Below are 72,089 nucleotides of genomic sequence, written 5' to 3'. Positions count from 1 at the left end.
ATAAAAAGCATTTCTTTCTTTAAAGATGAGAAATTGACAGTCTTAATTTCCTTTTGTTAATGCTAAATTTCGATTACGGTTGAGATGGCTTATTTAAAAATTGTGCAGCAAGTTCGCTCTTAATAATTTGGGTACCGTTTGGTTAATGTATGTGTTCCCGGGAATATAGCAGGCTCACACCTTTTGATTTAACAGTCTACATTCAAAAGACCCTTTTGTTTGTTAGTTCAAGTTGGTGTAAGGCTGAATTCTATCTCATATTCTATATGTTAATCTTGATAAGATTTTAAATCATTTATTATCACTTGAAACGTGAGCAGTAAATAGACTAATCTGCTAAATCTTTGTGCGAAGAAAATTAGTTTCATGCTTAATTTATATTGTATACAATTATTTTATTATGTTTAGGACTATGAGCTTGTATTAATTTTGTTTTCCTTTTCTTTTATATGAATCACTCCCCTCCGAGTCTTGATGGACTTCTCCTTTCCTTTGTATTTCGAGGGAGCCACAAAGGCTCAAGTTCTTTCCATTGGAGCACAATTTCATAAAATCGACGTACAACTCCCAAAGTGAAAGAAATCGAAGTGGCAAAGTTAAAGAAGTCGAGACCAAAAATCCTACTTTTTATTTTTAGAATATTGTATTTTGTTATTTTTTGGGCCTAAGCCTTTCGTATTGTTAATAATTTGCTAGTTTAGGACAAGTACGATTGAAATGAGGCCTAAGGCCTAAAAATAAAAAAATGGGTCCTAATACCGGTACAGGCGGACAGATTTCGACCAGGCACGTACCGAAGGAGCAAAGGAGGAGGTAGCAATAGCATTAGCAGGAGCAACAGGAAGTGAGCGAAAGAGAGCTTGTTCTCGAATCAGAGTCGAATTTGGACCCAGCTCTCTCTCTCACTCTCTTTCTCTCTCTCTCTCTTACTTATTTGTTATTAATTGCCGTTGGTTTTAGGGTTAAAAAAAGTTCACAATCCCCCGCAAGCCACCACTATTATTCTAACGGTTGAAAATCGATCGACTTTAAAAGACTTATAAAAAATGACTTAAATAAATTTTGCGAGTTAAAATATAGAAGATAGGCTAATGTTTCACTTTTTAATAAAATTCTAAATAGATTTTCAATTCAAAACAAACTTAAGTTAAATCATTTTAGCCAAAAAGTTAGTTGTCGAAAAATTTCGAGTTACCAAATATTTTAGGTGCCGTAAAAACCTTTCTAAAATATAAATAGGACTCCCCGAACCCCTTCAAAGTTTTCAAAAGGATTTTTCTGTTTAAGTCTTTTGAAAATATAATTTTCTTGATTTTTCTTAAGAATTAAGTAGCGACTCTAAAAAAGTCAAAAACATACAAAAACATATAAATATTTTCAGAAAACTATCTCGAAACACATGTTATAGAGAGGAGAGGGGCAAGTGAGACTGGGAGAGAGAGAGAGGAGCGAGACTGGGGGAGAGAGAGGAGAGAGGCGAGAGAGAGGACGAAGAGTGGGAGATAGGTGAATTGTATATCGGTTAGATAATTATATATTATACATATGTATTTGTATGTATGACAGAGAGATTGGGAGGGGAGGAGAAAGACGAGCGAGATTGGGAGAGGGGGACAGAGGCAAGCGAGACTGGGAGAGAGGCGGGCGAGAGAGGGTAGAGAGTGGGAGAGAGGTAAATTGTAATGTATATCAGTTAGATAATTGTATATTATACATATGCATTTGTACATATAGAAAGAGAGATTGGGAGATGGAGAAGAAATGCGAGCGAAATTGTGAGAGGGGGGAGAGAGGCGAGCGAGAGAGGTCAAAGAGAGGGAGAGAAACAAATTGTATATTATATCGATTAGATAATTATATATTTTACATATGTATTTGTATATTCTAGCGAATTATACATATACAAACGTGACTAATTATACAAACTCGAAGTCAGCTCACATAATTAATGTTTAATGTTAGTCGCAAATGGTAACTATATCAAACTATAGTTATGATGAGTATTAAGTAGTATAAATTTGCTCAACCGCATAATTTTCCCTATAATTTACTATTCATTAACCCGTTAATAAAAAACTTTAAACCGTTAAGAACTGATAATCCGATAACAAAAAAATCAAAACCGCTAAATCAATAACTCAATACTAATAAGTTAATAACTTTTTTTCAATTTGAATTATCGATTTTCGATTCAATTTTTAAACGCCTTTAATCCAAGAGTAAACAGATTGTAATTTTAATGTATTGACCCTATAAAGTAAGTCGTCTGTTTAAAGAAATTGCAGTATTTTTGAATCTTTAATTAATCTCCTTTTTCATGCTTTTGATGTATACAAATAACCTACGTATAACATGCATAATACTTTCTCCGTTTAAAAAAGGATGATCTTCTTTCCTTTTTAATATATTTCAAAAAGAATGACCTCTTTCTTTTTCTGGTAACATCTAATTCAGTTTTTCACATGACATGTTTAAGGCCTGTACATTTGAGCTAACTTTAATTTAGGATCACAAGATTGAAAAATCTATTTTATATTCTTAAAATCCGTGCCAAGTCATCAGGTCATTCTTTGTGAAACGAAAAAAATAAATTTATTTGCTTTGAAAATTAAAATGACTTGTTTTTTACTGTATAATATTAAACATATATGTCATAGATGTTATGTAAAAATAAAGCGATAAATAAAAAAGTAATTCCAGAAATTTGATGTATTCAATCATCCAACTTATTATAGATGTATAATTTTATACTAATTGGTGCAGGTCATGGGGAATAGTGGTTCTCACTGTGATTTTTGCATTGGGGCTTTATACGATGCTGCTCTTAGTTCATCTTCACTAATCGATCGATAAAATTCGTTACAACAGATATCTTTGATAATCTACTTATATATAATAGAAAAAGTGAAAGTACGACATATTAGCGAAATAATTTTACACTAAAAGAAGACAAAATATTGAAACTGCAGGGAAAGAAAAATATTTTACATTTTAAAAAATAGAGAAAAATATTAAAATTAAATAAAAAGAAAAAAAAAGGTACAGATTAAGTTACTGAGAGAAGTGGGCAGTAGTGGATTCCTAAAATATAGGTCACTGACTAAGAATTTTCTTCTTTCTTATAAAAACTCCATAATTAAAACTATTGTAAATAATAAACCAAAATTTAAGAAAATGAAAATTACAAACTCAAAAATAATTTAAAGCTAATTATAATTTTATAAACTAGTTATAATTTGCAAATTAATTTAATACTAATTAATGTACTGAATTATTACATTTAAAATTTTAAAAATATGGATTTCTAAAAACAAGAATTTCTTATTCTCTATGTTACGGGGTTTAGGTCTTGTCCCATACGGCATAAAAAGTCTCACCACACACCCCGCTTTAATAGACATAAAGGTTTATTGCATTCTATTTTTTTTTATTTCTACTTGTAAAATAATATTAGATAATAGATATATACGATATTGTTGTTATTAGTGTATACATTTAAATTATATTCAACTCAACTGAAAATTGGATTGAAGTAAAATAAAAACAATCAACTTCGAATTTCTAGCTCCAAACATGAAATTCAAGCATGAAATTGAAGAAATATGATGTTCTTGGTTTAGGAATTTCTACTTTGATTAATAAATTCACTCTACTCTCAATTATTCCAAAATATGTAATATAATTTATCAATAAATCCATTTGGAAATCAATTTAATTGGTCATGATGTGTAATGACACGATATACTTATTCCTTTTGTCTCCAATAATAATTATTTATATGTTTCATAGTGACTATTAACGGGACCTCAGTTAATTAGTGGTAGAAATTGATATAATCAAGAATTTTTTTTAATTACTAAAAGTTTTGTTCTATTCTTAGAAAAAATCTTTTACAGAATAATATTCAAGCTTAGACACAACTTTACTTGAAATGGAATGCACTTCTCTTTGTAAAGAACTTTAATTTGTTAGCTTCTCTTATTAGTAAATAAATAAATAAAAAAGACTTTGCATATTGAATTGGTGCGTATGCTGGAAAAATGGCTACGGAGAAGTGGAAAACACATAATATATTTCACTGCTTAATGTTGAAGTTAATACCTCAGATGGTCACTCAATTTTCAATTTTTATTTTTTAATTAAAAATTATTGATATTAATTATTTATATAACAAATCAAAAATTTTAAAAAATAAATTAAAAGATCCATCCACCTAACCCGACCCATTAAAAAATATGATATGATCCATTTTATTTTGTCTTTAATTCTAAATTAATCCCTCTCTTTAAACCTTGAATTAGGATTAAAGACAAAATAAAATGGATCATATCATATTTTTTAATGGGTCGGGTTAGGTGGATGGATCTTTTAATTTATTTTTTAAAATTTTTGATTTGTTATATAAATAATTAATATCAATAAATTTTAATTAAAAAAACAATTTAATAGATTGAGTGATTTTTTGAGGAAAGAGTGAATGATTAAGTGATTTTTGAATTAAAATTCAAAGTTGAGTGACTTTCTAAGAAAGAAGTGCATAGTTGAGTAACTTTTGAATAAAAATTGAAAATTGAATGACTTTTTGAGATAAGAGTGTATAGTTGAGTGACCATCTGAAGTATTAACTCCTTAATGTTGGGCTAAAACGATCTAAATATATTCTAAGATGTGATACTATTCATTTTAGATTATATTTATGCTTTTTTTTTAAAGTCTTCACTCAATAATTTTCACACGATCTTTAAAAGTTATGAAACAATTTACGTATAATCGGTATATCACTCACAAAGAATCATGGCTTACTTCACATAGTGTCGTTAGCACCTACGTAAGGCAACTAATGAATTAAGCATATCATATAGGAGGGGTCGTGGATTCTTTTAATTTCCCTTTTTGAATAATATTATCCTTTTATTAATACTTTCTAGTGGGTTTTTATTCTTGCGTGCGTGCATACGAATATTATACTACTTTGCTTGACATGTTGAAGAATTATCATTAAACAAAGAATTATTAATGTCTCATCATTATCTATTTAATAACTCCATCCGTTTACTATTATTTGTCATAATTTTTATTTTTAGAGTCAAGTTATAAATATTTTGACTAAAATTTGAAAATGTATTTTTTCATCATATTGATATGCAAAAAAATTGTAATTTATAGTACTTTTTTTGAATATCTAATTTGTTTAAAATATCGAATTAATATAATCTAATTTAGCTTTGAAAATTAGTCAAATTGACTTCTGAAAAATGCAGTATGACAAAAAAAAAATGGACGGAGGGAGTAGTAGTAGTATTTAGTTATGTACTTAATTAATATCCCTATGTCCCTAATTATTTATCTACTTTTGAATTGACGCATCTATTAAGAAAATTAGTGTTGACATAGTGAGTTTACTATTTTACTCCTATTAATTATGAAGTAGATGAATTAAAAATTTAAGAATTTCAAAAAGTTTAAATTTTTCAATGTAATTAATTGAGAGTATAATAGATTTAAAAAATTCCTTTCTTAATTTGTCAAAAAAAAATTAGTCAAAAAATAAATAATTAAAAACAACTACAAAAAATATGAATAAGTATTTAGGACGGAGAGGGAATAGATATTCATGCTCTTGGGGTCTGCATTTGCTAGTCTCTTCAAGACACAATGTCTTTAACTAGGGTTGATTTTGATTATTATTAATTGATTAATTAATAATTGTTATTTATTCAAAAAGTATAATTAAATTTGTATGTGTTATTTAACTAATCACTTCAAAAAGATATACTTAAATTTTTGTATGCGGTTTAGAGAAGGTGTGAATTGAGTTTATCAAAGGTATAAAATATGTAAGCAAATAAATAAAATTATAAATAAGAGATAAGCTAAGAAAAATTGAATGAATTATATAAAATCAAGTAAAAACAGCTTGATTTGACCTGATCCCAACCGATATCCTCCATAAAAATATCTCCAAACAAACTTAGCAAAAGCTCAAAGATGAGGAATAAGTAAAAATATTTGGTCCAATCCATAATTCTACGAAAAATATATAAATAATTTATCTAGATGTTTCACTTAAAGAGAAAAATGACATAAATAGTCCCTTCACTAAAAAATGAATAGAAAAATTTTCAAATCTACGATTTTATAAATTTCAATTTCTGAAAATTTTGACAAATCTCGTTCAATAGTTTGAGAACAAACTTTGAATTTAATGGATAATAAATTTTTCTTTCTTTTTATAATCAAGTTTAGCATATTCAAGCCTTTAGTAGCAATAATATGCTTCATTTTATCCTCTGTTGAATAAAATTATGACTTATATTTTTTTTCCTCGTAATTTTTTTTAAATCATTGAGGTTAAGGTTCTTCGCATAAGGTTAATTTTTTTAAATTTGAAGATAAAATGTGTTTAGTGTATAGCTAATAGAGCATTTTAGATCTACTCCTATAATTAAAAAACTACTTATGTAATTTTCTCTTTCACTTAGAGGAAAATCTTTACACGATATCGATCCTTGAGATTTTCACCAATCGCAAAATATTTTAACTATTGCCTTCTATAGGAGTTTGAGTCGTATCTCAACCTTATATTACGACTGGTCATTCTCTTGAATCTCCTATTGACCATCATCTCATTAAGTTATTGCCTAACCAACTAACTAATAGATGTGACTTCAGCTTCTTGGCCTACGGGACATTAATAATTATTTTCAGTTAAAGATATTTAAGATTTGAATAAAAATTAATTTAAATCGAAGCTTAACCAAATTAATTGAATAATTAATTTTAATTTGATTAAATTTTTTATTTGATTTTGATTTTGCTAAAAATTAAATAAACAACGGAATCAACCGACAGACTACATACGTAATATATTACTTTTTATAAGCCAATTATTTGACGTGAAACTCACATCAAAGTTCTTTATATCCTTGGAGTTGAGCTCATTTGAAGTTTAGACTTTGTGTAAGCTCATTTAAATTTGCAGAGCCTTAGACTCCACGTTCCAATTCATAAGTTGCACCCTCTTTCATTATATTATTATTTCACCAAGCAAAGGTTTAATGAGAACCACAAATATTAATTATGTCATCGTCGTTTTTAAGGTTGTCAAATAAATATGTTGGGTTAAAATTTTATATATTAAAATGAGTTGAAACAGAAATGGGATTGGATCGTAACCCGCCAAAGTTTACCTTGAGATCAAATGAGTAGGGCTAAAAATTGAGTTGAGTCATGACCTATCCAATTTGACCCGCTTAATCTCAATAATTTTAACATATTGATATCAACTTTTATAACTATAATTTGAATTTCAACTCAAGAAAATCAAAAAATATATTATAAATTGATAGATAAATCTTAAAAGATATAACATAGATGGTAATGCATACCTTCATAAGATTATACATTACACCAATGCAAACAAAAAATCTTAAAATGATTAAATTAAAGATTAAATTGTGCTCAATTGAAGTATCTATAAAAATAGGTTAAGACTTGAATATGTTGAGTTTGAATTCAATTCAAATTATCCTGAGTTAAACTATAAAATTTTTGAATGAATAACCTTAAAATTCTTAACAAAGTACCTACATTTTGGATTCATTTTTAACACTCCTAATCATCCTCATCAAGGAAACTTAGTGACAACTCTATAACATGTTTTAAGAAAATTCACATGCTCCAAGAACCAAATGCACCAAAACTACAAAACTTATTGTGAACAATTAAATAAAATTACGATAGTAAAAATCTTGTCATTCCGACAAAACATACGAACACTAGAGAGACTGACAAGTTTATCATCCTCCTCCTCCATCATCTCCTTCTCCCAATTGTTTCTTTTAACCAATAAAAAGTCGACGCCAATACATATATTATATATATATATATATATGACGGTGAAAATTTATTCGTATCGAGTATTTATATCAAATCGTTACATAGATATAGCATGGCCGAGAATATAGTACTCCCTCTATCTCAATTTATGTGACACACTTTTCGAACTACGAAATTCAAACAATTCTATCTTTTACTATAAATTTTGCATACATCTTTTATATATTTTGAATTGTCATTTTTTGTGACTTATAGTACTTTTTTACGTAGTTGATAAATATAAAAATTTCATTTAAAATAAATTAGTTAAATCATTGGTCACACTTAAATTGTTTGACTCTAAAAAAAACGAAAAGTGTCACATAAATTGGGACAATGAAAATACTATGTTTGCTTCATTAAATCTTTTAACCATGCTAAGTTGTATTGATTTGATATAAGCACGTGTATAACATATATATGATATGCATGTTGTCATGGTACTATGTTACTAATTTTTGTCCCAAATCGGCATTGCATAAGAAAGTGGAAAGAAGTAAAGAGTATATAATCCAAGGCCTATAGCCAAACAAAAGCATCTTTGCGCTTGGGGCAATGACGCAGCTAGTGAGGTTCTAACCGAGGCGCGTCTATTGCTGGTTGAAAACTATTTCCAAACCCCCTCTATGGCCTTGGTTCTGCCTTGGCCGTCGAGAATTTTTGGAAGGGCTCCCTTTTAGGGTAAAGCCCTACAATTCTTAGTTCAATATTTGCTTAGCTAGCACATTTATGTTGAAAGATTTAAAACTTTAAAAGTGTTTTAATGCTAGGAGGGGAAAATGTGTGAGTTTTATACAAAAGTTAGCACATTTATGTTGAAAGATTTAAAACTTTAAAAGTGTTTTAATGCTAGGAGGGGAAAATGTGTGAGTTTTATACAAAAGTGTCCAAATATAATTGATTTTAACATGCGCCAAATGATCCTAAAAAGGATCTATTTTATAACTAACGTAAACAATACAAATATGGAGGAACAAGCTAGTTATGTAAATATTTTTATTATATTTTTTAATTTTTTTGTTATAGTATGGAATAATTGCATTTTGTCTCACTATTTAATAGTTTAATAGATTTCAAGTGAAGATAAAATCACACTAGATATACATTACATACATGTATCTAGGACGCTAAGATATGCCAGCGAGATATGATAATGACGAGTGAGATGGAAACTAGATATTTGTTACATACATGTTATCGGGGCAAAAAATACTATAATATTGATGTTGGACTATAATTACAATGTAGGAAATAACTTATTACAAATACTATGTCATGGCAAGCCACTGTTTTGAAAGCGATTTCGACTTAACTTTGGTGCAAATTGTTGTAGTCGGTCGTTCCCCAAGATTTTAACAGTTACTTTCAAACACGTGCGCTTGTGGTTGAAAGTTTGAAACTTGCTCAAAAAATATTATAAGAATAAGAAGAAAGAAGGAAAATATTTTCTTTTCTTTTTGGTGGCGTTGTCGTGTCTTTGTGATTTTCAAGAGGATTTTCAAAGAGAAGAAGTGATTTCTTAGGAATGTATGTGAATGTTAATGACATTAAAGGTCATTACATCACATTTAACGAAATCTAATTTGGAACGGATATGTAATTTATCTCCGTTGTAATGTGATATTTAATTTTCATTTGCATTACTCTTAATTAATAAAGGTACAATTAATATCACACATTGTATCTGGTGTTATTCAAATGTCTCTGGGATACTAAATGCTAGCGAGATATGAGAGTGACGATTGAGATGGGAAGAAGGTGAGGGAGGCGAGCAAAATTTGTATATGTATCTAGATATATGTAAATCCACTTAAATACAACGTATCTAAACCAAATTTTACATAATTTTAACACCACATATCACGAGATACATGTATTTGGACGCACTCAAATTTAATAAAATTTATTATATTGTAAACTAAAAGATTTCTATAAGTTATCCTATAAATATGGGCTCTAAAAACATACATACTTCTGCACATTGTTTTTCTGCTACATACGAGTGATCTAACCTGAAATATCCATAACAAGATTTCTTTTTTAAAGATGCAGATCGAAGCTCTACGACAGAGCATATCCATTATTCCCATTATAGAGCCAATCACACTACGCTCTCTCTTTACGGCCGGTATGTAGAATCGTCGGAGCGAGCAGAGCAACGGAGCAAAGTGGGCTGTTTGAACTTTGACTCTTATCTGTAAGTAAGGAGCTGAAATTCACTTTAACGAAGGATAAGTCTAGAGCTATTACTATGGACTGGTATAACTTAGTCCAGTCTTGGAATTTGATGGGATAACTTGGGCCGGCCCACCATTTTGATGGGCTTTAATTGATCAACTCTATGTGGGTTGTGGGTAGTAAATTTTATTTAAATAAAGCTGAAACATAAATATATATAATGTTTGTTATTTACTTGTTTTTGTTCAACATAACTTTGTGTTTAAATTTTAGAACTTCGCTCTATAGGCTTTGTAACATATATAATGGACTAAAAACTCATTTTATTTGAGCAACTTTTACATATAACAAACATAAATATCATGTTTGTATGTTATAGTTATAGTTTACATATTACGCTCCTTAGCAAGTTTTATATTTGCTAGGAGCTTTTGATTTGTATAATTTGTGACATTCAATTTTATACAAATTGTTCAGACTTGTATAAATTTATACATTGTAATTTGTATAATAAGATCTGTATTTTTTATAATTATAAGTGTATAGGACGGAAATATATGTCTTTGTATTTGTATATACACTTTTCTCTCGCTTTATACAAACACAAACACATTTTATACCAAAAATTGTAAAACGACTAATTGTATATCAAAAAAGGCTAATTGTATACCGAATCAGATGACAAAAAAATAGAATGCTTGATGTGAATTACGAATAAAATAAATTATATATATATATATATATTTAATTTGAATTAATAGTTTGTCATTTCATACAATTTGGTCTTTTATTTTCATCAAAAATTAGATACTTGAATTTGAATGGGTCAAAGAAATGAATAATTAATGATTCACACTATTTGTTTTTCAACATCAAAATATACATAATCTATTTATATATATACATGATAAATAAGCAATTCAAGTAAAATTTAAATAAATATTTTTTAAAATAATAAAATAGAATCATAATTTCATTTTCAAAAAATAAATCACTTATACTTGCTAATAGTGGTGGAGATAGTTCGTAGTGGTGATGATAATGATATAGTTGTTGGTCGCTAATGATGGTAGTGATAGTTATGACGATAAAGGTGGTTGGTGTTGTGTGACTATTATAATAGGGGTGATTGGTAGTGGTATTGATGGTTTTAATGATGAAGTTAGTTGATGTTAGTAGATGACGGTGTTGATGGTGGTGGTTGGTGATGTGTTTGTGGTAGTTTGTGATTGTTCTAGTTATGATGATGGAGGTGGTAGGTAGAGATTGATCATAATAATAGAAGTGAGTGATATTGTAGTGGTAGAGGTGGCGATGGTGATCATTGAATGTATGAATTGGTGTTGGTGGTGCTAGGTATGATAATGGAGTTTGTTGGTAGTAGGAATTGACTATAATGGTGATAGTGGTGGAGGAGGTGGCGAAGACTCCAAAGACAGTAGTGATGATGGTATTAGCAATGATATAATCATAACGATGGAGGAATACCTAGTAGTTATTGGGGTTTTGTCCTAATTTTCTTTCCTTATTTGAAGTTTATTTATTTTTTCTTAAAGAAAAGTCAAAGTATTACTATAAATGTTTGAACTCTTTTTGAAAGAAAAATATAATTTTCTTCCATATTTAGTTTATTCTTTACTTAGAAGAAAAGTTTAGAAATCTATTTTGAAGATTTCAATATCTCCCTAGCTGTGGTTATGACGTCCACAAAATGCACGACATTTCCAAAACAGGCTTGAGGTAAATATGGTTGAAGCGTTGGCCTCGCATCTATAAGTAATTTGAAACTAAAAGTTTCGTCAGCGTTGTTACCACAACGGATAACAGATTGCCTGAATTGAGCCAAAAGAGCTTGTAATGAAGAGATACAAATTATATTTTGGTCTTCATAATTTCCATATTCAGAGTTAGATTTGGCTTTGTGCTGAGCTATGTTCTCCTTGCTAAAATGGAAAACTCTTTCTTTTGACTGTTAGGGGTTAAAATGTGTTAATGAAAAATCAAGAGTTGCGGCTTTTATGAAGAATTGTGAATTTGATGAAAAGTTGTGACTTTGATAAAAAGTTGCGATTTTTATGAAAGTTGTGACGAAAAGTTGCGATATTTATGAAAAGTGATGACATTTCCGAAAGATTGTGACTTTTTCAAAGGTCTGTGACATTTCTGGTAAGGCACAATAAAAAATTTTGCACTACCCTTTGTTTTCTATAAATTGAGGATTTTCCCCTCATTTTAAGAATATAATTTCTGGACTTCTTCTACTGCTACTAAATCTAGTATTTTACTATCGTTGATTGGCTCGCTAACACCAGATTTGGGTATAAATACACTGATAATTGAGATCATTCTATCATGGGAGACATATTCCAAATCAAACCTCGAATACTATAGGAAATAATATCGTGAAGAAGGCACTGTGCATTCAGTGGGCTTGATTTTCTTATTTACACAAATTCTGAAATACAAGATGAACAACAGGTACATCATATTCATCATCATGTACATCATCTTCCTGTACATGAATTTGAGTAGCAACAAATTCAGGCAATCAACGATCCACAATCGACGATTTATTAACAATAAGCTTAATTCGTTGTTGCGTGCTATTTCAGACCAAGAATTGAAGAAGTACCAAAATGAAGTCCCATCCGCTACTCAATGATTTATAGTGCAACCAATGAAGAATCCGCACTAGCTCAGTGACTTGAACGGTCAAGAATGGTTTCGAAACACCTGGTGATGAACTTTACAATAACCATTGACGATAAACTCTTGTTTCTATAATCTTAAAAATTTGAAATTTTTATTTGAGAACATGATATTGTATAATTTTCTATTTTTTCTATTTCTTTTCTTGTCGTGTTTTTGAATAAAAATAGTGAAATATGGGAAAACTAATTGAAAAATAATTATTTAAATGATTTTTAAAAAAAAACGAGAGGAGGAAGAGAGATTGACACAGAATGAGACGAACGAAGAAGTAGAAAGATAAAAAAGAAGAGGAGGAAGAGAAAAGGGCAGAGAAAGAGACGAAGGACGATCAACTGTACAATTTATATTTAGTTAAGAAAATTATACTGACAGAAATGGTAAATAGTTTTTTTAATATGGTACATTTATGTGATTTACCTACTATTTAATACCATATTTTAAACATATATATTTGTCCACGTGGACATAAAAAATAATGCAAAATTATAAATAGTAATTTGTCCACATGGACACATATATACTTTTAAAATACACTATTAAATAGTTCAGGGGATAAAAAGTACATTATTAAATAGTTCAGAAAAATAATAGGTCCTCATAAAAGCTTAGTATTGAAGCAACAAATTCTACCAAAGTTGAGATATTTTTGAGACCTTTATCCCTAACAATAATAATAATAAAGTAATTAGCTTAAACGATGTCATGAATTTTAGTAACAGCTGCCATGAATTTAGTATCTTGTCCCATGGCACGCAAAGTTTGAGGTTGAATGTCCATACTTCCTTCTTCTGCACCACAAAATATTGTTATTATCCCTTCATGTTTGTTTCCAGCACCACTTCTCACTGCAACAGGTCTCCCCCATCCAAAATCATTGTTGTATACATTGAACCGGGGCGAGCTGCTAGCTATCAAGCTATTAGCAAACACTCCACTCTTTTTCAACATCTTCGATTTCTTCACCCAACTTTGGTAAAAATTCATAACCTCTTCATGAGTTTGCGTGGATATCACCTTATTCATTTGCAAAGCAACCCAACCTGAATTCAAATTTAGTATTTTCATTTCAAGTTACTATCTCAGACGGTCACTCAAATCTGACGTACCTAATCATGTTCCAATATCTCCTTAGCGGTGGTTGTGACGTTGACAAGATGCAAGGCATTTCCAAAATATCCTTGAGGTAAATGCAGCTCCTATAAGTAATTTCAGCAGCATTGGTACTGAAACGACAACGTATAACAGATTGCCAGAGATGAGCCAAAAGAGCTTGTAATGAAGAGATACAAACTATATTATTTCCATATTCAGAATTAGCTTTGGCTTTAAGCTGAGCAATGTTCTCCTTGCTAAATAGTTGACAATCTTTGGCACGTAAGTTTGTTCAAGGATATCAGCTACATTCAAGTCAAGTGCAATGGCATGTGCGAATTCAGCTCCTTCATTCTTGCAATCAACAAAGAAAGATAAGGTGTCATCATCAATGTTTTTACGAGCAACAAGTCGACCCGCGAGGAGAGGAAAACAGTTTAGAGTTTTAGAGAGTGAAATTTTTAGATGATTGACAATAATTTCTGATGATGATTTTGCTAACTCTTTAGGATTTGGTTTACGAAAAAGCAATCCTTTTTGGTTAGGATCCAATGTGAGGACTTGAGGATCCCATGGAGTTAACTCGATTTTTTTTTTCTATGGATTTTTGGGACTTAATTACACACGTTGATACTACTTCAAGTTTTGTCATCTCTAATATTGGGAATTTACTTATACTTATTATGGCTCTCATGTCTATATATAGAAATATACCTCCTGTAAATTAATAAACTAATGCTACTATTTAATTTATTATTATTTTCATTTTCTATAAAGTTAAAATGCACGTTCTATAATAATATTGGTCCTTCAATAAATGAAACATGAAAAGAAAGTTACTACTTTTTTTTTTTTTTAATGTTCTCAAATGATAGTCCTCTATATTTTATCTATCGATATGTTGAGGCCTCTTGGTGGTACTAAATTTCATGACATTATTTTCTCAAAAAGTAGTCCACCTTGTTTTGATGATCAAATAGGAGAAATGACAAATATCCACTCGAAAAAATTCTTCAACAAGGAAAATATGTACATACTGTGTGCTAATATTGTTTCTTTTTTTTTTATATAACATTTAGTTTGAACTAAAAAAAACTATGTAGACAATCACATGTCTAGAGAATAACGGGAACAAAAGGCACACTGAACCTCCAAAGCGGGCTGGACTGAACAATTTTTAGAAAAAGTCAATTAAAAAGACTTGCTTTTGATGTCCCGATGTGTCGATCAGCAGCGGAATGCTACTAACAAACTGGTAAGGGATAAATTCCGATCACTCTTTTTGATGCTATGTTTTCATTACAAAAGATGTACTCTAGTATTAGACGCATATATATAATATTCTTCTTTATCAAAAGTGCGATAGATATGAACAAAATATGGGCAAAAAGCTACTATAAAATGGATCCACCAATTAGTTGCTACGAAAAAACTTCATCAATTTTAATTTTTATCCTTTTAAAGCTTTGTAAGTAACAAAAAACGTATGGACCTACCTCTTTCATGGTCACTCTCCTAATTTTTACCCCCTAACCCCTCTTTTTTCACTTTCTTTTCTATCAATCTTTCCTATTTTTCATTTTCCTAAGTTTTTGTTTAATTGACTAATCATTTTTTCCAATTGCGAATGTTATTTATCCAATTGTGTACCTTTTATCATTTACATATTTATTTATTTTATTTGATAATTGACATATATTTTATAAATATTTTTTATTATATCAAAAATGTGAGAAGGAAAAATAAAGGCAAAAATTATTGATGGATAGTAAAATTTCATTCACGAGTCACGAGAAAAATGTCTACGTAGAGAATTGATTAAGCTGTTAAAATCTCTCATTTAATACGTGCATATATTTTTTATTGATTGATTTTTTAATTGGCAAATCAAATTTTTATCATTTTTTATATTAATAAAGTATAAGTATTTGGTTAATAAATCAATTTTAATAGTATAACAAAGTAGATTATAATAAATATTTATTTATAAAAAAAATATAAATTTATTTTCGCATTATGGTTAATAATTTTTATATAATTATGCACCATAAACTAGATTAGATCTAAATTTATGAAATAGTGTAGCATTTACATCATATTTCATAGAAGTTAAATTTACATTTATTGTAATATGCTTCAAATCAAACTAAAAAAATGAGAAAATCAAAAAATAAATTATTTTAGATTTATAATACTATAAAAATTGATTAAAAAGTTTAATTTTATCAGTACTAAAAAGTAACCAATTAGACGTATATACATGTACCGAAAGAGAATTTTAAGATCGACTATTTAAATGTTTATCTCGTTGGAGAAACTTTGATCCCCCATCTTGTAATTTATTTTTTCATTTTTTACATCTTGATGAAATAATTTTTATTTTTAAAAAGTACCTATCAATTATCAAAATGAAAAGATAAATATATTATAAATAATAGAAAGAATTGGGTAAACAAAATTCACAATTGAAAAAATTGATCAGAAAATTAAACAGATAATTAAAAAAATAAAATGTGCAAGGAAAGAAAGGGAAAGAAGTAGAGGAGAAAGACAATGTAGTATGAATGTGACACACTTTTTTCTTTTTTTTCAAAAATAATCTCTCATACACCAACTCCTATCTATGCCAAAGCAAAAGTTAAGTGACCTAATTAAGTCATGCTCCAAGTCATAAGTTTAGTGGCACAAATTATACTCCATGCAAAAAGTACTCTTAACACTCTTGCTTGTGAATCAAATATTACAAAATTTGTAATTTTAATGTGATACAACTCTTTCAATTTTAATCGAGAAAGAATAATGTCTGAAATAGATACGCCAAAAGTACACATTTTCTAAAAAAAATAATAACTCAATTTAGATTATTAAACCATAAATTTTCATTAAATAAGCACTAGAAATGAAAATTATGAATTATGAATTCAAAAGGTAAAAATTTAAAAATCATTGAATCCAATCACGATATATATTTATACCAATCATAGTCCTCTATATTTTATCTATCGATATGGTGATGCGTCGTGGTGGTCCTAAATTTCATGGCACTATTTTATCAAAAAGCAGTCCACCTTATGTTCGATGATCAAATCAGAGAAATGACAAATATCCACTCAAAAAAATTCTTCACGCCAATTTTTTTTTGGTTTAAATTTGGTTAAAATAATATTTTATTGAGTAACTTTCATATATAGCAAATATAAAAATTATACTTGTATATTATGGCTATAATTTGTTTAATTGTGATTCATAGCAAACATAAATATGTATACTTTGGTATACATATAAAAAAAGTTGTATAACTTGTTGTACATATACAAAGAAAGCAGTTGTATAATTCGCTATACATATACAAAAGAGCAGTTGTATACAAAAGATCAATTGTATAATTTGTGTATTTATAAAATGAGAAAGAGAGACGAGAGTGACGAGTGAAATCTGAGAGAGTGGTGAGCGAGACCTAGGAGAGGGGTGAGAGGAAAACGACAATATATGTGTATATACAAAATATATGTATATATACAATTTCCTCTCGCTTTATACAAACACAAACATTTTGTGCATTTGTGTTTGTATAAAAGCAAGAGAGGCGAGTGATACTGCCACCAAAACAAGAGCGGCGAGCGAGATTCCACCACAGAGACAGGAAATAGCAATAGTTTGCTATAGGGTACAATTAAATCAAACTATATTTATATCATTTAACTTGAATTAAAATTTTGTTATTGTATACAATTTTTTCCGATTTTATTTATGCTATTTTACCTTTTTGAACATTTCTATTCTTTTAACTTTAATACTTTTTAATTAAAAAATAAAAAAGATCAATTTATTTTAAATAAAAAAATATTATAATCTTTTAATTTTTTGATCATTTATCTTATCCACTTTATTTTTAGCTAGTAGGTTTAAAATAGTCTTTTAATTATTAATTAAGCTTTTTTATTTTCTTTAAATTTTTGTTTAATTTTATTGGATAGATTTAATTGGAATGGAAGGAAAAAGATTAACTAGGGACAATAGAAAAATCTGTCAAAAGTTTTGAATTCTCAATATTATAGAAATACACCAGACACTAAATAGACAAATCAATAATAAAAATTTGAGCCTCAAAAAATTACATTGGGCTCTTAAATAGAACGAAAAATAACATAAACTACTAAAGTGAGTACATGTTATATACATTATATATTTTCAAAATTCCAATTGAGTTTAACAATTAGATTTAGGTAAGTACCTTATAAAGATTAAAAGTGCTTATTTTTAATATATTTAAAAGACAAAAAATGCTGAAGTTCTTATACTTGAAGAGACTATTTTGAGTCTACCATAATAGATAAGGGGCAATTTTTGTCATTTTCTCTTCAAGATATAGATAATTTTAAGATTTTGAATCAATGGATGGAAATGTCATAGTATTAACTAATTTCAATTTACAACCACTATGTATTAGAAGAAAGTGAATTTTTGCAATTGCAGACATTTACCTTCACCCCAATAACAAATAATAAAGATTTCTTAATGGTCACTTATAAAATGAATAGAAAAAATTGCATATTTAGCAAGAGTAATAAAAAAAAAATTCTAAAAAAAATAGTAGCTGATTTAGAAAAAACCAATTATCTTAGCATTGTGTATAGACACTGCAAATACATTAAAAAAAACAATCTTTGGTCGATGGCGGATATATGTGTTTTTATATTTCAGTTTTAAATTTCAAAGTTAATATGTGTATTAGTGGAATATGTATTTGGTTAATAATTAATGTATACGTGTATCAACATTTCAATTTTTAAGTCGATATGTATTTATGTGTGTATTATTTAAAGGGGAATAGAGAGAGACTAGCGAAATTTGAAAGAGTAATGAATACAAGTTGTATCAATATGGAGGTTGTATCTGAGATATACGATACAACATGTATTATCTAGCATCTCTATACTCTTTCGCTGATATCTCTCCCCTCACTTGTTTTTTAAATCTTGTTCGTCTCTCTCCCCTCTAAAATTATTGCTACGAAATTATATTTAGACAAATTATAACTATTTATAAAAATCTTCATAAGAATATCGAGGCATATATCCAGTACTACAAATCATGAATTAAGAGGGAACTCCATGTCTTGAAGGCAAAAATAAATCTACCTAGACATAGAGGAGGAGCTAGAAGATTAGCGATAGATGCAACTGAATTCAAATGATATAGTTATATAAAGAAATATTTTTTGAAAATATTAGTTATATTGAAAAATTTATTAAATATGTAAAAATTAAATTCAAAGCTTGATCTTTATTATCTTATCTCAAAATCTCAACAATTGTAAATAACTATCAAGTCGAGACCACTCATAAGTAGTGCCAATCAACCTCTTAGTCCATTAATTTATCTTCCTCCTAAATCCCACTAATAATATAAATATAATATTTTTATACCGATTGTGAAGAAAATTCTTCTCTCTTGTGAGTTCGAAAATTCAGTCCTTTTATCTAGCTTGAAGAAAAAATTTATCAGGTATACGTATATCCTCACGCAAATAAATGGGTTCACCTTTACATATGAGATTTGTTCATATTTATACTTGTAATACATGTCATAGTTATTACACATTCAATTTTATCAAAGAGAAATTTGTAAATTTTTAACTAGTATGTGTTCAATTAAATATAATCATAATTTTACAAATTTAATTTTTAACTATGTCTAAAACACATGAAGTAGGATGACCCAACAATCAAGACTAGTAGAAGGTTCATCCCCCACATGTTTGGAGAGTAGATATACCTAAAGTCAATCCATTGGTCTATAATGAACTAAAATGCATTGTGTATCTAACTTTGTTGTCATATATTGATATCTTTTTTTACCCAAAAAATAAACACAAGTCTTTTTCAATATTGGGAAGACATTTGACAATTGACAATGACCCTCATCCACCACCTAACCTCACTTTATCAAAAAAATTATAAACCATCCTCTTTAATTTGTTGTACTTGTACCCCACAACCTTAAAATCATTTCACTCTCAAAACTCATTTCTAACATAAATTTGAGTCATTATTTCTTGATGATTATAATGAGTTTCTTGAATTCTCGACAAACTTCTAAATGTTTCAATAGAATTAAATTAGAGAAAGAAAGAGGAACAATTATATATATATTTTTTTTGTTTGTCTGATTTTGATTTGTCACGAGAATAATAAAAGATTATCGATAGGTGATAGGTCTTGGTGATGAAAAATAATGTGGTCATATTGTGGAGTATCCCACAGCCAGCTCATTATGTTCAACTTGCAGCCTACATAGATTCTCACTTTCTTGTGAGTTGCTGTCCATATTTTTGAAATATCTCCTCGTGGCAAAATAATAATAATAACCCGTTTGATGATCAAATTTTGGTAAGTAAATTAGAAGTAATCATATTTTTTTAAAACATGGGTATTTATTTAAGATAATTATTAAAAATACCATCATGGAGTGTAATGAGATTTATTTATTTAGATATTTTTGATAAAAAATATTTGTTTTTATCACAAATATTGCACGATGCAAATTTAAATTAAATATAACTCAACCAAGAAATTCATCCTAAATGATAATACAAAACAACAAAAAAAATTGATTGATGACCTAAACTTTAGAGATATCTTACATGGTGGTAATTATAAAACACAAAAAAGTTAGTACTATCATAAGGGAAACACAAGGATAATATTCTTTTTCAATAATGAAAGTAATATGCTAGTGGTATTTGTGGAGAGAATTGTAGAAACTTTCGTTTACAATAAATTTTAATACGATAGAAAATAAATAGTTATAATTTTATTGATAAATATTATGGGTACAAACTTTTTTATTACTTATTCTTCTTTCCTAAGATCTCTTTGGAGGTCATTACTTAGGATAATGTGAACTCCTTTCCATTAATTTTTGTGAATATTTCATGAATTTATATAATTTTCGAGATGCATGTTCAAGGGATATAGGCATGAGCTAGGTTTAGGGGTGGCAAATAGGTGGATTGGATTGAATTTGGATGGAGTTAAAATGAATTGGATCACAATACATCCATATAAAATATGAAGGGTAAATCACATAAATATGCTATATTTAAAAAATATTTACCATTTATGTCAATATAATTTTTATAGCTAAATATAATAATTTTTTGAAATAAAAAAAATATACCGTCGCTTCCTTTCTCGATCATTTGACTCTTAATCTTTTTCTTTTCTTTTTAAAGATCTTCTTCTTATCTTTATTATCTTCATATTCTTATTTTCTTTTCTTTTCTTTTTTTAAAAGTTCTTCTTCTTATATTAATTTTTATTTAATTTGCAAATCAATTTTTCATTTTTGATTATGTGCATGTCACTATTTTTATAAAGAAAGATAAAAAGAGGAACAAAAAAATCGTAAAATTGTATAAAATTACTTTTTAAAGCAGAAATTTCAAATCATTAAAATTACAGAAGTAAGAGTTCACCATCGATAGTCATTATAAAGCTTCAAATTTTGAATTCATTAGTTGCATTTTACGAATTTTTGATAAGTTTAAATAGGTAACTCTACAAATAATTGAAAATGTCGTTTGGAGTTCATATCTCAATTTTAAGAGGGCTTGGTCAAGTTTATACTTGATTGTAGGAGAAATATTAGATTGAAATGAATTAAATATAACATTAAATTGTCTTGCAAATGTATTAAAGTTGAATTAGACAATATAATTTTAATACAGATTTAATTCATTTTGAAGTTCTTATGATTTATTTGTTACTATTGGATACTTGTTTAATCCATTACTGTTATAACTTATCAGTTTATGGATCATTGTCATGTCTTTCGTTAGTTATATATTCCATTCATTCTTTATTCTCTTTTCTAATTCAACTTTAAATACTCTGTAGTACAATTTTAATGTAAATTTAATATTCATTTTACATTTTATTTATTTATTTATTACTATTGGATACTTGTTTAATTCATTATTGATAAAAGTTTAATTCACTCTACAGATCATTGCCTTATCAGTCATTAGCTATGTTTTCTATTCATTTTTAATTCTCTCTTCTTATTCAAATTTAACACAGTGTAACACAATTTTAGTACAAATTTAATTAATTTTGCATTTTTATTTATTTGTTCCTATTGGATACTTGTTTAATTCATTATTGGTACATGTTTAATTCACTCTATAAATCATTGTCTAATATTTTATTTGTTGCATTTTTATATTCATGCTTAATTTTCTCTTCTACCTCCACTTAAGTATTTGTGTAATACATTTTTAAAATACAAGTTTAATGTATTTTGCAATTAATTGATTGATTTGTTACAATTGGTTACTTGTTTAATTCATTGTTGATACAAGTTTTATTCAGGTTACATGCAGATCAAAGAATGTTCTTTTGTTTTCTACATTCTGCATTCATATTTAATTCTCTTTTAATAATTCAACTTTAATATATTTGCAATACATTTTTAATTCAAGTTTAATTCAATTTGCAGTTTCTTATGTCTCTTCATTTATAACGATTATACTAGTTCTCTTCTAATAATTCAACTTTAATATGTTTGTAATACATTTTTAATTTAAATTTAATTCATTTTGCAGTTTCTTATATCTCTTCATTTGTTACGATTATACTAGTTCTCTTTAAATAATTCAACTTTAATATGTTTGTAATACATTTTTAATATAAATTTAATTCATTTTGCAAATTCTTATGTCTCTTTATTTGTTAAGATTATACTAGTTCTCTTCTAATAACTCAACTTTAATACGTTTGTAATATATATATTTTAATTTTAATTTAATTCATTTTGCAGTTTTTATGCCTCTTCATTTGTTACAACTATATAACTTCTCTAATTAACTATTGATATAAGTTTTATAGAGTCTAAAATAATTAATTATTCTACAATAAAAAAACAATTGCAAGAAAAAAAAGAGCAACAACAAAAAAGCAAGAAAGAAAAGACAACAGAAAGAAAGTCAAAAAAAATGAAAGAAATAAAGGGAGGAAGAAAAAAAGGAGGGAGTGAGACAGAGAAAAGAGAGAAAGAAAAAAAAAAGGAAGCGAGACATAGAAAAAGAGAAAGAATGAGAGAGACAGAAAAAAGAAAAAGAATTAAAGAACTTATAAATGATAATAAATGAAAAGTATCGCTAAAATCAATAATTAATATAAATTTAGTCAAATATAATTTGGATAAAATATTATAACCCACTTTAATTGAACTTAAAAAATATTAAATCAAAGCTAAATTATTAATACCTCAACTTCTATTATCCCACCCTACCCTAACCACTACCACCCCTGTACGGCTATAACCACCCCATCACCTCCCCCACCCCAAAAAATAACTAAAAAGCCTTTTTTTTAAGAAATAATAATAATAATTGGCAACCCCTACCCCGTGGCCCCACCCCCCAAAAAATCGAAAAAAGAAAAAATTTAGACTTTTTTAAAAGAAATACTTTTTACCAGCCCTATCCACCCCACCCCGGTACCCCCACACACCCAACCACCTCCCCTCACCCCCAATTTTTATTTAAGAAATAGGCAATCATTACCACATACACACCAAAAAAAACATTTTTTTCGAAAAGAAAATATTTAAATAAATTTTAAAAAATATTTTTGTTGCATACCCTACAAATTTAAGAAGACTTCCGTTTGAAAAAGAAATATTGAAAACCTGTCCCACTCCTAAAAAATATTTACAAATAGCGTTTTTTAAAAAAAAATTGGCAACCCCTGCCTCCCACTCCCAACAAATTTTGAAAAGAATTTTTTTTTTCGAAAAAAGAAAAAATTTCTTTTTTTTTTGGCAAAATACCCCCCCCCCCCCCAAAACGCGTACACACCAAAAAAAAGTTTTTATAAAAAAATTTCGAAAGAAAAATTCGCCCCCATTCCCCAATTTTTTATATTTTATTTTCAAAAATAAATAGTGTAGTTACAAATTTTCATAATAAGAGAGTGGTATATATAGATTCTCATATTTATCCATTTTATTCATATTTGTATGAGTTTGAATAGATTGAAGTTTATATTTATCCATTTAAGAAAATATGAATGATTCATTCATATAGAAAAAATAGTTTCATTTTACTTATATGGGCTCAAGTTGCCACCGTTAGCAAGGTTTTGAGTAGAGTCGAGTAGTCACTAGTCTCCATGAACCCTAATTGAATTGAATTCCTTTCGCAGAATTTTAAATAGAGCAACTTTCACATATAGCAAATACAAAATTTATATTTATATGATCTAGCAAAATTTGCATAATTGCGCTTCATAGCAAACATAAATATGTATATTTCGCAATACATATACAAAGAAACCAATTGTATAATTTGCTATATATCTAGAAAGCAGTTGTATACAAATCAATTGTATAATTTGTGTATATATAGAAGGAGAAAGAGAGAAAGATAAAAGAAAATTGGGCAGATTAATATTTATGTATTCCATAATTATAATAAGTGTATAGGACGAAGATATATGTATTTGAATGCGTATATACAATTTTCTCTCGCTTTATACAAACAGAAACACAATTTATACATTTTATTTATGTTTGTATAAACAATAGAAGTGAGGATGGCGCGCAGAACTGGGAGAGTGGCGAGCGAGATCTAGGAGAGGTGAACGAAAATATATGTATATATACAATTATTACTCGCGTTATACAAACACAAACACATTTTATACATTTGTGTTTGTATAAAAGCGAGCGAGAGATGAAGCGAGAAAGGGAGAGTGGTGAGCGAGGGTTTGAGGGAGAGAGGTGACTGATAAACAGTTTGCTACAAGGACACAATTAAATCAAAGTGTAGTTATAGCATTTAATTTGATTTATAAGTTTGTCATCATATATAATTTTCCCTTCTAAAAAATCTCAATCTCAACACGGATAAACACGGCATATTCCGGAGAATATTCCAGCCATCGGCAACCACTAGTAAATTATTTTCTCGATGTTCGTTAATTTTTCCTAACAGCTTCTATATTTTTTGTTAATCCACACCATAATCACAAGTCCACGGCCATAAACATGGCTTCTTGTTTTGCTAATTAATTGGCTTTAGGGTATTGTGAAAGGCCATTTTTGCCAAGTATTTTCTACGTATCTCCTGAAGATTTGATAGATCTGGTCTAATATATTATTAGGATTAAGCAGAGCCTGTTCGTTTAATTATCTTAACTAATCTATTTTATTAATTATTATATACTCCATATATAAGTTCACATGTGTCTATTTATTTCAAATATATTACTTTAATTTGTGATCATAAGACTTTGTTTCACGTGAAAATAAAATGATAGTTGGTTGAAGTAGTTAAAATCTTTATAAATTACTTGATATGTCTTTTTACTCCCAATATATTATGTTACCCAAAAAAATGTAAAAGTAAACGGGACAATTATTTTTTTTCCTGTTATTTGGTCACAATTATGAAATTTTAAATTATATATATAAAACTTCAAGATATTGTTATATAGTTCTATCTATGAAATTTGGGTAGGGCCTCTGGCAATTACTTTTCCGAATCAAATAATTTTTTCGTGAGACATAAATTTATATTTACATTATAATATTTTAAGTTATTTTTTTCGCTCTTGAGAAATTTAAATCCAACTAGGCATAAGTTAATTCTTAAGAGCAAAAATTAAATATTAATAACTTATTTAAAAGACAAAAAATAACCGATCAACTTATTTTAAAGAGTAAAATTCAATTTATTTATTTTTCATTTAGAACATAGGGCCCAAAAAAGGGCATGAGCACTATTTTCATGAAAATAATAACTTTTCTCCCTGGGTGGCGTTGTAAAAAATTTGTTAGGATTTGATTTTATTTTTACATGTTTAAGATCTAAATCTAAAATACTAAAAAAGATCTCTAGAGAATCATTTTAGTCCACTCGAATTATAAACATTTATATTGAACCATCTTTCTCTTTCAAATCGAAGATTGAATAATTCACTTATTTTATTGAACAATCCTATTACTTATTTTCCAAGAAAATATACTTATATTTTAAAATAATTATTAATATGGGTACAAATGATCAAAAAATTCTTTCCGAAATACTATTCTATCTTTATAAAATAAAATAATCAAATCTAGACGCATTATATTTGTCATTTGTAAGCATAAGTGAATCAATTAATCTTTTAGTTGAACCAATCGGTAATTTGTTAGTGATCAATTGATTAGACACATTTGATTAATTAAAGTAATTAATCTGAGTTATAAGTTTTATATTACTTGTCACTATTTCAAGCTTGACCTAATTAATTTGGTCAATCTAATTAACCTTGTAGCCACTTCACGTGGAAAACAAGTCTTCCTAGTAGTAGTCTCATTGACCATCAATTACTACCTAATTCTTTATTATTGTTTCCAACTTCTCATGAATCACGATATTTTTTCTTTCTTTTTTTTCATTTTTATTTTAATATATAGACTTTAAAATTATCGGTGTTGAATTAGAATCGAAGTTAGAATTTAAAGCTTATAAATTTAAAATTTTATTTTTTCTAAATTATTAACTTGTATTACAAATTGTTTTTTTCAATAAATATCATATTTTACTCAAAATTATTAAATTTGATCAGATAGATATATTAATATCTAGCTCTAGAAAGATTATACGTAATAATTGAATAAGAAAGGGGAGGGAAGGAAAACTAAAAAACATGTGATTATCGAAGTTTAGCAATCATTTTCACAGTTTTATACCATACACCTACAAAAGTGTCATTCTCAGTTTAGTAAAAAAAAGAAGAAGCAAAGAGCCATGTGATTTACGGGTGTCGATCGATGCCCCTTCATTCGAAAATTATAATACATAGTAAAATAAGAATATATTTTTTATGTATATATATATATATATTTTATATTGACTCTTTTCAATTTTTACACAATTTAACTTTTTTATATTTTGACATTCCTTATTTAAAATTCGGGCTCCGTCATACCACCACATATTTATTTACTCAAAATTAATCATTGTTAGTTTCATGGAAAAAAGCAAAATATTATTAACTTTCATAGCCTATATTTAATTCATAGTAAATTGACCAGCTAAACAACTATTAGTTGTATGATGAACATTATAAAGAATTAGAAATGATTTATCCTTTCTTCTTTTTGTTATTACAATTATTTATATGAGGAATCAAAGAGCAAATTATAATATATTTTTATCCACGCGGGTTAAAAATATCACAACTGTGATAATTATATTATAGAATATACATTTGAATTAGAGAATTTAATTGCAATTCTATCAACTTGATTAAAATAATAATAATCTTTCATGAAGATTTTGCTAGCTTAAAATATTATTCTACTTCGGCTATTAATTATTTTTTAATGATTTTCACGTTTTCGTTTAAATGTCTTCGAGTATATCTATCTACTCGAATATGATTTTTGACTTTTTAAAACTCAATATCAATTCTTATCCAATTAGATGGCGTGGATTTTGTACAGGTTGAAAGTCTTACATTGGTGTAGCTAAAAAAAAAAAAAGGTCAATAATCTAGGTTAGAATACATTGTTTTTCAATTTTGTCACTAAAATTTATTTAAATATTATCATTATAACATGTTTTGGTTAAACAATTGAATACACGATAAGCTTAAGCCATTTTGGATTAATATTGATGTGTATAATTTTAAAAAAATGATATATTTTATGTGATTACATATGTAGTGGACGTTCACGGATAGCGTAAATTTTTTTAAATTTTTTTTGGTGAAAGTATTCAATATTATATGTGTTTGAAAATTATATGTACAACGAAAGCATACCAGAATCATACGGCGTACATGAATAATAGATAATCAATATGTTTATGCTTAAACATTTTATAGCCATGCTTGAGCACAAACTTTCTGAAATTTAATTCAAGAGTTAACTCTTGAAACGTGAGGAGATACCTTCAAGTGAATTCACAAGACCTTCAAGGCGAATACACAAGTTGGACAACAGTTCTGTGGTCTTCTACATTGATCCAAGTTCACATTCAAACTCACTCAATACTTAGCTAACGTTTGGCCATAGATTTCTAAATATTCTTGGCAAATATTATTTGAGTGAAATATCACCATGTGTTTGACCATAGGATTTGGAAAATATATTTCACCTTTTTAAAAAAATATGATTTATACCTTTAAGTTTTAGAACTATCAAAACTAACTATAGGTTTGTATTAAAAGTCACTTGGATGTTCGTTACGACAATAACAAATAGTGTCCATGATACTAGAGCAATGTGATAATTTAGAGTGAGTGCAACAAACATCATTACATACATCGTGAAGTATACAAAGTGCATGACTTTTATTGATATTTATACACGTCAGCAGTTAGTTAGGACACGTCAGCAGTTAGTTAAGAACTTTCAATTAGTTAGTTACAGGAAGTTTGTTAGTGCTGCATATTGTTATTCTGTTAGAAGTTAGTTTTCAATTGTATATATATAGTTCTTTTGTTCATTGTAAAGTTCACACATTCTTTCAGTATTCTATCAATTCAAATGAGTAGATTTGTTCTTCTCTTAGTTCTTTCTCAAGCTCCATCAATGGAGTTTCACCATTAACAGATACACTCTGTTCTTCTGTTTCTTATGTTTCTCTGTTTCTTGTAATCTCAACATGGTATCAGAGCAGGTTTAGACCACTGTTCTTCTCTTCGTCAAGTTCCAGTTCGTTGCTTCTTTTTTTTTCCTTATCGATATCTTCAGTTTTCTGTTATCATTTCAGTAGATCGAATTCATCATGGTCGAAATTACAGGTCAAAGTTCCACACCAGGAGCAGGAGGAAACATAATTGATGTTAATAATCCTCTGTACATACATCCATCTGATAATCCAAGCTTGACTTTAGTTCCAGTCAGTTTTGAAGGAGTTGGCTATCGATCATGGCGACGAGGTGTAATGAGGTCATTATCTGTGAAAAACAAATTGGGATTCATTACTGGAGAATTTAAACGACCTCCTTCAACATCACCTCAATTTCGCCAATGGGAGAGATGTGACAATATGGTCATATCTTGGATTTTGAATTCTTTTAGCAAAGATATTGCACGCAGTGTAGAGTACATTTCTGATGTAGTAGAATTGTGGAAACAGTTAGAAGATCGATATGATCAAACGAATGGTGCTAAATTGTTTCAAATCCAGAAAGATATTAATGATTTGAATCAGGGTGTTCTTGATGTTACTGTGTATTACACTAGGATGAAAAAGCTCTCGGAAGAGTTGATGAGTATCAAGAATCAGTGCAGTTGTACTTGTAGCTGTGGGGGAAAAGAGACTATGCATAAGGCAGAGCAAGATCGAAGGTTAATCCAATTTCTAATGGGTCTTAATGAAGTTTATACGGTTATTAGAGGAAATATTCTGATGATGAATCCATTACCATCCATGGCTCAAGCCTTTGCACTGCTTGTACAAGAAGAAAAACAAAGAGAATTTAAGCCACACAGTCAGATGTTTGCTGAAGGAAGTTCACTGAATTCTTCTGTACATGTTGGTTCATCAAATCCATCATGTGGAAGGGTAAACTCTACTACTGCTAGTTCATCAAATTCGATAGGAGGAAGAGTATTCAGAACAAATTACTCATCGAACAACTATCCAGCAAATAATAGGCCTAGACCTTTTTGTGAACGTTGTAGAAGATCAGGACATGTCATTGACAAGTGTTACAAATTACATGGTTACCCCAATCAAATTAATACTTCAAATGGACAAGGTTTCAATCAACAAAGATACAGCAATGCTCAAAATCAAAGGATGCCAGTCAACTACAATGCAAATAATAGATATGCCAAAGGTAAAGGAGTGGCAGCTAATGTTTTTGCAGATCCAAACATAGGAGAAGCTGATTCTTCTAATCCAACTTGCAATGCCAATCTTATTAATGAACAATGTGGTCAGCTTATCAATCTGTTACAACACATTCAATTGGGACAATCTGGAAATGTAGACTCTGAAGAGCAGGTAACTTGTGGAGCTGCAAATTTTGCAGGTATCATAGCTTGCAACTCATCTATTGATTTTGATAAAATGTCATGTGGCTGTCTCAAGTCAAAAATAGATTTATGGATACTGGATTCAGGAGCTACACATCACATGACCTTTAACATCAACCACCTTTCACACATTACTAATCTGTCATATCCTCTTTTAGTTAAGTTACCAAATGGATACAAAGTTAAAGTGACCAAAGTTGGAGATGTTATAGTTAATGACATGATCACATTGTTTAGAGTTCTGTTCATTCCTTCTTTTAAATATAATTTGATCTCTATCAGTTCCTTGTCTCTAAGTCTCAACTGTACTGCATCATTCTCTAATTCATCTTGTATCTTGCAGGGCCCTTCAATGAAGAGGCCTCTGGAGATTGGTAGAGAACAAGATGGATCGTACTTCCTTTGCTCAAACTGTTTAAAAAGAAAAAAAGACAGTCCATTCATTTCGCAGATCTCATCTTAAATACCATGTTTTTCTCACAATAATAAGATAGGTTCTCAATGTCAATGTTTCTCTCATTCTTGTAGTTCTATCTCTCATTCTTGCAATCCTTTGATCAAATCTCAGTATGATAAATCTCTTGTAATGAATATTATTTCTAGCAATACAAACAATGTACTTTCTGATTCTATGCCTCTTCTACATCATGAGTCTTGTAATGATCTGTTATGGCACTATAGACTTGGGCATGTGCCTTTTGTAAAGATGGGAGGGATTACATCCATTCCTGTAGGTTTTTCATCCAAACAGCCTTTTATCTGCAATATATGTCCCATGGCCAGACAAACCAGACTTTCTTTTCTACCTAAAACTCATACTACATCAAAGATATTTGAACTTCATCATGTTGACCTATGGGGTCCTTACCATATACCTACTCATGACAATTTAAAATACTTCATTACCTTAGTTGACGACTTTAGTAGAACTACTTGGACATTTGTTGAGCTGCAAGAGTAATGCCTTACATATCATAAAATCATTTGCTAACATGGTAGAAAATCAATTCAAAACTAATGTTCAAGTCATAAGATCAGATAATGGTCTTGAGTTTGTAAATCAAGAATCTATTCTCTATTTTCAATCCAAAGGAATATCACACCAAAAATCTTGTCCTTATACACCACAACAAAATGGTGTGGTAGAAAGGAAATATAAATATCTTTTAGAAACAACCAGAGCTCTTCTTTTCCATTCCAAATTGCCTACCAAGTATTGGGGGGAACGTATACTTACAGCTACATATATAATAAACAGACTTCCTTCTGCCATCCTTCACAACAAATGTCATTTTTCTGTATTGTATAATCAAGAGCCTCAATATTCTCACATGAGAAGTTTTGGCTATCTTTGTTTTCCTACTACACCTAAACATTAGAGAACAAAATTTGAACCAAGAGCTACACCCCATGTATTCTTAGGATATCCTTTTGGTATTAAAGGCTATAAAGTGTTGAGTTTGAGCAGTAAGAAAATACATATTTCTAGAGATGTTGTATTTCATGAATCAGTATTTCCCTTCTCCAATATTTCTAATTTTTTTGTTAATAGTCCTTCTTCAAGCTCTACATCTGATAATGTTTTCTTTGATAATGATGTTAGTCCTACTTCTTCAGAGTCTGAACAATGTGATCCCACTTTAACTTCATCTCCTTCACCAAACCTTACATCCTCACAAGATGAACCTCCCATCAGAAAATCTACTAGATCTCATAAACCTCCAGTTTATCTCAAAGACTACATGACTTCTTTACATGCCTCATTTTCTAACCACCATCACATAGCTTCTACATCCTTGTATCCTGATAGTCAGTCACTTATTTTGAGTGTGTCACATGATTGTGAACCATCATTATTTAATAAGGCTGCAATGAATCCTGCCTGGAAAGATGCAATGACACAAGAATTGACTGCTCTTCATTATAATAACACTCGGGAACTTATGCCTCTCCTTGCTGGTAAAAAGTCCATTGGATGTAGATGGGTTTATAAGGTAAAGCATAAAGTTGATGGGAGCATACAGAGATACAAGGCAAGGCTGGTTGTGAAAGGCTATACTCAGCACTATGGGATAGATTATACAGAAACTTTTTCTCTAGTCATCAAAATGACAACTGTGAGAGCTTTGATAGCCACTGCTGTAAAGAAGCACTGGAATATATATCATTTGGATGTTAATAATGCTTTCCTTCATGGAGAGTTGCATGAAGAGGTGTACATGGACATTCCACAAGGATTGGATGTTACTACTAAAGACATGGTTTGTAAGCTTAACAAGTCACTATATGTTTTAAAACAGGCAAGCAGGCAATGGTATGCCAAGTTGTTTGATGCTTTGAAATCCAGAGGCTACAGTAATTCCTTGAATGACTATTCCTTGTTCTATAGAAAACAAGGTGTTTCCAGAGTGTTTATAGCTGTTTATGTAGATGATATTCTGCTTACTGGAAATGATGTTGAAGAGATTGATCAATTGAAGGTTTATCTTCATAACCAATTCAAAATTAAAGATCTGGGAAAGCTACTCTATTTTCTAGGTTTGGAGATACTATACACAGAAACTGGAATGCTTATATCACAGAGGAAGTTTGTACTTGATCTTCTCAAAGAGTATCAATGCACTGAATACTCTAGTCTTGCTTCTCCTCTTGACTCTTCAATCAAGCTTAAAGCCAATGAAGGGAAATCTCTGGAACATCCTAGTTCATACAGAAAGTTGATTAAAAAATTAAATTTTCTCACCAATACCAGATTGGACATTGCATATGGAGTACAACACCTGAGTCAGTTCATGCAGGATCCTAGAGAACCTCATTTGCAGGCTGCGTTTCATTTGCTTAGATACCTCAAAAAGGATCCAACCTTAGGCTTACTCATGTCTTCTACTAATGACTACCAGGTCCAAGCTTTTTGTGATTTAGACTGGGCATCTTGTCCTGATTCAAGAAAATCTGTTACTGGCTACATTGTGTTATTGAGATCAAGTCCTATAAGCTGGAAATCGAAGAAACAAGAAACTATCTCCCTTTCTTCAGCTGAAGCTGAATATAGATCTATTAGAAAGGTAGTTGGAGAATTGGTATGGCTAAGTCGATTATTTGAAGAACTAACTATACCATGTACCAGTCCTTTTCCAGTTTACTATGATAGCCAGTCAGCTCTACACATTGCCAAGAATCCTGTATTCCACGAAAGAACAAAACACATTGAAGTGGACTGCCATTTCGTACGAGCTAAGCTTCAAGAAGGGTTAATTTCGTTACATCATATTAGAACTGGGGAACAACTGCTGATATTCTTACCAAAGCACTCACCGGAGTGAAACATGCTGCAATCTTAAGCAAGTTGGATCTTCTCATCGCACCTCCAACTTGAGGGGGGGTATTGATATTTATACACGTCAGCAGTTAGTTAGGACACGTCAGTAGTTAGTTAAGAACTTTCAATTAGTTAGTTAAGAACTTTCAATTAGTTAGTTACAGGAAGTTTGTTAGTGCTGCATATTGTTATTCTGTTAGAAGTTAGTTTTCAATTGTATATATATAGTTCTTTTGTTCATTGTAAAGTTCACACATTCTTTCAGCATTCTATCAATTCAAATGAGTAGATTTGTTCTTCTCTTAGTTCTTTCTCAAGCTCCATCAATGGAGTTTCACCATTAACAGATACACTCTGTTCTTCTGTTTCTCTGTTTCTTGTAATCTCAACAACTTTGTTGCCTTGAGCCACTTTTTCATCATTTTCATCAACAATCAAATCATTACTTAATATTCAGTAAATATTTCATCACTATTTTGGTGATCGACGTAAAAAAAATATGTAATAAAACGCAAGCAATTACTATATAGGGTATTTTTATAAAAGATAAAAGTTTGGGGTAAAAATTTAATTTCCAAAAGATCTCAAATAATGAGATTTGGCCCAAATACTAGAAAAAACTAGTATTTGGGAATTTGGGAAATTTGCCAAATAATGACAAATTGTATGGACAAACATTATTTGCCAAATTTTTTAAAAATATTATTTGGGAAATCTTGTGGCCAAACGGCCCTTAGTTAGACAAGTACTATATTGGAAACCTATTATATTTCTAGGGTTAAAAGAACCCTTAATTATGGAGATTTTTTTCCAAGAGAACCTAAACACGGGTTATTTTTCTTGAAAACGAAAAATATAAGCACTTGTTTTTTTTTTTAAAAAAAAAAACTTGCACATGTCTCCCCTTCCCCCTTAGAAATAGGATAATGAGTTCCAGTTAATATTTGTAGGGACGACAGAATTTATTATTGAGACGTCTTCCTATTATGAAAATTATTTCAAATAATGAAGTTGAATCATTCTTACCATAATAAATAACAAATCATTCCACTAGAAATTCATAATCGCATTTATCCGTTTATAATTTGAAGTTCTCAATTAACAGTTATATAATTCCACGTGTTAAGATTATTGATATTAATTAAACTGACAAATTTAATTCAATGATTAATTTTCTTTAAAGCATTGTTTAACTTATTTCATATGTCGAATTAATAAATCCACTTGCTAGGTTTGACATGGTGAATACTTATAAACTTCTCAAAAAGACATATCACAAATCTCTATAATGAAAACCGATGATTTAATTCTTTATGTATAAATTTAAACTGTATAAACTAAAATATCTATTATATAAATAAGCATACACCATAAACGAATATATGATCAATTAAAACTGAATAAATAATCATTCTATTATAGAATATATCTATACATATGGTTAATAATATATACTGTCACATTAATGTATTCAGATATTCAAATGAAGTAGATCATAATTTGCCTTAGAAGGCGGACAATATATTGAGATAATAGTAGGTCCTTAATTATCGTTGGCTCAAGTTATTAAATAGGTTAATAGTTTAAAAGGTTTTTAATATACGTACATGAAATATATATGTATAAGTAACATTTTTTTAAAGATTTGTGATAACCTAAATTATTTTCATGTTTAAACATCTTAATTGTGACTTCTCAAAGTTTTGAAAGAAATTGTCTTCGTGTGTATTCTTTTAAAAAACAATAATTTGTCAGCATGAGGGGCGAAGCTATCACTATAGTCACAAATTCAATTGAATTTAATAATATTAACTCAAATCCAATAATTATGATAAAAAATTATTTTAAATATATATATATAAACAATTTAATTTGACAAGAAAAATGATATAAATTAAAATTTTTGAATTCGGCTCTAATCAACCTTCTTATCTAACATTCTTGTTCAAAAAGAATTTCCTTTTGCTTAGGAAAAGATCATGTGGTTTTCTTGGCACTACATGATATCCACATATTATAAAAATACTATATAATATGTGGTAGTATCATGGTTAAAAATAAATGTATGAAAATAAATGTCATTGTTAAAAATAAATGTATGAAAATAAATGTCATTGTTTTTTTTCCACCATAGAATCCAAGCATCTTCTTATCGATCTACATTTCACTAATGTTGTGGTAGTATCATGGTTAAAAAGTATAAAATTGGCTATGAAATTTATAGATAAGTTTCCGTTAAGTCATCGCTATATAGCTCCTTGCTAATTTAATTTTCTTATAATTCACTACTAGTTCATAAACAAATGAGATTAACATAAGAAAATAATTGTTTAGTTGTAAAATTTTATGTAAATTCTTTATTTTGTAATAGTATATATGTATATCACTATTAGTTTCCTAGAAAAACTGAACTAATTAGTTATAAAGATGCAAAGATATTAATACTTTTGACAAATTTTCTCTCCCAACAATGTTGGATTTTGACAAATCATTTTAAATTTTATTTTTTAAAACTAATCATGTTTAATTAGCACTAATCGATGGTGACAATTAACCAATGAATTTTTGTCACGACCCAAAACGAGCCGCGAGTGGCACCCACACTTACCCTCCTAAAAGGATTTTGCTGCAGCAGCTACCTGTAAGGCTGAAATCCGCAAATCTGACCTCAACCCTTTCACGAAACGGCGAATCCGCTCTTGTGGACTGAAGCAAAGCTGGGTGGCATACCTGGATAGTGCACGAAACTTAGCCTCATAAGCAGTGACCGACATCCTGCCTTGCTCTAGGCTCAGGAACTCATCTCTCCTCCTATCCCTCAAAGTCCGGGGTATATACTTCTCCATAAATAAGCTAGAGAATGATGCCCAAGTCATAGGTGGTCTGTGCTGATTGACACTCAACATACGATCGCCACCACATTTTAGCATTTCCCTGAAACTAATAGGTTACAAACTCAACACCGAATCGTTCCACTATGCCCATCTTATGTATCAACTCATGACAATCAACCAGAAAGTCATAGGCATCCTCAGATTCAGCACCCTTGAAAACTGGAGGTTTCAACTTCAAGAACTTACTGAAAAGTTCGTGCTGATCACTTGTCATTATAGGCCCTGTAGTCAACCAAGGAAACACGCCTATTTCCAATGAGGCATCCATGCGGGGAGCCACAACAGCTGCATGTTGTACTCCCGGAACCTGAGGTGCTGGTGCAGAAAACACTGGAGGTGTCTGGCCTTGATCAGATAACCCGCTAAGATAAGCAAGAACCTAATTAATCATCTCTGGGGTAGGTTGGGGTGGTAATTCCTCATTCTGCACTGGTTCATTCTCCCCTTCCTCACCCTCTCTTAATACTTCCTCAATCGGTGGGGGAGTCACCGCCCTAGTACTAGATGGGCCAGGTGCTTGTCCTCTTCCTCTAGAGGACGTCCTCCCGCGACCTCTTGCCACTGCTCCTCTTCGAGCTACAGCCTCAGTGGCTGGTTCAGACGCATCTTGTCTTGCCGGTGTTGGTGTTGGCACAGTTGTTGCTCTAGTTCTAACCATCTGCGAGATAGAGTGAAGATGGTCAGATACCAATTTGTATCACCTAGATACCAATTAGATCCAAGTAATAGCACGAAAGAAAGAAAGAATGGAATTTTCCTAAAGTCTTATAGCCTCTCAAAGAAAAGTAAAGATGTCCCCCTATCGTTCCTCAAGACTCTACTAGACTCGTTCTTGTGTGATGAGACCAACGAACCTAATGCTCTGATACCAAGTTTTTCACGATCCAAAACGGGCCGCGAGTGTCACCCACACTTACCCTCCTATGTGAGCAAACCAACCAATCTAAACCCCAACATTTCAACCATAATAAACAGAATACAATGCGGAAGACTTAAAACTCATTAATATAACCAATAAATAACTTCTAAAGTTTAATACTTATTATTATCCCCAAAATCTGGAAGTTATCACCACAAGAACATTCTATCCTCAAATTACTAAATCTAAGAGTGTCTAGGAAGCTAAAATAAGAAAACAAATGGTCCATGTCCGAACTTCAAGGACATCAAGACATGAATGAGAGAGAATCCAGTCCGAGCTAGGAACAATAGCTCACCCTGAAATCTGACGTGATGAAGACTGACTAGAGTTGCGGTTGAGTTGAAGACGACGGTACGTTTGCTGCACTCCACAAATAACAAAGAGAAAACATACAAGTAGGGGTCAGTACAAAACACAAGTACTGAGTAGGTATCATCGGCCAAATCAGAATAGAAAGCAATATATATCAAATAATAACATAAAACCAACCAAATACTTAACAGGTGACAACAACAAGTACCATAACCATTGGCCACAACACCAAGCACATCTATGAAAATAAGATTTTGTTTTCTTCTTCTCCCAATGTTCTCTCTTCTCTTCTTCTTCCTCTTTAGAAAATTGAAAATTCGATTATCAAAACAAATATTCTCTTATTATCTTATATTCCTTCTCATCTCCGGTCGTGACTTTCTCTTCTGTCTGAAGTGAAGTTTGTGTTCGATTTAAAATGGGCAAGTCATTTTTTTGAGAGATTTTACAATTTTGAAACAATAATAAGCTTTTTCGTTGGGTTAATGAAGAATAAATCGTTCTATAGATGTGAAAAATGAATAATAGTGTAATGGTACCTATTATTTATTGTTTTGAAAGAAAATTAACAAATTAAACCCAAAAAGCCATAATTTTGAGAAAATGTATATGTAATGTTAACATTCATTGAAAATTCATTTTTTGTTGTTTTGTTGTTCTTTTGTGACCATTTTGTTCATATGATTTAAGAAATATAATTTTATTCAGTTGTCCAACAAATATTTGAAGTTTACGAGATTGAAAAAATCTATTTCTCAATCACTATCTATAATTAGTGAAAGAAAAACACAATGACTACTGCTCCATATCACACTCAAACCCAAAAGGCAAGGAGAACAAGAAGGAGAAGGACCTAAAGATGTAGAAGGAGAAATTGAAAAAGAAAGCGAAAGAGAAAGAGGAAAAAGTCGAAGTCGTCAATTGTGATGTGAAACAATAATATCCACCATTGATTAGATTGATGGTTATGTATATCATTGCGAATTACCTTTTTTGTTGATAAGTTGTATAAAATAATTGGTGAAGTATTTATTTTTGCTTATAATATGAATTGATTTTTTTTTGAAACAAATGTTAATTATGATGGAAAAGAAGAAATGTGGTGTATGTGACAACATATATAACCTATGTTGTAAAAAATACCACAAAATTATCTAGATATGCCCCAACATAAAGGATATATGTGGCAACATATATAACCTATGTTATAAAAAACACCACAGAATTATCTACATGTGCCCCAACAGAAAGGATATATGTGGTAACATACATAACATATGTTGTAAAAAAACACCACAGAATTATCTACATGTATCCCAACAAAAAGGATATATGTGACAAAATATGTCACAAAAAGAAGATATGTGGCAACATATGTCACATGTGGTAACATATGTCACATAAATGAGATATGTGGCAACGTTTCATTGTTACCAATGTGGTGTCTGTGACAACATATATAACCTTTGTTGTAAAAAACTATAAAATTATCTGCATATACCCAACAAAAATGATATATGTGGCAATAGATGTCACGTTATAAATTGTCAAAAAAAATTAAAAAAAATAAAATAAAAATGTCTAAAACAATCGTCCCTTCATTTTTCCTCTCTCCTCTCCTCTATAAAAGGTTGTTTCGTTTCATATTTTAAATTTTATTTATTTTTACTAATTTTCATTTTTCTCTCTTTCCTTTCTCTCGTTCGATTATTTCTTTACAATTGAAATTGTTGATATGTTTTCTACAACATCAGTGGTAACATGTTGCGATTTTCTTCTACAACAAAGCATCGTTGCCCTCATCATTTCTAGTTTATCGTTTATATCTTCTAAGATAAAATTTAATAGTTATTGGTATTAAATTGAATTTTTAAGTGGTTTTTATCACTTATTTGTTTGTAGGATGGTTGTGTTGTTATTCTTTTTGAAATATTATTTGATTAAAAAAAACATTTTAGGATGTATATGTTGCCACATATGATATGTCTGTTGCAATTTTTCCAACAGAACATGCATATGTCGTCACATATGTCACTTCAAGGTTTGACTTAATAGATCAATTGAGCGATTTAGGATAAAAAAAAAGTGTCAAATTGGATCAAATTTTAGTACTTTAAACCATAATTAAACAATAAAAATATGTTATAACACTTGGAACAACAATTTACATGGGTGTTATATAAACTCATAGGCAGCCTCCTAAAATTGACATCGATTTTCACTTAGACACTTCAACTAGACTTTGTTCATTTTAGACACCTTATGTTGTGTTTCGTTGTGTCATTTTGACATTTTTTGCTGACTTGACATATTGTGTGTATTACACCCATTTTGAGCGCGTGAAGGGTCTTTTTTGATATTTTTTAAACTTTCTTTCCTTCTGCTTCTTTACTTTTTAGCCCTACCACTTATTCCACCTTCCCCCATGAAAATTCATCATAAAAAAACTTATAAACTATGAAAAAATAAAATAAAAAAACTATTACACTAATTTTTAAAACGTAACAAAATTTTTAAAAATCATCACACTAATTTTAAAAAGATTTTTTAAAACAAGACACACATTTTTTTCAAAAAAAGTTAGAAGAATGTCATATATAATTTTCAAAATCAATTAAAAAAAACTAAAATCTAATGGTTTTTTTAAAAAAATTTGGAAGAAGAATCAAGAAAATGATTGTAGAGTTGGGGAGGCAAAAGGGACGTAAGGCAGATGGGGTAGGGGTGGAGTGATATAAGGTGGGGTGGAATGGTAGAAAATAGGTAAGTTTATTTATTTATTTATTTGTTTTTGCTGAAAAATTAATTATTTTATAATTATTTATTTTAAAATTATTATTCTTACATTCAAATGTCACATGTCAGCTTTTAATTAGTCATCATGACATGTCATTCGCAAGTGTGTTACACACACTTTGTAATTTTAGCTGATTGGCAAAAAGGTGCCAAAATAACATAGGGGCCCCCTACTTGAGGTGTTTTAAATGAACAAAGCTACTGAAGTGTCTAAGTGAAAATTGATGCCAAATTTAAGGGGTTAGCTGATGGGTTCAGCCAACCATCATATGAAATTACTTGGTCATGTATGATGAACTAGTGATATGATAGTCTTTGTAAAAATAAATGATAAAATTGATGAAAGTTGTTGTATTAGATCATATTTTTATGCTTAGACACGTTGTATGACTATATATTAGTGGTACAAGTTGAAATAGATGACAATTTAATTGAATTAACCCCCAAAAGACCATTTTATGATATACATATGTTGCCACATATGACAAGTCTATTGCAATTTTTCCACCGAACATGTATATGTTGCCACATATGTCACTTCAAGAATGTGTTAATTAATAAATTAAACGATTTAGGAATGGAAAAATGTCAAACTGGACCAAATTTAGTACTTTGGACCACAATTAAGCAATAAAAATATGTTATAACACTTGGAACAACGATTTACAAGGGTGTTATATAACTATCGTATGAAGTTACTTGGTCATTGTATGATGAACTAGTGATGTATAATATTTGTAAAAATAATTTATCGAATTGAGGAAGGTTGTTATATTAGACTATGATTACATGTTATAGGACTATATATTAGTGTTACATGTTGAATTAGATGACAATTCAATTGAATTAACCCCTCAAAGACCATTTTATGATACACATATGTTGCCACATATGACATTTTGTTGCAATTTTTCCAACAGAATGTGCATATGTTGTTACATATGTCATTTCAATGATGGTTTAATCAATAATTTGAGCAATTTAGAATGAAAAAATGTCGAATTGGACCAAATTTAAGTACTTTGAACCGTAATTATACAATAAAATATGTTACAACACTTGAAACAACGATTTATACGGGTGTTATATAACTATCATATGTAGTTACTTGGTCATTGTATGATTAACTAGTGGCATGATAGTCTTTGTAAAAATAATTGATAGAATTGATGAAGGTTGTTGTATTAGACCATAATTTTGTACTTAGACATGTTATAAGACTATATATTAGAGTTACATGTTGAATTAGGTGACAATTTAATTGAATTAACCCCCAAAAGATCATTTTATGATATACATATGTTGTCACATATGACATTCTGTTGCAATTTTTCCAACAGAACGTGCATATATTGCCACATATATTACTTCAAGGATGACTTAATCGATAAATTGAGCGATTTAGGAATGAAAAAAATGTAAAATTGGACAAAATTTTAGTACTTTGAACCAAATTAAGCAATAAAAATATGATATAACACTTGAAACAATGATTTACAAGGGTATTATATAACTATTATGTCAGTTGCGACATGTAAGTTATATGTTGCTACATGTCTAGCTTATATATTGCAACTTGTGTAAGTTATATGTTGCAACACGTGTCTATTCAGTTGCTATTGAAATAACATTTTTGTTGCTACATATGACTATAATTTGTTCCAATAGTCAATTGTTGCTACATATAACAATCTGTCGGAAATGAGAAAGCAAATTATTGAAAAAATTGCAGGTGCCTAGATGATGATGAATGATTTCAAAGAAATATTAATTTTACACATCAAAACAATGGTGTGTGACTCTAATCATTTATGACGTAATTTCAATTGATAGCAAACGAAATCTGGTCCACTGGTTAAATTAGTTAAATCTGATTCAAGAAGAAGAAAAAAAACTTAAGGACTAGCAGCCAAGACCAATAATGTACGAAAAGAAGAAGAAAAAGATAAAGAGAACGGGAAGAAAGACAAGCAAGCAAGCAAGAATGAAAAAGAAGAAGAAGAAGAAGAAGAATATGACGAGAGGTTTGTGTGGGGGGGGGGGGGATATTTTATTTTTCCTTTGGGTACAACTTGCTGGTGGCTTCCCCCAATTTTAATTCCTACCAGAATTGGTTAAATTAGGTTTTAGTCAATTTACCCGTTTACCCTTCATTTAATTCAATGGACCAAACTGTCAACTTATAAATTTGAGGACAACTCCACAATCCTTAATCATTAATCACATAATTGTCACCTACACTCAATACTTAAGACTTATGTCACCGTCTATTTATTTTGAAACCTTATTGTCACTTTTTTTTAAAAGTCCTAACTAAATAACATCTCATACACGAAAAGTGATAAATAGTCTATGATAAAGAAGTACAAAATGAAATTTTAATTATATAATATATGTCATATATATGTGCGTTTAACTGTTTATACACCTTCAAATCATAATTATTTTAATTCGTCTATCAATGAGCACATATAAACGTCAATTAAACCTTGGGATTGTGAGCGATCTTGGAAAATAAACTTAAAAATATGTAGGGACTTGTTATACACATCTCGAATGAAATTAATGCACAACAAGGATAGGATGGAGTAGAATTAAAGGTGTGAAATCATCTACACACAAGTCAAATCAAATATTTTTTTCAATTGCAAACTCAGTATAAAAACTATCAAAATGTTTCTAAGCTTCTCCTTCTGATGGATGACACATAACACCAGAAACCTTCTATTTTAAAGGTGCCTATTCATAATGAGGAGTGACGTTCATTGATGCGAACAACCTTTGTAACCTAGATATAAGAAGCCATGTCCTGAGCACATATCCTAGACATGACCGGCACTCGAGAATCATTTTTGATTCCCAAACTAATCCTTGGTCTGACTGACTACTTAGCAGAAAACTTATTCAAGTAATATAAACTTAAAACCGAATCAAAATAAAACTCAACTCAAATATTTGAAAGTACTAATTGCAATAATTATAATAGTTTGCAAAAGAATTTTAAAGAAAAAAAAGTTTTGAGAGACTCCTCGATCAAAGAAGGGTCTAGCTGTTGGAATAATGGTACCCAATGCTATTTGAGTCCTTGTTGTTAGTAAAAATTGGTGAATTAAGCGAAGGTACGGAAAGACAGGGATTCAAACTCAATCTATCTATGAAGCTTCTATTATTAAAGTATAGGATGTCGAGATAAGACCCACGACATCTCAAAACTATTTACTAGAAAGTAAATGCGAAATACTCCGGAATACAATGAGGCTCACCAAAAGCTAGCTAGAGTGTTGAGTGATCTCAATGAACCACTTGTTGATGATCATGAAAACCTGTATCAGCATCATAAAAAGATGCAGTCGAATGACATTGATACATTTGAGTGTCTGAATATGTAATATAGCCGAAGCGAAATAACTGAATGAAAGGATTGCAATAGATTAAAATATACTCAAGATAAATGTAAAGAAATAAAAGAGTTAAATCATTTAAAGTTTTATAAAATACTTACTCGTCATTGAACTCAATATATATATATGTTATGTGAGTTTCTAAATTACAAATCAAACATCGTATTATAACTTATTTCCTAATTTAGCTACCAAACATTAAATAATTTATATAAAAAAAATTAATACATAAATAATTTGCTTCTTTTGTCATACGTTCTAAAGATTATTATACCATTGAATTCTTTAAAAGGAAAGTTGAAATTAAAAAGTTACTGAAAAAAGATATTCATATAGGAACAATATTTTTTTTTATAAAAAAATAGATAAACAAATTAAACATAAATAATATAATTTAAATGATAAAATAATGTTGATGAATTACATAAATGAGAACAACTTATTAATAGCACAATCAAATACTAAAACCTTCTAGAGTTAGTATAATTTACTTCGCTACATTTTAAAGAATAGGAGATCCATTTTACAAAGAAATATAAATTAATCATTGTTATCTGAAAATTTCATTCGCGCATGTTCAAGAATCATAAATCATCAAAAATGACAATAAAGTCCTTTTTTTTATGTCGCCCCTAAAGAAATACTCAACCCAAAGCATTTAACATAGCTAAAAAAGGTAAATTTATATATCAGATAATATTGCTAATCGATTATCGAATCAACTCATAATTTACTAATTAATTAGTGAATTAATATACTTAAAAACTAATAATTAATAAATCAAGTCGTTAAGTATAAATATTTATAGAATCCTACGATAAGCAATTCTGTAAATAAGTACTGCTCTATTTTTTGGTCGAAGGTGAAAAATTGAACTGATCGATAATTGAATCGAACAATTGTTATTGATTTATTGCATTAACAATTTTAATGGTTTTACTAAAAAATAATCGGATTATTGATTTTTAATATTTGGTTGGATTGTTAGTAATCGATAACTTATAAATAGTAGTAATTTACTACATTATTTGGACATAAACATTATATATTAATCTCAATACCTTACTAGTTACTGTCTTTATTATTTAGCCTTCAATTTACACGTTTAGTTCACAACTTTATACTATACAAAACGTCAAAATCTAAAATAAGAACCTTATTTCTCTTAATTTCTATTTGTGTTGCACTTATATAGTTTTTCATTAGATTAAATAGTGTTGCGTTAAATTTATTAAAGAAGTCATATATCTGTTTGATCAATATTTTCTTACTGGTTAAATCAAAAACCAAATTGTTATGGAGCAAAATCGATAAATCGAAAATCGATAAGAAAAATTCTTCTTGATTGAATTATTGATTTAATATATTTAAAATCGAAAACCGAATCGATATACCTAAAATCAAACCGAAGCGATCAATCCATACCTCTAGTTAAAAGTGGAACAAGATTATAAAGTGCTTCTCCATTTTAGTATAATTACTTCTCAATTTTATTAGAGGCGGAATCAATTTTAAGAGATATTTTTATCATTCTTTTTTTTTCATTAAATTGTCAATTAATTTTGTGAAAAATTCACAAATTAATATACATATATATTTATTTAATATTCTAATACAAACGTGTAAAAAAACTAATAAATTCTTGAGAGTCCACGAATTCCACCTTTGATTTTGGTGGATCTTGTTGATGGGGCCGTTTTAAAAAATAAGGAGTGCAAATTAATACTACTCTGAAGGGGTAATTACCTTTTGTGATGCGGCAGCTTGATCGGTTTTCCTTTCACAAACTAATTCTTCGAAATTATCCAAATCTTTTTTTGTTTACTCATAGTACAGATTAATTAATATTTTTTATATTTACAATTTTTAGATATAAAATAATAGTAGTTTATTTATCCACAATAATTATAAAAGCCAAAGGTTAAAAGGGAAATCAAAAGCTAAGTAAGGTTTAATTAAACCCAAAAAAGAGAATTTGAATTGGATAGAGAAGAATTGCTTCCTCAAAACCACTGCGCCCCTTTTTTTTCCTTTTACGGTAATTTTTTATTTGTGGCTTAAGAGTTTTGGGCACATTGGAGAAGAGAGAGCTGTTCAAATGGTGATGGAGGATACGGAGAGTTGTGGTAGTAGAGTGGTGGATTCAGCGCCGGCGAACAGCCGGCAACACAGAAAAAAGTTGGAGGTATATAATGAGGTTCTTCGTAGACTCAAGGAATCTGATAACGATGAGGCTCAACAGCCTGGGTTTGAGGATGAGCTTTGGTCTCACTTTAATCGTCTTCCTACTAGGTAGCTATCTTCCTACAGTAATATATGATCTCTAATGTATCTGTATATATTTGGAATTGAGTCAATTGTGGTGAGGTTATGGTTGATAGTTGTACTTATGCGGCTGGTATTTTTGAGGCTATTAATTTTTGTTTCCTTTAGCTGGTGAATGTGAAAAGTTATAGATCGAGATAAGAGTTTGATGAAGTGTGTCAATTTGCTTTTGTTGATGATTCTTCTGGTTTGTTTTATAGATGTGTGGTTTGGATGCAGGAAGTTGCTAATTATAGTTTGTAAATAAGCTGCTGCGTAGTTTTACAATTGATTTACTGATTAATTTGTTTTTCTGCATTTAAGGTATGCCTTAGATGTGAATGTAAGTGCTGAAGATGTACTCAGGCACAAGCGGTTACTACATCTCGCCCATGATCCAGCTAATAGACCTGCCTTTGATGTCCGGCTAGTGCAGGTTAGTTCCTTTTGCAGGATAGAATCTTGGTTTCGGTGTGGTGTCATATGAATGGCCACTAAAATGTTCATTTTCCTAAAGTAATGGAATATTATTAGCTCAGATGTTAGCATATTGTTATCATAAGTTCACCCATGCTGTGTAGGAATATATAACGATTGAGCTTGTAAGGTAAAACATCTGCATCTGTAAGATTATAGTTTATCAGACATTTCATTGAATCAGATTCTATTGTCTTCGTTCATCTATACACCTTAAATGTTTAATCTGCATCCAGTGAAGTCGTTAAGTTTCAGGTAATTTCACTTCAAGTTTCATTCTAACCGGGTTGTCTGAAACACTGTCTATAGCATGCTTTTTTGTTCTTCTATTTGCCTTGTTATTTGCTTCATTTCTAACTTAAACTACTCGTAGTTGCGTGTTGAATCAAACGTGGCATTATGTAGGTTACTCAAGCTCCTGATGGAAACTCAGCAGATCCTGTTCCGTTAAACTCTGCAACCAAGGAAATTAGCCGAAGGTTCCTGAACAAACTGTCTCACATGGGACATTTACTGCCTTTTAGTACTGTTTATTTGATGCTTTGTCGCATCCTTCAAGTATTCCTTCAGTATAACCTCCGATGTTTGATTATGCTAATATGTTCCCTCCATCTTAATGTGTAGTGTCTTTCCTCTACCTGCCTTTGGTTCTTCCCCTAATCTCGAAGCACTTGCTCTTGAAGCTAGCAAATCTGAAGTTCAAGATGAGGATGTTACAGTCACTTGTGGAAATTTGTTACGGTATACGATCTAGAGATTTAAATTTGTTATCTTTGTTTATCCCTATAACATGATGATGATCCATAGAGGGCACTTGTAAAACGCTTTAGAAAATTTGTACCCACATTATTGCTGTGATCATTCTCATTGTTTTTCCGAAATCTATGTTTTTAACTCGTTCACTGTAATGCGTATGCATGGCCATCATTCATTCAAAATTATGATTGCATTAATTTTATCAAGATGGAGCATTTCAACTCTGTTCCCTTTTCCTGTATGCTATTTCTGCTTATATTGTGGAGCTCACTACTAAACATGGTACATAATTATGACAGGCCAATGCATGAAATTACGTTTTCAACTGATGACAAGCCCAAGCTCCTCAGCCAGGTAGTTGGATGTGCTTTATCGTTTGATATATCTTAACAATATACTAGTTCGTTTGATAGAAAATGTACACCCATGCCGGTGTAGAGGTGGAATAAGAAGAGAGCTTTGGATTTGACAGTTAAGACTGCTCACATTTCTATGATGAAAACCAATGGCTACCAACCATGTATAGTTTTAATTGTTTCTGAATCTTAATGATTCCTTTTCTAGGTGTTGGGATTTTTGTGGGGTGGGTAGGTGTGGATTTCGTTATTTGATCAACATCTTAGAAGGTAAAGACTATTGTGGTTTTATGTCTTGATGTTTCAAGAACCATAGGTGAAGTATACACTTGGTTTGGGGGACACAATAATTCATAAAAGCCTGCTTGAAGACTCCATTTTACAAATTTTAAATTTTGCACCTTATATTAGTTCACATACTTCTAAAATTTGAAAACTGTGAAGTATTAATGAATGCGTTCAATATGTGACAGTTAACTTCATTACTAGCCGAGCTTGGGCTGAACATCCAGGAAGCACATGTATTTTCCTCAATTGATGGCTACTCCCTAGATGTTTTCGTTGTTGATGGTTGGCCCTATGAGGTATATTTTCTGTTGCTTTTACACTGTTGAAGAAATTCACTTGGATCCACTCTTAGCTTAAGGCCCTATTATAGCTTTTCACCTAATACAAAGAACTCGTAGATAATGTAGCATCTTTTATCTCCATTTTATCTTATTCTTCTGTCCTTTCATGAATATGAAGTATATAAATCTCTCTAATCAAAGTTGTGCAGTTGTTTCATGTAATTAGTTGAAAAGATGAATTTTGATTACTTTTCATCTTCAATCTCTAAACTAGGGAGAAGAAAGTACTGGTCCAGAAAGTGCTTTTCCTGGCTCATGGAATGGTGCATTTTCTGCAGTTGCTTACTAAGTAGGCGCTTGGTCATGTGATACTATATCACGATATGGTATTGTGTGATGGAATTGGCCATGCGATTTTATGCTGATTCCATCTCATGATTCCATATCATGAGATGTGATACCATATTCTCCAAAAACCATGATATGGAATCATATGGGAGTACAATATTATGATTTGAGTTATTTTGATACAAAAATTGATCCACGAGTATATATTTTGTTACAACAATCCCACATTTATATCTACCAACCATTTATCTCACATATAAATTAAATTTATAATCACATCATTACTTTTTAAAATTTATTATTCTCACCGACATAAAATTTATTATTTTCACTAACATATAGTCACTTTAACTCACACTTCACGATTGTGGAGTAATAAAATCTTGAAGAGACCGTGAAAGGTGTTTCATTTTTACTCAAATATATTGATGAAACAATTACTTAACTGGAGAAAAAATAACTTTGTAATAATTTATTATACGATTTTATGATTTTTTGTTTATTTGATAATATTTAATAAATAATTGGGGCTATTCTAATAATTTTAGAACTTATGGGATTTTTATGTTTATGAGAAAATATACAACACCGAAATTTCATATCGCAGGTCCAAACAAACTTCAATTTCATTTTATGATTCCATATCATGATACCATATCATAATTCTATATAATGATAGCATATCACATGACCAAACGGGCCCTAAGTAAATATTCAAGTATTTCAATGTTTTGGCAAGTGAGTGTCTATCTTCCAAACAGAGTGAATAAGTGGCAGTTATTAGCATTCTAAAAAAAAAGAGAACAAGTAGCATGATGCTTAGTTCAAATGCCAACTCTATCACTCAATTAAAGGTAAGGATGCTGATGGATGCTTGTTTTCCTGTGATCTCATTTCAGGAAATTGAGCAGCTTCGAATGGCACTGAAAAGGGAAATTCTGAAGATTGAGGTATCTCCTGGTTTTGCCCTACCTGAGTTAAGCCAACCAATACTGATGCTTCAAAACTAGAATATGTATCGATTTCATCAAAATGCTAAAAAAAATTGGCAAACCTATTTTATTAATTGGGTTGTTCTTAGTCCATGGTCAAATTCGTTCCTAGTAGTGGTCAGAAGTGGTCTTTTTATTGGGACAAGCTTTTGAATTCCTATGCTAATTTTATGTGTTTATATGTTTTAAGTTTCAATTTGCATTAGTAGGAAATGCTACAATCTAATTAATTGGGTTCTCTTTCCATATGAAGCTCCCCATGGATGTACTTGTATTTGTTGTAAAAATGTCTTGAGGTGTAGCTTATTTGAGTGCTACATATTTTACTGTTGTTTAACTGGAGTAATGCGATGCAGAAGTCTTCACCTAGTCAAAGTCCATCAGAATCTTTTAGAAAGGAGGACAAAACACTCATCAAATGTGAACTTGATCCTGTGACAATACCTTGTGATGGTGTTGATGTCTGGGAAATTGATCATCAGCTTCTCAACTTTGGCAACAAGATTGCTTCTGGTTCATATGGTGACTTGTAAGTTTGTCGTGCATTAAATCATATCTACGACCATTTTTGGTTTCAAGGTAACTTAATTAGTTATCTGATTGTTTCAGATACAAAGGTACATACTGCAGTCAGGAAGTAGCTATCAAGATCCTCAAATCTGAGCGCTTGAACACAGAATTGCAAAAGGAGTTTGCCCAAGAAGTTTATATCATGAGGTTTGTTGGATATCATAGTATCTGTGGAGGTTATAGCTGTTTTAGATAAACCTCATCTTGTTTCTGTGCAGTTAGCCTTTTAGGATCCGACATCTTCATTCTTAGTTACCATTCTCTTTTCTGTCTCTAGTTTTGTTTTGTCATGAGATCACTTTTGTGTCCTGCGATGGAGCAAGATTTGATTTGTTGGTGTTATGTTGGGAGAACTGCTTTTACCTCTATATTGGGTGAGAGCAAGCATTCATTGTTTTCTACTGCTTTTTACTGCTGCAAGTACACGTGCTGACATGCAGATGTTCTCATCTGATTGATTTGTGTTCCCTTCTTTTGCTCTTAAAGTTTAATGAAATAGAAGTTCGCTCATATCTGAAGAGTCACTATGTTTCAATAATACTTTAGCTATCATCCCTGATCAATCAGCCAATTTATTATTTTCTTCGTGTCTGTTCTATTTTCCTTTCTGGGAGGCCATAGTTTGTTGGGTACACACAGACTATATAATTTCAAGATTTAATTTCTCTGACGCTTCATTCTATCTTCCATACTTGAATGTAATTGGGTGTGTGTTGGTTAGGCAAGGACGACATAATTTCAAGATTTAATTTATCTGACACTTCATTTGCCTGTGCTTGCAGAAAAGTTCGTCATAAAAATGTTGTTCGATTCATAGGGGCATGTACCAGGCCTCCAAACTTGTGTATAGTAACAGGTATATTAATAGCTTAATTAGGGAAATTAAACTACAGAAGACATATGGTTTTCCTCTACTTGCCTCCTCCAAATGAGTTTCTAACTAATGACCTTACATTAATTTGCTGAACTGTAGAGTACATGTCTGGAGGAAGCGTATATGACTACTTACACAAACAGAAGGGCAGTTTCAAGTTCCCTACTTTGCTCAAAGTAGCAATTGATGTGTCAAAAGGGATGAATTACCTGCACCAGAATAACATCATACATAGAGACTTGAAGGCTGCCAATCTACTGATGGATGAAAATGAAGTAAGATATTATCTCAATAAGCACAATAATGTAGATGTTTGTTGTCTATGTTATTGGTAGATGTTTTCAGCTTTCAATTTGCATCGTAAGATTTATTAATTGCATAATCTGTACCAGTACATCTTTTATCATTACTAACTGAATATGAGACTGAATCTTGCTTTAGTAAGTTGTTTTGTGCAACTTATATTTGACTGCAGATTTGAAGGAGAGATAAATTCATAAACCGAAGGATTAGTTCTTATATTGGATAGCCATCAGAGATGTCATCCAAGAATTAATTGGACTTCTTAGCTAAAATATCTCAAACTTGTGTTTTTTTTCTGATTCATTTTTTGCTAAGTGAAATTATGTCCATCTTATTGATGACCTCTTGAACTTGGGACATAACCAAAATAAAGATATGCCAAAGATAACTTATGTTGGGTTTTGGGGTTCCCATAGAAATTTCCATCCTTAGATTGTAAATGTGATATGGTACTTAGCAAGAAGATCATCTTTTAGTGTGAGCTTTATCATGAAATTCAAGTTTCATGGTATAGGCAGAACCAAAACTGCATGTTATTTAAAGCTGAACAAATTCCGGGGGTCTTTCGGAAGTAGCCTCTCTTCCATGAAGTAGGGGCAAGTTCCGCATACACTCTACTCCAGCCTCCGTGAACCTCACTGTGTGGGACTACGCCGGGTATGTTGTTATCTTGTTCAAGAATGGGAAGGGAAAGAAAGGATGGTCTAAACTCTTCCCAACTCTTTTGGGGATAGGGGAAATTGCATTTTTCTCGGTATTTTCTATGAATTTAGCAAGTAAGATGTAAGCAGTTTCGTAGTTTGAAGTTAGACAAAGAGGAAGGAACTAATACTTCAAGGCTGATTATAACTAATTCACAATATACAATAACATGGAAAACTGAATATGACGAAGCAAAATCTTTACAGTCTGAAGCCTCCTTTAGTAAAAAAAAGGATTGGAATATTCAAAGAGGTTGACATGCTCCATGTCTTATAATGTCCACCAGCTCTGCCTACAGTACTAGTCTAAAACTGGAGACGGAACTGTGTGAAACGGATTTAAGATGCCAAAATATTCTAAAGTTTGTGGCATGGTTTGCTTGGTTGTAGCATTAGTAACTTCTCTTGGACTATAGTTCGTCCTCTCAATATCTTGAAATCAGTTGTTGGTGAATTTTGAAGGTATTAGTTGGATTTTCAGTTGTTTGCAGTTGACAGTCTGTTTCTGTTTTCGTACTTATAGCATAGAAGGTTTTTTATTTTCTAAATTTCTTGGAAATCATATGCATCATGTCTCGCATCATGTCTCTTTTTCTAGCGCAAGGACCTAAATTAGCTTGTCAAAGCCATGCAATAGCAAAAACTGTCATTCTTCTTGTCGGCTTTCATTTCTAAGGCCTTTCATAAATAATCAGTTTTTTTCTAGTTTCATCTAGCCACTGTGCTAACACAATATATTCTGTCCCATATCAAGTTTTACCCAGTACTTCTATTATTTCAGGTTGTTAAAGTGGCTGATTTTGGTGTTGCCAGAGTGAAGGCACAAACTGGTGTCATGACGGCAGAGACAGGGACTTATAGATGGATGGCCCCTGAGGTATGCTTTGGTCATCAACATTAATATCAACCAGTATATTTGGTCTTGAACTACCTAAGCTAGCACTGAACCTTGAGTAAGGATTGAGCTATGCAGATCTTAAATTTAATGTGCATATTAGATACGACACCCAAAGAAGGTGAAGTTAAAAGAGGAAAAACATACAGAAAGGGAGATCACAAATTGGTTGAAATGCCAATGTGTGCCGGAATATGACCGAACACCTAATTTAGCTTTAGTCTCGTATTTGCTTCTAATGGAAAATTCAGATTCTTAAGGTAAAATTAGACTTTTAGTTCCAGAACTAACTGTGGCTTCAGTTGAATTTTATCATTTTATGTTTTAGCAGTTTCAGTACTCATATCCATGTAGAATATTCTTCAGTAACTTTTGTGTTATCCAATTTATGCAAGCAACTGTCCCATTAACCCAGCAACAATCTTTCCTTTAATCTGGTATATGATTTTTCAATAATGCTCCCTCCATTAAGTTCTGGTACATCCATAGTTTGTCAACCTTGATGAATTTTATCAGAGGTTCCAGCCTATAGACCAACTATGGAAGGTTTTCTTTCGTTTTCTTCAGGTCGTCTTTGCTCTACCAAAAGAAGATGTGCATAAGCATTTTGTTCTGAGTAGGCCAAAAGTTGGGTCAATAACAAAAACCCGACATGCCATCTATTTGAGAAGTTGACCAAATACCATGTATTTTTCCCAAAAGAAAAAGTATTTTGGTGGGTTATAGCGTTAGTTAAAAAGCTCCTTCTGTCAACCTGTAGACTTATATGCAGAATAGCTCTCTTTCTTGTAACCGTGGCGTCCAGAGTCCAGACCAACTTGTGGGTACCAAAATAAATTTAGGGCATAAAATTGGAGGGACTGGACGGCTTAACCATTTTCCAAGTCTGAAGATTTGTTTGCCTTAATTTATTGTCACTGTACATGCATTTTCTTATAACAGATATTTGTTCTTGAAGATTATAGAACACAAGCCATATGATCACAAAGCAGATATTTTCAGTTTTGGGGTTCTGTTATGGGAATTAATGACCGGAAAGGTATTTATCTGTGGTTATTTTGATATTTAGTCATTTCCTGTTGTTGTTTTTCATTTTATTTATCTCTTTATTTGATTATCAGCTTCCATATGAGTACTTGACCCCACTACAAGCTGCCATTGGAGTTGTCCAGAAGGTATGATATATTTTTATCAAATGTGACCATGATCGCTGGATTCATACTTGTGCCTAACAAGCATGTAGACACATATTAAAGAAAAATACACATATGGTGATAGTTCTTTTCTAATGGATTTCAGGGGTTGCGACCTGCTATTCCCAAACATACTCATCCAAAAATTGCCGAGTTACTGGAGAAATGCTGGCAACGAGATCCAACATCAAGGCCTGATTTTCCTGAGATAATAGAGACATTGCAGCAAGTAGCAAAAGAGGTATATGCTTTTCTTTTACATTACCCAATCAATCCTATCTTTATTGAAATGTAAATACATACACCACGAATAATTGATAGATTACAAGACATGACTTGAATTGCCTAGTGAAAACATACATCTTTTAGACCCATAATGTCAAGTTCCAATGCATAGAGGTAGGTTGCATTAGTTTATTTTTTTATTCGCCAAGAATGAAGTGGGCAAAAGGAATGGTCACTTTTGATGTAGTTCAACAAATTTGACACCCACAATGTGAATTTGTAATGAGTGGTTAAGTTGAGGGTTCTCCAATCTTCAGCATCCTGATTCCAAAATCACTTTCCTTCTTTCCAAAATCTTCCATGATGGAGGTCTCAAGTTCGAAACCCCTTGCCACCGAAAGCAAGGGGTTTGCCTTCTGGGCCGAGCTTGTCACACCAGGCTTGCCTAGTGCGGTTACCTCTCCTATGTGGTTTGCGAGCTATTGCATAGGAGTGCAGGTTTTACCGTGTGCGCACCCAGAGAGTAGTGGGCTGCTGATTTCCCTTGTCATAAAAAAAATAAATATATCTACTTAAAAGCACCCTCCCCGCTGTCTGGCCTTCCTTGTATTATTCGGTCATGCAATACTTGTTAAATTCAAAGAAGAAAATGCATTTTGACCCTGTCGTAGTTATCAATCATTTCGTGGCACTGGGCATGGCTGAACCATCTACGATGGTGGAGCTAATGCACAAGGAAGAAACTTAGATAAAAGAATTTGTTGCTCTACTTATTGTTTCTTTGATTTTATATTTCAAAAGTTCTCGTGTGAAGACATGTTAAAACGTTTAACATTCTATTGTATGGATCAGGTTGCAGATGAAGAAGATGATCGCCGCAAGGAGAAGCCATCCGGAGGATTCTTTTCAGTCCTCAGACGTGGACACCACTAAGTAGATACAGTTATAGAGAATGTTGATAAAAAGTTCTAATCTGATAACACACTTCTAGCTTATTTATCCCAATATTGTACAGATTTTTTCCCGTTCAATGTTGCCATTTTCACTAGAATGTTTTTCGCGAATTATTTTAAGATACCCTTGTTTAGGTGGTCATTCTTTCTTTTAGCATTTTCTTCCTTGTGTTCAAGAAGCGCTAACCAAGAAAGAAGCTTTTGGGTTTGAGCTTGTAAAACTTGAGCAAAGTTTACCGGGAATGGTTCGGTTCACCGCGGATCTTCCTTGGTCTAAGATGTTTGTTGAATGTACTAGAATATTGTTCTTTTTATGTCTCAACAAACAAAGCTTTTTCCAGTTTTCAGTCAGTCGTAGGTCCTTTGTTGGTTTCTGTTCTCTTATTATGTGTTCTTGCATCACGAAAACAGAAGACTCAGTTCCATGCACATTAATGATTCGAACCATTCTAAAAACACCTATGTCAACTGTTTCCCTTCTCTTTTTTGTTATTGTTATATTTGTTTACTCTTCTAATTTGCAGGGAAGTCTGACTGATATATTAACCTTGGAAAGAGAGATCAATTCACCCCTCTTCTTGAGTTTTGCTATAATTACAACAATAACTTACATAATAGTGACATCAAGAATCTCTGTATTGAACTTTTAATTGGAAACTTAGAGGGTGTTTAGCTATGCTTATGAGTGGGTTAAATTAGCTTATGAATATTTTTGACCTAATTATGCGTTTGGTAAACATTAAAGTAGTTCTAATTAGTGGTTTTATAGTTTATAAGTATTTTTTGGTTTGATGAATCATTTGTGACTTGTATCGCTACTATCTCTCTATTCTATTCACACAATTCATCTTTTTGTGGCGTACGCAGGGGTGAACAAGGACATGTATTGGGCCCATTGTAGCACTTCTCAGTTGTGATGGAGTGATCCATTTTAAAACTAATTAGAAACATCTCATAACTTGACAATTTGTGAGTTTGCTACCTAATTTTTATGCAATTAGAAAACCATTTTTTTTGGAAAGATATTTATGGCAACCCTATTTTGAAAACCAAAAAAAAAAGAAAAAAAGTTAGGGTTCCGGCATTTTACCGATGAAGATGTTAAACATTTGGGGAAATCTGCAAATGCAATTTACTGGCAGATTTAAAATATTTTGTGGTTAATATAAGTGCAACTTATTTGTAAAGGAAATTAGAAAGGACTTGCATGAAAGAAAATGTTGAGCACTTATTCATATTACAAATTTTATTTGCGACTAAAAGTTGTAGATGAGGTGAATTATAATTTGCGAGTAAAAGTTGTAAATGAGGTGAATTATAATCTGTGTTTTAGCCTATTTCATTTCAATTTTTATTTATTTTAGACCAACAACGATAAAGAAGGAGATCTATGAATAATGAAATATAAAAGTCAGATGCGACGATCGTCAAAGCGAAAGCATGCAAGGTTATTATCTGGGCGCTTGCTACAGATTAGCATGCCAGAAAGCCTAATCTTATCTATTAATAATTTTGATTTTTGACTCTTTCAAATTCACTTCTCTTCATTTAACACATGTACTCGCAAGTTATCACTTATTTTTCAAAAATAAGTGATAACTCCTTTGTCTTCAATTGCTTTGTTCCAATATCCACAAATTTAATTTAAGAGAAAGCAAGCAATTGCTTTGTTCAATTACCAATTATTTTTCTTACTTTTAGCTATTCCATATTTGTCTAAATATTATTAAACATGATAATTTTTAGGTTAAAGATTTGAACTTGAACTAGAAAACCTTGCTCATGTGCTGCAGCCCGAAAGAAAAAAAACTTTGGCTAATTAATTAACCTCCTCATTTATCGTTACATATACCATTTGTCATATGTGAATAAAGTATTTACCGTGTTTCTTTTTTCTTTTTCTTTTTCCCATGTCAATACCATAATTAGTCAAAGCCCAAGAAAACCATATATATATATATATATATTTTAACATCTCTCAAAATAACACACAAAAGCTTTATACCCCACCTTCAATATAGGATTATAACGTTTTCCAATTGCAGCATTTGCCATAACCGAAACATTCATCCAAAAACATGTTCTTTTTTCAAGCTGAAGGATTAGAGAAAATTAATTAAACCTCAAGAATACACAGGAATTATAAATCATGGATCAACTTTCTTCCTCTCTCAAGAAATCATTAACACCACATGGTTCTTATAAGAAGGTCTCCGATGCCCACGACATCGAAAACCAACCTATATTGGCTCATCGAAGCCCAGAAGCCCCGTCTGCTTGCTCCTCCATGAACTCCTCCTCGTTGACGACAAGGTCTTCCATTGATCTTAATGACCGACGAGAGGTCATTGTAAAGATTGATGGCGGAGAAAAAAACAATGGAAATGAACATAATATGTTATGGCACGAGACGAGTTATGAATTTTGGAGAGAAGAAATGAATAACGGGCCCCAAAACAACGTCCCGAAGACACTCCAGCGAGGCAAGGACATGTCTGAGGATCCACCCTCCAGACTAATTGGACAGTTCTTGAATAAACAAAGAGCTGTTGGATGTGAAATGACATTGGACATGGACATGGAAATGGATGAGCTGAGGACTCATCCGAAACCTGAAAATGATCATAGCGCTGCTGGATCCAGTCCACTAATAAATTTCCCCCCTGATCACACACACAATCATAGTCATACAACGTCAAGAGAACTTGGAGTTTCATTTCAGGATCCGTCACCATCTAGTAACGTGGTTGACATAGAGCCTGACCAACTTTATAATAATGATTCATCGAGCGATGAAGAGGATGGTGAAATTAGTGATGCAACACCCAATGAGCAAAAGCATCTGAACAGAAGAAGGACCATAAACATAAATAATTCTCCAGATGACAATAATAACAGCAACACTACTTATTACACTCCTAAAAATGGTGGTGGTGAAAGTGATCAGGTGCTAAGGTGCACCTCGTTTCAAAGAAGAGCGAGTGTATTAGGGAGAGCAAAGACAAAATCAAGGCTAATTGACCCCCCGCATGATATACCTGAGAGGAGATCAGGAAAAATAGGAAAATCTGGTCAATTAAAATCTGGAATGTTAGGAAGAACTTCGGGGATACTAAAGCCACCAGAGGAGGAAGATGACGATCCATTATTCGATGAAGATCTTCCAGAAGAATTTAAAAAGGGCGAAGTTGATTGCTGGACACTGTTACAATGGATAAGTCTTATTGTAATTGTTACAGCTTTAATCAGCACACTTACTATTCCTTTGTTGAAGAGCAGAATATTAAGAGGACTTCATTTGTGGAAATGGTTAGTTTTGGTTCTTGTTTTAATATGTGGGAGATTGTTATCAGGATGGGTGATTCGGTTAGTTGTGTTCTGTATTGAGAGGAATTTTCTATTGCGCAAAAGGGTACTATATTTCGTTTATGGTGTTAGAAAACCTGTCCAGAATTGTGTTTGGTTAGGGTTGGTTTTAATCGCTTGGCATTCCATGTTTGATCAGAAAGTTGATACAAATAATCAGTTCTTGGGGTACATCAATAAACTGATGATATGTATGCTAATTGGGACAATGTTATGGTTGGTGAAAACTCTCATGGTTAAAGTCCTAGCATCTTCATTTCATGTTAGTACTTTCTTCGATCGAATTCAAGAGTCATTATTCAATCAGTATGTGATTGAGACATTATCAGGTCCCCCTTTGCTTGAAATCCATCGATCTCAAGAAGAAGAGGACAGAACATTGGCTGAGGTTTGGAAGCTACAGAATATTGCAGGGGCACAGTTGCCACCAGAACTTAGGCCCCCACTTGCTCCTCGATACAGTAGTAAGGGTGCAAGTGTTAATGGTGGGCAAACACCAACACCAAAACCATCAAGAACAGTAAGTATTGCCATTTCTGGTCCCTTGTCAAAAAATCCAGATGAACCGAATCAAGGGATATCCATCGATCATTTGCACAAATTGAATCCCAAGAACATTTCAGCTTGGAATATGAAGAGATTGATTAAAATAGTAAGATACGGGGTAATATCTACGTTGGATGAGCAATTACACGATACCAAAAGAGAAGATGATTCTACTACACAGATAAGAAGTGAATATGAGGCCAAAGTTGCTGCCAGGAAAATATTCAGAAATGTTGCCAAGCCTAGGTCCAAGTAAGTAATTTCATAATTTCCAAGTACATCTAATTAATCCAATATCATTTTTCTAGAACTAGAAGATATCAAACTTCTTAGAGGTTAAAATTAAGGTAAGAGAGCACATTATTTTACTAGTTTTTGAAGACTTTCAAGAGCAAAACCTTCTCTTATTTTCCTATGAGGACGAAACAAGTAGATTTATTTTTTAGCTGAAAAAAGATACATGAAAGTGACCTCGCAAAACAAGAAAAATAACAAAAAAGAAAAGAAAAAAGGAAAAACAAACCAGATCATTTGCAGTATCGCGTTATTCATCAAGTTTCCTAGCTTGTCCTGCTGCTTCTTCCCCCTCATCTTCTGCTAATACAGATAACACAAAAGAAATCAGTATAGAAAGATACATATCTGTAATTTTCCACAGTTTGTGATCCTTTTACGTATCTTTCTTGTTAAAAAATAGTACCTAATATATGGAGATAACCATTTCATAGTCCTGAATCATTTCCAATCTTGGAATTACTACTGCTGTACTGCATACCGATATACAGCTTTGGTTTAGCCAGCTACCTGGCGTAGTGTGACTTCTATTAATCTAAATTCTTAAAGTTTTGATCAGTTACACTTTTCCATATCTTTTGATACTTGCTATGTCAGACAAAAGGATAATATACTTAAAAAAAACAGTCAAATGGTCATATTACTTCAGTAAATTTAGTCCCAAACTTTGTTATATTAACAGGTTCATCTATCTGAAGGACTTAAGTAGCTTCTTGCGAGATGACGAAGCTCTGAAGACTATGAATCTTGTGGAAGGATCACCAGAAAGAGAAAAGATCAGTAAAGCATCACTCAAGAACTGGGTGGTAAGAAATGATCATAGAAGCAATGGATTTAACATATAAATCACTTTAAAGGAAATTACCCCCAATCAGTGGAACTAATATAACCTGGAAATAAGACAAGGACCCTCAACAACAAGTTAAATTGCACTGACTGTATGCCAGTGGATACAAGATATATCCACAAGGAGTTTAACTGTACCTTTTCACTCATTAATTCTTGATGAAGTTGAGCACATACTCTTGCGATCTTATCAAATTGCAGACACAAATAGGAGTATCAAATAACTATCCTTAATTTTTGTAGGTGAATGCATTCAGAGAACGGAGAGCTCTAGCTTTGACACTAAATGATACAAAAACAGCAGTGAACAAACTTCATCAGATGGTGAATGTTTTAGTCAGCATCATCATTCTGGTCATCTGCCTCGTGATTTTAGGGATCGCAACCAGCAAGTTCTTGCTCTTTATCAGCTCTCAAGTCGTCGTTGTGGCATTTGTATTTGGAAACACATGCAAAACCATATTTGAATCTATTATATTCTTATTTGTGATGCATCCTTTTGATGTGGGCGACCGATGTGAGATAGATTCAGTTCAGGTATATAGCATACTTTCTTGATCTTTTTTCCACTTTGTTATGTCTATTCAACCAAAATAATACTCCATCCTTTTCATTTTACATGACAGCATCAGATACGTCATATAACTTATGAAAGAATGACTTTTGACACATACCAAAAGCACTGATAGAGCTTGTGATCTCAAACGTGTCATGACAATTCTATGGTTATAAGAGCATATCATAAAGGGTAAAACGGAAAGTTTATGTTAAAAACTTTCCAACTATAAAAAGGTGTCATTCTTGTTAGTGTATTTATGTATATCATATAAAATGGAAGATTGGGAACATTATTGTTAGTGCATTTATGTGTTTAGTAAGGCTTGATTTATTTATTTTTTTCATTTTTCAGATGATTGTCGAAGAGATGAATATTTTAACTACCGTCTTTCTGAGATTTGACAACCAAAAGATAATATATCCAAATAGCACTCTTTTAACACGACCTATTGGCAATTACTACCGCAGTCCTGATATGGGAGACTCAATTGATTTTACGGTCCACATTTCTACACCAGCAGAGAAAATTGCTGCTATGAAACAAAGAATGATCAGGTATATGTTTGTTCTTGTCATCCAATATAATCTTTTATCACCACTATGAATTCTTTGAAGTTTGAAGAAAGTATGTAGAACCTGGAAGATTTAAACAAGTATGAGTTATGATTGGACATAATCTTTGTGGCTTGCTATTGCAGTTATATTGAGAACAAGAAGGACCACTGGTATCCCTCTCCTTCGGTGGTGTTGATGAACCTAGAAGATCTAAACAGGTTGAAACTATCTGTATGGATCAGACATCGAATTAACCATCAGGACATGGGAGAGAGATGGAACAGACGAGCTCAATTGATTGAGGAGATGATTAAAATTTTCAAAGAGTTTGACATTGAGTACCGGTTGTATCCCATTGACATCAATGTTCGTGGTATGCCTCCCATTACATCCAACAGGGTTCCCTCAACTTGGCCTACTGCTGGGAATTAAACATGAAAATCTAATAGGAATTGGCTCACAGATGCTCCAATTTCTAGAGGCGAGAGTTTTATTGTTGATGTTCTTTCATTAGAATAGGACATTCAGGCCACGGGGTTTTTGGTGTCTTACCCTTGATGGTCAAGGCCGAAGTTGTTTTCCACTTTTGAAAGTAGACAAGTTCTCTACAATTAGCAGTTTTTCCCTTCTAACATAGACAGATTCAGGATTCGCGATACAAAGTGCCACTTCATCCACATAGTGATAATGGAAGTAAAGTCAGTATAAATGCATATAGGATTTTTTGAAGAAATCATGCAATTATATAAAAGATCTTGAACCGAAAGTAGTGAGTATGTCGTTATATGCCATCGAGGATGCACATCTATCAATGCCTATTATACCTACTATACACATCTATCCCTGCCTACAGAAGATGAATATACCAATCAAGGGGAGATACCAAGGATATTCTTATAATGTACAATGAAAATGGATTACAAGAACAAACAATTCGGGGATAAATTGGGATCAAGATTGTAATATTGGAGGATTTTTTTTTAAAAAAAAAACTGAAAAAATAAAATAAAAAATCCTCCAATATTACAATCTCATAGACGAGCCCATAAAGCGCAACATTTCTAGTAATGATAAATTTTATAGGAGCTGACTTCAGCTAAATTACTTTGAAGTGAGATTCTTTCGATTCACAGTAAACTAGCAAGTCCCCTTGCATTGAATATCACTTTCGCAAGAAGGAAGTGGTTAATTGAGTGAATTGCATTCAGTCGCCCACCTACTGAACATTGATCTAATATTTATTGTCATACCACGAATAAAATAATGGGACATAACTTCCTGCTGACCTTGCTTAAATCTGCGGCTGGACATCAGAAATACTGAAGCACGGCTGCACAGAATTATTGTTCATGTTGGAGCTACATCATTATTGCCTCTTGCTGCGGAGACCAAGATTGTTCTTTGATACTTGTTGAGAGTTTCCTATTTCTTGACCCAAAGAACTTGTAAATACTCCTTAGTCCACCGTTGGTCTCACAAATATTGCAGAGTGGTGGATGTTGAATTAATGCTGACAGTTATATGGATACCATCATGAGACAGAATAACAATACTTTTGCTACCCACTGTTTCTCTATGGAGCTGTAGACATTGTAATGTGATTAGTTAGGTAGAGCATTCTATGCTGCAAATTGGTTTTGCCTTCATGTTTATCTTCCACTATTATGAATAATCACACAAACAAGGACCTCGATCTTTAAGAATTTGCTTATAAAGCCTGTGAGAGTAATGATTTCATATATTGCTAACACAGGATATCTTGCAACAATTTGTTTCTCCATTTTGGGTGCAAAACGCTGTGATTGCTTACTTCTGAGCTGCATTGAACTGCTTATGCAGCTCAATTTGTTTGTTGGACTTCTATGCAGAAGTTTTGCAATTGTGAAACACAGGTAATTTAGGCCAATAACCAAATATTAAATGCTAGCACGGCTCATGATATTCAGCAAAATTTTAGATACTTCAATAGCTGACGATAATTGTTCAACAAAAAGCGACATGCTTCAACTATTAATGATGATTTACCTTTCTCTTATCAGCTTTCTCGCTATTGCAACAGAAAAGTTCATGTTTGAGGATATAAGATGATCGTGTTTCTACTCATTCATAACCAACTGGTATGATAAGGATCAATCCAATTCAACCTCTTCAGCTTCTTCTTGCGGTCTTTCATGATACCATCTTAATGTATTAAACATCTAGGACTTGTGGCTGTCATGATATCCTTTCATGAATAGTGGCATTATAATTTGATAACCACTCCATGAAAACTTTTCCCTTAGCAATGAAACATCCAACGTTCTTCCTATCAATCCTGAGTGGACATCCAATCCGCAGTAGTATTTCCTTGATCAACCGTTTCACAGGGGATTCTCCTCTAACAACACTGTGTTTTCCTGCTCCACAAACCACTATGATTTCACCTGGAAGAACACGATTTTCGGCAAGAAACTTGCATTGAAGCTGATGAAACCATTGTAATATGATCAGATAAGCAGAGGTCAAATGCATCCCATGCAAGTCCAACTTCAACTCTTTTGGCTTCCACTGCATTGTCTCCTCCAAAACAGAGGATCCAACCAATATCTTCACCAAAACCGCTTCATTCTCATCCAGATTGCCCATTAACTCTTCCAGAGAAAGAGGGACACTCTTCAGATCTTGCAGTAATAGACTAATTGTTGGGCAGGAATTCAGAACTGAATTGTAAGTTCTAATAGAAAACAGAACACCTGAAGCTTCAATTTTTTGGAGCGATGAAACCAATTCTGACAACTCATTGTGAGATCCAAATGAATTAAGCACCATATTCGAGCCAACTGTATCTAATTGAAATCCCATGCGCTCCATTTCAACTACAATCCTTTTCATATCTCTTAAGTATCCTGATTTCCCATATGAATAAACTAGAGACCTAAACTCAAATTTTGACAATTTCAGTCCTAATTCCTTCATCTCTTCCATCAATTCCTCAGCTTTACGCGGTAATCCAATTAGACAAAATCCTTCAACCATTGAGGCATACCCTCGTTGCTTCAAATAAACAGACGAGGAATGCAAGAGAACAAGCTTCAGCTTTGTACAATAATCCAAAACTCCTCTCTCCGAATTGTGCTTAGATTGTGAATAGATTAATTGAGAGTAGAAACTGCATAAATCTCGTTCTCGGCTTCCCAATTTAGATACCGATTCAGTAACTAGGGTTTCAGCTTCATCAAATCTCTCTAGCTTATAAAGCAACGCAACCAATTCTGCCACTAGTTTGGAGTTCCAATCAAACCATGACGCTTCACTGATTTCCAAATACAACTGCAGATAAAATTTTGCTTTGCATTTAATCAAATTTACCGCAAACAATAATTAGTATGACAAATTGAAAATACATAATGATACAGCTTAAAACAAACAATTTGCTTCGCATTGAGTCATACATAGAGGTGATCAATTAATAGGAAAAAATGTAAAACATATCTGCAAAAATAAACATTCTGCTTCACAGTGAATTGAGGACAAACTGAAATACATGATAACAGAGAGACGTACGGGGAGGGCAAGAGAACAGAGGCGATAATGAGAGGTAGTAGTAGGAGATACAAGGTGAGATAGAGTACTGAGAGCAACATGCTTGGAAGATGAGCCGACAAATTTGCGAAGTAAGTGGCGGGTAGCGGAGATATCGTCGGAGTCGGTGGCGATAAGGGTGGAGAGAAAGCGGTGGCCTTGTTTGCTCAATGAGCACCGAGGGCCTGGCCGTGGACGGCGGTTCCAGAGGCTTAGCCGATGACTTAACAGTTGTGCCGGCGCCGGAAGTAGGATACCTCCGATCATCTCAAGAGATGACGAATTAATCAACCAATTACTATCTTCCTATTCCTATCACTATTTTACTCCAATTTTAACTGTATGGGCTGTTGCTTTGAGTAGGTAGGGATGTCAAATAGGCGATTGATTAAATTTGGATGCGTTAAGATAGTCAAAGATTAGGGTGTTCTATGGTTGGTTTGGATTGATTATTGATTATTGATTAAATTAAAATTAATTTATCAGGTTTTAAAATTATTAAAATCAAATATAATATATATTTATCGGTTGGGTTATTATTGATTTTGATTGGGTTGGTTTGTGATTAAGCATAGAGTAAAATAAAGAAAACGATTCATTCAAAATGTGAAAAAAAATAACAACAATGGATTTAAAATGAAAATAGTTAAAATGACAAACATAACATAACTTTCAATCATTAAATTTACTATAAATAAAACTTCAAAATGTATAATTTTGACCTAGAAGGAAGAGACCGTGACATTATAAAAAAATGACGTATATATTCATATGTATGCAACTAATAAGATAAATGGCTGAACACATAAGTGACCCCTTAAACTTGCACGTTTTTTCCATTTAGACACCTTAATGAGGCCATATTTTTATTGAACACCTTATATATACCCAAAGTGTGTCTATCACACACTTCAATGACATCACCCCAAAGTATATAGACTGCGTGACTTTCAGACACTATAACATGAAAAATAAAATGAATCATACCATGACATGTGGCAAATTAAAGATATAATGTAGATACTAGCTGAAATAAAATACATAGTGCAAATAACAAAGTATCCCAATTGAAACAAACTCCAATAATAATGCACCACTTCACATGTGTGATCCAATAAGTGGCTTATCTATTGTTGTCACGATCCAATTCAACGTGATTGACACCTATACATATCAGCCGGTGGGAGAACCAATAATACTATTCAACTAAATCAATTATTTTAAAACTAAGGCATTTAGGTTATGAAAGCAAGTTAAATGATAAAAAATGAAGTATCATTACTAAACAAAAGATCTAATAAGTAACATTTACGGAAGATAAACCTAGAAACTGAAAGTCAATTTACCAAAACTACTAACAAATAACCAAGTCTAAACAAAAAAATACTAATGAACTATACAACTACTAAAGCAATGGTCTAAGTCCGGAAATGGTGGACATAGACCAAGGAGAAACTTCATGGGGGCCCGGAAGATGCAGCTCACCCTTGAAGTCGATGCGATATTCTCTAATCTCTAAAGTGAGGTATGTCAATAGCCGCTTGAAGATGCCCTGCACTCAACAAAAATAAGAGCAAATGCAGAATCATTACACAATCACGGCGGCTATCCCACTAGTACAATATAAACAAGTCGAACAACATTATAACCACATGCATATATATATAAACATAAAAAACATTATTAAAATGACAATTCGACAACACATTTCACATGCTTAACACATCATTGGTCCTCTCACAGAACTCAAACTCAAACTGTTAATGCACCGGCGTGGTACTCAATCTCAATTAGCTTGTTATAACGTGGCAATCCGATCTCATAGTTGCATCGGAACGTGGTAAATCGATCTAATATTATGTCGGAACGTGACAACATTTTAATCCAAATTAGCTTGTCGAAATGTGGCAATCCGATCCCCAATCACACACCACAATGACAATCACAAGTACACCATCACAATCATACGTTTACATATTGATCTCATGGATACATCATTCATCTATCTCAGTTACAATAATGTGATCAATATTGCGACATTCATATAAATATAAGTAGCATAACGACACAAGAACATGCATACATTACACAAATAATGAAATCACTACCATCATCTACCTCGAAACAAGCTTGAAACCCTATGAAACTTGATCCTTTTCTTTCTGTATTTGTTGGCTTGTTCTTGGTCTACAAATAATCACAATAATATGAGAATCAACAAACAATCGCTAATTACCCGAAATACTAACAATTCTATAAAATCTAGATCAAATACATGACCCCAACTAGTCAATTTTAGGATTAATTTCACCATAGAATCTACCAAGAAACCCTTACCCATCAATATTGATCCATTCCATTATGTTTTACGGATTGAAAAGTGAATTCAGGGGGTGAAAAACTTACCTTTAGCTTCAAGAATGGTGGAAAACAAGTTGGAATAGCCCAAGGGTCGTTCTTTAGCTTTAAAAGCGCCAAACAAGGTCGTTTAGTGTTTTTATTTACGAATGTTGTTCTACTTATATATATATATATATATATATATATATATAGGTAGAGTAAAAAAAAGACTAAGTTTCGAAATAACCAATTAATCTTATGAATTAAGAGAAATCAATTTTTCAAATTACAGAGTCGCTACTTGATTTTTAATAAAATCAAGAAAAAAACATAAAATTATTTTTTCAAAAGATTTAAACAGATAAAAATCAGTTGAAAAGGGGTTTGAAGTTCAATGTACATTCCGAGAAGGTGTTAGACCCTCGGAATGCTCGCTAACTCGCGGTTGACCGGAGATTTGACTAAATGACCTCTTAAAATAATTTTTTCAAATATTGTAACTAAAAAAATTATTTACTTATTTACTATTATCATTTTATAATGAATTATTTTAAGGGTAAAGAGGAGATCGCTTTAAGAGGTGTAATGACTTAAAGTGATTGCTAAGACTAAAACTAAAAGCTAAGTGACTTGTACAAAATAAATATTATATATATATATTCTACTATTATAGAAAAGCCTTATTTCAACATGTGTGCTTTTTAATTTTCAAAAAGTTGAAGGGTAAATTTGTCATTGTAAACAGTATTACACAGGTGACATAAGCTGGATATCCTAAAATTATACGTATGGTTTGTAAAATAACTCCAGTTGTCAATGTTAGAATCCTCTATATATGTTAACCTTCTCAAATCTAATCATCATCTCCATCTTTAGTCCTTCACAATTTCTCTCTCTCTTTAAATTTTTAATTACCCATCTATAATGGATTTTCAGCAACTACACATTTTTTTCCGTTCATAAGATATAATACAAGTGAAAGCTTGTAAGTGATACATATGGTCATGCTTTCTTAATGAAAAGTAGTAGTAAATAATATAAAACTAAACTCCTCCTCATTATTGCTTAAGTTTTCTGGGATTTTAGTTTATATCTGCAAAAAAAAATGAATCTTGGGTTTTATTGAAAAATGATGAAGAAATCATGGGTTTGTACTTTGATTACTCAATATTGTTTATGTTTGTCTCTTTTTCTTGTTCTTAACTTGTGTCAAAATCAGAAGTCAATGATAAGGAATGGAAATGTGAATGATCTTCCTATGGATATATATTTTATAAGTGTTACAGGGGGTATTAGGACTCTTGAAGAACAGACTCTTCTTTTCAAACAAGTCAGTTTTTCAACCAATCTTTAAAAAATAGTTTTTTTTTGTTTATTTGTTTAAAGGAATGATTTTTATTTGAATGTTACTTGTTGGGGTACGGAATCTTGAACTGTATTTTGGTTTGGTGAAGATTGTCAGTGTTAGTTCAGTCTGTAGTTGAAGAATGTACACTTAACAATCAATCTTGAGAAGAAAATCTATTGTTATTTGTGTAAAGGAATGATTTTTATTTGAATCTATGTTGATGGGATATGTGTTTTGAGCTGAATTTTGGTTTGGTGAAGATTGTATTGTTTTGTAAAATAATTGGGTTGTGCATAATATATGTTAATGACTATAGTAGAAGTTTGGTTGAATAAAGCTGCTAAGAGCTCATTCTAGCAAGAGCACAAACTTAGTTCGCTTTGATTTAACTTTGTTTGCTATGTTATGATATTGTGATGAGACAACTAGAATGCTATCATCTAACTCTGTCATGCACTGACTGGCTCTTCGTAGTTCTTGTTTCAATCGAGCTATAACTTTGGCGTCTTCTGAGTGATGACGTTGATGCGCTAATTCATTCTTATCAAACTTCTCTTGAAGTCGATGAAGTCAGACTTGATGTTTTGCTCCAACATCTGCAATAATGTGAGGAACGTTTGGACCAGGCTCAATAGTTCTAGTGAGACTCTTTTTCAACCATTCTTTGTACTCCCTCACACATTCTGGACGAAACCTGTTTGGTACAGGTTCACACAACACTCTTCGAGATCTCCACATCCTACGCATAGCTTCAGCAAATGCAACTCATCCATTCTCGTGGTCAGTTGCAAATTTCCTCGTATCTGCAATCTGGGGCAACTCTTGTTTCCCTCCTAGTTGTCTCAAAACTCGACCGGGAGCATATGGTCTAGTCCCTCTTAACCCAACAAATACCAAATAAGGGACCTTTTCTGTTCGAACCACCATATTCTTAGTTACCACCAAACTATCTATTGACCATTGTACGTCTTCTTATCTCAGCCCTCGAAGCCTCGAATATTAAAAACTCTCTCCTCCAGTCTTATTGCAACGATTGCGATACAACCACCAATCATGACCATGTAGCTCGTTTGACTGCCTTAGGGGATTTGGTTCTTTTGGATTATGAGTCTTGATCAAATGTTGCATCATCCACCACTGTAGTATCAGATTACACCCTTGAAAAAATCCGCTCTGACACTTGTCTAAAGCCCTATAGATGTCAGCCAGAATCATAGGCGCTAAAGTGTAGTACTTTGTTGATGCTTTGTAATCCACTCCATAGAAGATAGCATGAGTGACCATAAACACACTAGGATGAATAGTGTATTTTGGCTCTTGAGGGAAAACCATCGTTCCGAGCAAACATATTGCAAATGAGAGGGGACGCGTCTCTTTTCATTTTTCTTTTGAAACGAACTCGTCTTTGTATTTCTCATAAGTCCTTATGCGCCCGAATCATATATAATTTTCTAAAAGGTATATTTGGTCCAGGGAGCTTGTCCATCCGCTCGACTTTAACCAATGACAACTTTTCTCTAATTTTGACGAAATCTCATATTATGGAATTTAGGAGATCTGTATCTGGATGTCGTTTTCTTTTGTTGCACATAACAACATTTTTATAGCTAATAAGAAATTCTTCTATAGTTGGCGTCAATTTTCCACTTCCCCGAACCAAAAGACCACATTCCCACTACCCAGAATTTTACCATCGTCCCGATTAGGCCAGACAAGCATTCATCTCTAGCAGTGACGAAAGGTAACCTATGTGTTTCTGAACGATCATTTTATTATCGTTCTTCATGAACCTCCACCATACTTTGAGGAAAGCATCGGGGATAGTAACCATTCTTGTTTTTGAAGGCTCGTATGTCGAATTCATCCTACAAAAATAGCAAATAAAAATTAGTCAATCCTCATCCATAGACAATAAATTATTTTAAAATGCATATGCATCCTTCAATCAATATGTAAGCATGATTGTCTGTTTTTGGCAATTTGTGCCAAGTAGACACAAGGTGGGCTTCTAATGGGTCCAACACGCCTTGGGCGTTGGGTCATCTTAGTTCAAATCCTCCTAAATTCGGGATTTGGCTCAGCTCTACGCTAGTTTACTTAGAGTGTCTTTTGAAGAGACTGGGAACCCAAACAGACAATTTGGGCTGAAACTCGCGACAACCATTGGACGCAAGACAAACCAATAAATTGTCGCTAATTTTGAAAAAGGGCGAATATAAAAAAGTTCGATGCGGTTCCGCAAACCGTCCTTTAATATACTATACATACATCAGAAATATGTCATGATATGCAATGTCACTTTATACTTTAAGCAATTTAATCACAGATAAACAGTTTAATAAATATAATTAGTCTAAATAGTCAAATAATTTTGGTTAGAACTTAATTATTTCCCAGCGGAGTCGTCATTTCTATTTTACTTTAAAATATATATATAAGTAGAGAAAAAAAAGACTAAGATTCGAAAAAACTAATTAATCTTATAAATTAAGAGAAATCGATTTTCCAAATTACAGAGTCGCCACTTGATTTTTAATAAAATCAAGAATAAAACGTAAAATTATTTTTTTTCAAAAGATTTAAACAGATAAAAATCAGTTGAAAAAGGGTTCGAAGTTCAATGTACATTTCGAGAAGGTGTTAGGCCCTCGGAATGCCCGCTAACTCGCGATTCACCGGCGATTTAACTAAATAACCTCTTAAAATAATTATTTAAATATTGTAACTAAAAAAAATTATTTACTTAATTACTATTATTATTTTATAATGAATTATTTTAGGGGAAACGAAATCACTTTAAGAGGTGTAGTGACTCGTGATGCATGAATATTAACTCGCAATGCATGATCTTTCACGGTGTATGGATATTGACTCACGATGCATGATTTTCCGCGATGCACAAATATTGACTCGCGATACATGATCTTCCATGATACATGAATATTAACTCTTGATGTCATCCTTGATACCAAATAAAGATAGTGCTTCAATCGAGCAACATCAAGTTGTAGCAGCGTTGCAATACCAATGATAATTTTGATGCAACAACAACATTCGAGGCCGAACTTTTTTTGGAAAATTTTGATTCTCTCTTTTTGCAACATAGTCACAACCCCACATGAAAAAAAAATTACCCTTAACGACTTATCTAATCAATTATGTAATCAAAATTATATTTACTTTATCCGATTGCTATAAGAGTTTTGTCGCGCCCCATTTTCGCAGAAAGCGGGTTTTGTGCACGACCTAACAACTCTTTTGGGATTTCGAGTTTGGAGTCGCCACCTAACGAATTAAGGCGCGTTAGGACATCTATCTAACCTAACTAAGTCTAACTAAGGTCAACGAGCCAGAGATTAGGGTTCAAATTACCTCAAGGGGAAGGTGTTAGGCACCCCTCGAGGTCCACAAGTGTGGGTCCTGGCCGTATCTCATGCAATCTATGTGGCGGTTACAATTAGCAATCAAAGTCACTTCATTTATTAATTTATTTAATCTTGCTAAGTGATATAAAACAATTAATACTATTTTATTATTTTTCATTAATTTGACCATGCAAGGCTAGGTGATAGCAATAAAAAACAATCAAGTTTTATTTTTTATTT

At 31.6% G+C, this 72,089-nt stretch overlaps 3 protein-coding genes, 1 long non-coding RNA gene, 1 other non-coding gene and 1 pseudogene across 8 annotated transcripts in view; 4 read left to right on the top strand and 2 right to left on the bottom strand.

Annotated features, from left to right (window-relative positions):
• LOC104649607 (uncharacterized) overlaps positions 1-892 on the top strand; it is a 5,734-nt gene extending 4,842 nt beyond the window's left edge. Inside the window, exon 2 of the long non-coding RNA XR_743483.4 lies at positions 505-892. This is a non-coding gene — a long non-coding RNA (uncharacterized lncRNA). The remainder of the gene's footprint in view (positions 1-504) is intronic.
• Positions 893-8,415: 7,523 nt separating this feature from the next.
• LOC112940211 (U4 spliceosomal RNA) lies at positions 8,416-8,567 on the top strand. Its single transcript, XR_003244167.1, has one exon. It is a non-coding gene; the product is annotated as a U4 spliceosomal RNA (small nuclear RNA).
• A 3,149-nt stretch (positions 8,568-11,716) lies between these two features.
• LOC112940083 (protein ENHANCED PSEUDOMONAS SUSCEPTIBILITY 1-like) lies at positions 11,717-15,365 on the bottom strand (annotated as a pseudogene).
• A 29,861-nt stretch (positions 15,366-45,226) lies between these two features.
• On the top strand, positions 45,227-55,421 carry LOC101268522 (serine/threonine-protein kinase STY46). 3 transcript variants are annotated; one of them, XR_002028775.3, is made up of 16 exons: positions 45,227-45,846; positions 46,183-46,294; positions 46,741-46,814; positions 46,960-47,076; positions 47,391-47,445; positions 47,921-48,031; positions 49,264-49,314; positions 49,713-49,885; positions 49,966-50,073; positions 50,709-50,782; positions 50,900-51,075; positions 52,586-52,681; positions 53,642-53,738; positions 53,821-53,874; positions 53,999-54,133; positions 54,970-55,421. XR_002028775.3 is itself a non-coding variant. In XM_069290524.1 (16 exons), exons 1-16 carry the CDS (start codon positions 45,653-45,655, stop codon positions 55,048-55,050), a joined length of 1,689 nt encoding a protein of 562 aa, XP_069146625.1. In that variant the 5' UTR covers positions 45,227-45,652; the 3' UTR covers positions 55,051-55,421. The 3 variants fall into 3 exon arrangements, 2 of the variants coding, with proteins under 2 accessions (XP_069146625.1, XP_004248640.1); XM_069290524.1 differs by having other exon boundaries at positions 49,716-49,885; positions 53,658-53,738; XM_004248592.5 differs by having other exon boundaries at positions 53,658-53,738.
• Positions 55,422-55,537: 116 nt separating this feature from the next.
• LOC101263769 (mechanosensitive ion channel protein 6) lies at positions 55,538-61,846 on the top strand. 2 transcript variants are annotated; one of them, XR_002028790.3, is made up of 5 exons: positions 55,538-59,234; positions 59,959-60,082; positions 60,366-60,659; positions 60,749-60,914; positions 61,033-61,170. XR_002028790.3 is itself a non-coding variant. In XM_004248803.5 (5 exons), the coding sequence occupies exons 1-5, from the start codon at positions 57,220-57,222 to the stop codon at positions 61,665-61,667; spliced, it is 2,925 nt and encodes a 974-aa protein (XP_004248851.2). In that variant the 5' UTR covers positions 56,723-57,219; the 3' UTR covers positions 61,668-61,846. The 2 variants fall into 2 exon arrangements, 1 of the variants encoding a protein (XP_004248851.2); XM_004248803.5 differs by lacking the exon at positions 60,749-60,914 and adding an exon at positions 61,379-61,846 and having other exon boundaries at positions 56,723-59,234; positions 61,033-61,235.
• A 252-nt stretch (positions 61,847-62,098) lies between these two features.
• LOC101268811 (pentatricopeptide repeat-containing protein At2g17033) lies at positions 62,099-65,205 on the bottom strand. Its single transcript, XM_004248593.5, has 2 exons — positions 64,779-65,205; positions 62,099-64,544 (listed from the first exon to the last, which is right to left on the bottom strand). The coding sequence occupies exons 1-2, from the start codon at positions 65,061-65,063 to the stop codon at positions 63,450-63,452; spliced, it is 1,380 nt and encodes a 459-aa protein (XP_004248641.1). The 5' UTR covers positions 65,064-65,205; the 3' UTR covers positions 62,099-63,449.
• Between the last annotated feature and the right edge of the window lie 6,884 nt (positions 65,206-72,089).

Source organism: Solanum lycopersicum, chromosome 10 (genome assembly GCF_036512215.1).
Source record: "Solanum lycopersicum chromosome 10, SLM_r2.1".
Lineage (NCBI taxonomy): Eukaryota > Viridiplantae > Streptophyta > Magnoliopsida > Solanales > Solanaceae > Solanum > Solanum lycopersicum.
This window is presented reverse-complemented; position numbering and strand designations above follow the sequence as displayed.

Coding starts and splice junctions, on each gene's coding strand:
- LOC101268522 (XM_004248592.5), top strand. CDS start 45,653: ATGGTGATGGAGGATACGGAGAGTTGTGGTAGTAGAGTGGTGGATTCA. Junction 45,847..46,182: donor TTTAATCGTCTTCCTACTAG/GTAGCTATCTTC, acceptor TCTGCATTTAAG/GTATGCCTTAGATGTGAATG. Junction 49,886..49,965: donor TCTGGTTCATATGGTGACTT/GTAAGTTTGTCG, acceptor TGATTGTTTCAG/ATACAAAGGTACATACTGCA.
- LOC101263769 (XM_004248803.5), top strand. CDS start 57,220: ATGGATCAACTTTCTTCCTCTCTCAAGAAATCATTAACACCACATGGT. Junction 59,235..59,958: donor GTTGCCAAGCCTAGGTCCAA/GTAAGTAATTTC, acceptor TTATATTAACAG/GTTCATCTATCTGAAGGACT. Junction 60,083..60,365: donor CATCACTCAAGAACTGGGTG/GTAAGAAATGAT, acceptor TAATTTTTGTAG/GTGAATGCATTCAGAGAACG.
- LOC101268811 (XM_004248593.5), bottom strand. CDS start 65,063: ATGATCGGAGGTATCCTACTTCCGGCGCCGGCACAACTGTTAAGTCAT. Junction 64,545..64,778: donor TCTGTTCTCTTGCCCTCCCC/GTACGTCTCTCT, acceptor TTTTATCTGCAG/TTGTATTTGGAAATCAGTGA.